At 38.9% G+C, this 72,089-nt stretch overlaps 2 protein-coding genes across 3 annotated transcripts in view; both read left to right on the top strand.

Moving 5' to 3' along the window:
* UBE2Q2 (ubiquitin conjugating enzyme E2 Q2) overlaps nucleotides 1-15,049 on the top strand; it is a 260,679-nt gene extending 245,630 nt beyond the window's left edge. Inside the window, exons 6-9 of the mRNA XM_044918297.1 lie at nucleotides 3,863-3,911; nucleotides 4,362-4,457; nucleotides 12,291-12,357; nucleotides 14,197-15,049. Coding sequence (XP_044774232.1) covers nucleotides 3,863-3,911; nucleotides 4,362-4,457; nucleotides 12,291-12,357; nucleotides 14,197-14,228 — 244 coding nt within the window. The 3' untranslated portion in view covers nucleotides 14,229-15,049. The remainder of the gene's footprint in view (nucleotides 1-3,862; nucleotides 3,912-4,361; nucleotides 4,458-12,290; nucleotides 12,358-14,196) is intronic.
* Nucleotides 15,050-19,068: 4,019 nt separating this feature from the next.
* Nucleotides 19,069-47,834, top strand: FBXO22 (F-box protein 22). Of its 2 annotated transcripts, none has more exons than XM_021693883.2 (7): nucleotides 19,069-19,258; nucleotides 19,604-19,742; nucleotides 24,168-24,255; nucleotides 25,166-25,261; nucleotides 29,474-29,638; nucleotides 43,817-43,982; nucleotides 46,591-47,834. In XM_021693883.2, the coding sequence occupies exons 1-7, from the start codon at nucleotides 19,104-19,106 to the stop codon at nucleotides 47,006-47,008; spliced, it is 1,227 nt and encodes a 408-aa protein (XP_021549558.1). In that variant the 5' UTR covers nucleotides 19,069-19,103; the 3' UTR covers nucleotides 47,009-47,834. The 2 variants fall into 2 exon arrangements, with proteins under 2 accessions (XP_021549558.1, XP_021549557.1); XM_021693882.2 differs by having other exon boundaries at nucleotides 24,165-24,255.
* The last annotated feature ends 24,255 nt before the right edge of the window (nucleotides 47,835-72,089 follow it).

The following is a 72,089-nucleotide window of genomic DNA, read 5'->3' as shown; positions in this document are numbered from 1 at the left end:
CAAGGCTTGGTATTTTTATGAGCTATTTTAATGAGCCGTCAGTACTTGTCTTTCTTGCTTAGTTCAGATCAGAGTGTAGTAACTTGAGAATCATAAAGATTATTTCTTTTTTAGCTTATTAGTACATTTTGAGTGGCTATTTGTAGGCAACTGAAAATGCTTTATTGTTGATGTAATATGAATTATTATTTGTGCCCCATTCATCCATGAAGAGAATATTTCTACTTCTAGATGACCATGGATTGTTTCTGTCTGTATTAAGGGAACATGTCCTTAATAGTCTGGTTTTAAGTGCCAGCATTTTCTCTTTATTTCTATCTAAAAGTTCTGCTCTTACAGTCTATAGTTTATTTCCTTACCTCAAGAAAGGGGAGGGTCTTGACTGTTTTATGTGGCCTGTGTAAGCGTTCCCCCCCGTTTTTTTAATATGATTATTGTCAACAATGTGGCTATAATATAAAACTTTTACATTTTCCACCTCTTTTTTAGGATCACTTACTCATGTTGTATAAATACTTTAGTACTGATAAATGCTTTCTCTTGCCCCCTCATCTGTGCAATTTAAGTGATCATTCTAGTTTGTGGATGGGGAGGTTAGCTAGCAAACATTATTGCCAGAATTTCCTAGTATAACGAAAATTATGAATTGCCTGAAGAGGCTAAGCTTTAGGATAGTGTTTTGCTATACAACTTTGGCAACTGAAGTTATTTTTTTTGTTTTTTTGGGTTGTTTTTGTTTTGTTTTGTTTTTTGGTTTTGGTTTTGTTTTTCTTTTCTTTTTTTTTTTTTTTAAGATTTTATTTATTTATTTGACAGAGAGAGACACAGAGAGAGAGGGAACACAAGCAAGGGGAGTGGGAGAGGGAGAAGCAGGCTCCCGGCAGAGCAGGGAGCCTGACGCGGGGCTCGATCTCAGGACCCTGGGATCATGACCTGAGCCGAAGGCAGGCGCTTAATGACTGAGCCACCCAGGCGCCCCAAGGTTTTGATTTTCTTAACGATGTTATTTTTGGGATGCCTGGGTGGCTCAGTCGGTTAAGCGTCTGCCTTCAGCTCAGGTCATGATCCCAGGGTCCTGGGATCGAGTCCCGCATCGGGCTCCCTGCTCTGCGGGGAGCCTGCTTCACCCTCTGCCTCTGCTTCTCTCTCTCTCTCTCATGAATAAATAAATAAAATCTTTAAAAAAAAAAAAGATGTTATTTTTAAGTAATCTCTACACCCAGCACTGGGCTCAAACTCATAGCCCCAGGATCAAGAGTTGCACACTTCACCAACTGAGCCAGCCAGGTACCTCACAACTGAAGTTTTTTTTGTTTGTTTTTTAAGCAGGAGGGGAAGAATGAAGGAGGGGAAATCGGAGGGGGAGACGAACCTTGAGAGACTATGGACTCTGAAAAACAAACTGAGGGTTCTAGAGGGGAGAGGGGTGGGGGAATGGGTTAGCCTGGTGATGGGTATTAAGGAGGGCACGTTCTGCATGGAGCACTGGGTGTTATGCACAAACAATGAATCATGGAACACTACATCAAAAACTAATGATGTAATATATGGTGATTAACATAACATAATTAAAAAAAAATATTACTATGCCGGCATATGTGGCATATTATCTTTAAATGATCTTTGGATTTTTTTTTTCCTACTACCCTTGAATTGTCTCAATATTTAGCAGGAACTGGGACGCCTGGGTGGCTCAGTCAGTTAAGCGCCTGCCTTCGGCCCAGATCATGATCCCAGGGTCCTGGGATCGAGTCCCACATCGGGCTCCTTGCTCAGCAGGGAGCCTGCGTCTCCCTCTCTCTCCCTCTGCTTGTGCTCGCTCTGTCAAATAAATAAAAATCTTAAAAAAAAAAAAATTAGCAGGAACTATTTGTTTGGAGGCAAAGAGCAATAAGGGTTTGGAACATATATTGATAAAATGAATATAACTCAATATGGAGGTAGAATCAACCACTCCTTTTGGGTGTACATGTTGCTAATAGTGTGTGTTAAGGAAAAGTTTGCCTACCTCACTTTTTATGTAGGTACTAGAACTGTTTCTTTAGTTTAGACATCCAACAAACATTTGTGTAGTTATGGCCTTTTAGAAAATGTACTTTCTTTTGGCCCATGAGTACAAAAACTTGCCTCCTTCACCTGAAAGACTCTCCACCCCCAGAATGAAGAGTGGCGTGCTAAAGAGAAAGGTGGCAGTTAGATAATTGGAAACTCGGGCTGGTCTACATAACTCCTTTTCTTAAGATCAGTCCCTGAGCCCCTGTCTGTATTTAGCATTTCTGAAGTATAAGGATCAAGAATATTGTTAACTCATTAACAGATTACTGGAGTTTGAGCAGTTTGTGGAGAAACCACAATCCAAATGCAAACATGGATCTTCTAATTCTGTTAAATCAACAAGTGCTTATTTAAAGTCACTATATACAAGATACTCTTTGAGTCCAGTGGGAGATTCAAATGATTGGAGATAGATTTCTGTGTTTTAGAGACCTAGGAGAATATACAAAGAAGCTTAAAATTTCCTGATTCTCCACCCAGATTTAGTGTTTTGAAGTGTTTTTCTTTCCCTCCTATAAACATTAACTGTGGAAGTTCCCAGAGTTTGGTGCAATCCAGTATGGGAGACACTGACTTAAATTCTCCAGGATGTGGGGAATTATTGAATAATTTCCATTTTTATTTTTTTAAGATTTTATTTATTTATTCATCAGAGAGAGAGAGAGAGAGGCAGAGGGAGAAGCAGGCTCCCAAGGAGCAGGGAGCCCGATGCGGGACTCGATCCCAGGACCCTGAGACCATGACCTGAGCCGAAGGCAGACGCTTAACCATCTGAGCCACCCAGGCGCCCGAATAATTTCCATTATTGAATAATTTCACTATAACTAATGATAATGGTCTACAGTAGAAGTTTTTAGATTCCTTACTTTTCTGTGATTTGGTTTAGTCAACACAAGGATGTGTTTGGCTAGCCAGAAGGCAAAACCTACAGACTAGAATGGTCTTGGCAAGTTTTATTGGAGGAAAAGATGGCATTTGGAAGAGTAGGGAGCCAAAGGAATGTCAGGCAAGGGAAAAGGCATGGGCAAAGTCCCAGAGGACAAAAAAGTTTGTAATGGACTCGGTGTTCACTTAGATCTAATCAGACTTGTGGTCTTAGCTTATGTATTTTCAAGATTTATCAGTCTGTGTTCTATAATTATCATTCCCTTGATGTTATTTTAAGGCATAATATTTCATATATTTTGAAGTTTAACATTGAAGGAGAAATGAAATTATTTTGTTTGAGAAAGGGTTAAAAGGTTGAATAATCTTGATCTAAATAAGGGTTTCCTAAGAGAGATCTGGAAAATTCCCAAAAGTCTGGTTCAGAGAACAGTTCTCAGGATTAGAAAGAGAAATTGAGGAGTCCCGGAGAGAGGCTCTATGGTCATAACCATTTGATCCTCACAAAAGTATGGATAAAAGCAATTTAACCATAAAATACCATGTCCTGTTCATTATTATAAATAGGGTAAAGTTGGTGCCATTGGCTAACATGATGGCAGATAAATTTTCAGATGAATATAACATTCCCATTCTGTGGAATATTTAGGGCTAAGGTCCTAGTTTCTGATATCCTTAGAGTGTTCAAGTATTCTGTTTCTAAGAACCACTATTTAAAAAAAAATTAAGACTATAATAAAGTGATGACATTAGAATTTTTTAATTACCCTTTTAGTCCTAGAACCCTAACCACTGTTCTCATTTTTGCATGTTATCGTCTAACCTTTACTTGTATGCATACTTCTTAGTGGTGGTCCTTTAAAATTTAAGAAGGAACATTGAGATCTAGAGAATTAAATAGGATTCCTTTTCTCTTTTTAAGGTATGTGTTGGGCGGTGGAGCACTATGTATGGAACTTCTCACAAAACAGGTGACTATTTTCTTATAGTACTCATTTTTCAATCTCAGTGGAGTGTTTTGATGATGTAAATTAGATTCTGAGTGGAAAAGCTCTGATGTAATACCACCTACTTAAAAAAATTGTTTTGAACACCTGCTTTTTATAATGAAAGTCTACTTAGGGCAAACCAATAAAATGACATTGTACTTGGTGCTTAATCTATGCAAGGAGAGGTGTTCTAAGAGCGATGTTTCTATAAGGTTATAATTTGCTTATGTTTGATACTTAGGACATAGGGGTTTTTTTGTTTTTTGTTTTAACGAGATTTTAGAAACAGTCCAACTTTACTTTTTTCTCTTGTATACAGACTTCTTACCATTGTCTTGCTGTTGTCAAGTTGTTATGTGCCATTTTATTAAGTTTTCCAAAGTGGAAATCAAGAGTACCATTGTATTTTACAGAAGTGTTTTCTTCCTATAGGGCTGGAGCAGTGCCTACTCAATAGAGTCAGTTATCATGCAAATCAATGCCACGTTAGTCAAAGGCAAAGCCAGAGTGCAGTTTGGAGCAAATAAGGTACTTTTATTAAGAAGATCACATAAATGATAGTATGTATTTTCTGTTCCCTTATGAGGCTTCTTCTTATTCTTTTAGTCTTTGTTATTCTTACTATAGGTAAGCATGTTTATAATTTTAAATCTACTACTGGTATGTACATACTAATAAGTTAAAAATTATATGTACTTTGAAGTTTCCTGAAATTGAGATCATGTTATTATAGTTAATTCCCAGTGAGCATTTATATGTGAGGCTCTGATCCAAACTTTTCACTTGTAGGTACTATTTCAATCTTTTTACTGACCTAAGAGTATATATTCTTACCGTCCTCATTTTGCAGATGAAGTTAGATAATTTGTGTAAGGTGACAGTGGGCAGAACGTGGATTGGAACCAGACAGTCTGGTGTTAGTCTCTCCTCTTACCCATGGAGTTCTGCTCTTTATTCATGATGTCAGAAACCTCTTTCCATGTCTGATTGTAGTTATCTGTAAACAGTTAAATGGACCAAGGATAATACTCTAAAGTTAGTATATTTTACAAAAATATTTGTTGATGGAAATTATCCTGACCTAACATATTAAAAAATTTGGATGTTCCTAAAGGCCTGTGTGAATTTTGTGCTAAATGCCTACCCAAATAGTATGAAATTTAAATGTGTATTTATAACTGTATTGCACATTAAAGCATGAGTCCACTAGAATCTTAACTCACAGAGGAAGCAAAAAATTGAAAAAGTTATTATGAAAATCATTTATTTGGGATAGTACTGTAGAATAACTGTTTTACTTGAGTTCTTTTAACAGCTATTTCTTTACACTGAAACAGAACATTTTTTATATAAAGTCTAGTAAATTGCTTAACTACATTAACTAGCATTTCTTAACAGTGTGTATATTTTAGGTGTATTAAACATGTCAGTAGAGTGATTATGTAGTAAGACATCAAATTTTATTTTTTTGTAATGATAAAATTTATGCTCATTGTATGGTTTCTAACAGAAAAAAATACAAAAAACTGAAGTCATCTGTAATTTTGACTATCTAGAAATACTATTGACATTTGGTATAATTCTCATCTTTTAATAAAACTTCTTCCTGACATTTATTTATATGTAGAACTTGATGTTAAATTTCATCATGTTCTTAAGAAAAATTAGCACGCTTTTCTTGTTAAAGAAAATGTAAAAGGCTTAGAACAATGATTGTTTTGAGTAAGTGAACATTTTACTGATAATTCACTGTGTAAAGTTACCTGTTCTGGGTGTCTGTATCTATCTAAAATACAGTTGGTTTGGATATTTTAAGTCTCTTCTAGCTTTAAAATTCTGTAATATCAATGCTGTGTTCAGTGCCACAGTTCCCTTGGAATTACTCAATGTCAGTAGAATTGCTTTCAACTTTTACATGTCCATGATTTGTAGGTTTCTTAGCAAGTAAATAATAGAACCATTTTATATAGAATGTTAAATCAGGCAGCTGAGCACATTTGCATATTAAAGTATGTCTTAGGTGAATTTTTTTAATGCATTGTTATAAAACTTCACTCTTCAATTTTTTTTCTTATTAATAAATATCATTAAGAATATGGAAACTTGGGGCGCCTGGGTGGCTCAGTTGGTTAAGCGACTGCCTTCGGCTCAGGTCGTGATCCTGGAGCCCCGGGATCGAGTCCCGCATTGGGCTCCCTGCTCGGCAGGGAGTCTGCTTCTCCCTCTGACCCTCCCCCCTCTCATGCTCTATCTCATTCTCTCTCTCAAATAAATAAATAAATAAATAATCTAAAAAAAAAAAAAAAAAGAATATGGAAACTTGGGGCGCCTGGGTGCCTCAGTCGTTAAGCATCTGCCTTCAGCTCAGGTCATGATCCCAGGGTCCTGGGATCGAGTCCCACATCGGGCTCCCTGCTCAGCGGGAAGCCTGCTTCTCCCTCTCCCACTCCCCTGCTTGTGTTCCTGCTCTCGTGTTCTCTCTGTCAAATAAATAAAATCTTAAAAGAAAAAAAAAAACAACAAAACAACAATTCCTAAAAAAAAAAAGAATACGGAAACTTTATATGATGTAATAGGAGTTTTACCTTAAAGGATTTTAAATTCTACAGGAAATAGTCTGAATGTTAACTTTAAAAATACTGTCAAATAACATGCTAAATGGTGTTTAAAAATATGCTACCGTGTGTGTGTGTGAGAGAGAGAGAGACAAGGATCTATTATATAGATTTTTTTTAAGCATCTATAAAGATATTCAAGAAAGTACTAACAACTATTTCTGATAAAGGGGTATTGAAATATTGGTGGGGCGGGTTAGAGATGGGAGGGAGACTTTGAATCATTTGTGCTCTTTGAACTTCTTTTTGACATATAACTACTACTTCAAAAATATCTTAAATATTTTTAAAGATATATCAGCTATTGGTTCAAAAGAAATGAATGAGTTTGTCTCTTGAAAATATTACTAAAATGATATACATAAGTCCTGGAAAACAAAAAAATTGCCTCTCAGTACACATGAAATTTGGAGAAAGGGTCAAATTGATATTGCTAAGGATCTGCAGCTCTGTGCAGGCCAGAGTCATTGTACAGTCTTGCCATTAGCTTGCTCCCCTAGGCTCAGCCAGCAGGAGCTGAGAGCAAGCCATGAGGCAGAAGGATGTTAGCCAGGCTGGTTTTCTGGTCGGTTAACATGGGCTATAGGCTATAACATTAACTCTAGGCTTTAGTGGTGAGAAAGCCTTCTAAAGTAGAGTTCTGCTCTCATGACTTAGCAAGAATTCGGGGTTTGGATAGGCAAGGTAGTGCCCTTGAAAATGTTCATTCACCACATGGAGTGGAGTGCATGATAGTTGAGTAAATAGTGAAATCCTAGAACACACAACTCTCGGAGCAACTCCCAAACTATTTCTGCTGTCAGGAAAGACACCTATCCTTCCATGTTGCCCAATTATTTACCTACAGAATTCTCTGGTGAGTGATCCTATTCAGATGAGAGATCTGGTTTTTAGTTTTTTATTCCAGGGAGAGGGGGAGGTGCTACCTGTACTAAGTCTTTTATTTATAAATGAGCAAGTTTGGCAAGCCAAATGTGAGAACCTTGCATAATCCTGAGATTCTCCAAGGAGGCTAAAATGCTTTCAAGTTAGTTGTATCCACAGTTCTCATCAGAAGCAGACACAGATACTCTTAAGAGGAAAGCTTTTCTGATTTAGACCTACAGGATTCTTAAAGGTTAAGATCAAGCAAATATGAATCCACTGAAGGATCACAAGCACACAAGTAAGCCAGCATACATGAGAATTGGCAGAAACAATAAATGAGATATTCCCAAAGACTTTACGTTTTGGAATTATCAGACACACAGAATAAAGACTTCAGATATTAGAGTTATGAGAAAATGAATAGTTATTTGAAAAACATTAAATGTAAAGAAAAAGAAAAAAGGAATCCTAAAATTGATCGAGCAGTGAGACCATCAGGAATAATCAGACAAATCTGAAAAAGAATGAAATAGAATTTATAGAAATGGAAAATATAATTGAAATGAGAAACAATAGATGGGTTAGGTATCAGAAGGGAGAATTAATTGATTAGAAGAAGTAAATCAGGGGGCGCCTGGTGGCTCAGTTGGTTAAGCGACTGCCTTCGGCTCAGGTCATGATCCTGGAGTCCTGGGATCGAGTCCCGCATCGGGCTCCCTGCTCAGCAGGGGGTCTGCTTCTCCCTCTGACCCTCTTCCCTCTCGTGCTCTCTGTCTCTCATTCTCTCTCTCTCAAATAAATAAATAAAATCTTTAAAAAATAAATAAAGAAGAAGTAAATCAGGAGGAGGAGCAAGATGGCAGAGGAGTAGGAGACCTAAATTTCGTCTGGTCCCAGGAATTCAGCTAGATAGGTATCAAACCATTCTGAACACCTACAAACTCAACAGGAAATCGAAGAAAAGAATAGCAGCAACTCTGAACAGAAAAGCAACCACTTTCTGGAAGTGTATGTTTTTCTGGGGTCGTTGTTACCCTTTTAGCATTTTCTCTCATTCATCTGTTTTCCTCTGGACAAAATGATAAGACGGAAAAACTCGCCTCAAAAAAAAGAACAAGAGGCTGTACGACTGCCAGGGACCTAATCAATACGGACATTAGTAAGATATCGGAACTAGAGTTCAGTATGATGATTATAAAGATACCAGCTGGGCTAGAAGAAGTAAATCAGAATGTTGTACAGAAAGCAACATGGGAATAGACCTTATGGTAGAAGTTGAGAGGTGGTGATCAGATTGAGGTCTAAAATGTCTTATTGGAACTCCAGGAGGAGATAAAAAAATTATGTTTAAAAAACAAGAGAAATGGAAACCAGAAAGTAAGGTGGTAAAGGCAAGTCACAAGTATAAATGGACTGAAGTTACCAGTTAGATTGAATTAATAAAGCAAAATCTAGCAGTTTTTAAGAAGTATGTTTACATTGTGAGGCTAGAGGGGTGCCTGGGTGGCTCAGTCAGTTGGGTTTCTGCCCTCGGCTCAGGTCATGATCCCAGGGTCCTGGGGTTCAAGCCCCGTATCAGGCTCCCTGCTCAGTGAAGAGCCTGCTTCTCCTTCTTCTGCCCCTCCCCCTGCTTGTGTTCTCTCTCTCTCTCTCACGCATGCTTTCTCTCTCTCTCTTTCAAATAAAATCTTTTAAAAAAAATTGTGAGGCTAGAAAAAGATTGAAAAGTTTTGTTTTTAAGGAGAGAGGATGATAAAGATAATGCCAGTATATACTTAAAAAAATATACTTTGATATTAGTATCAAAGTAGAATTTTCAGGCAGGAAGCATTAGTGACTACTTAATGATAAAAGTCTCAACCAGGAAGATATAGTAATTATTTGCTTATTAAAATAGCATCAAAATACAGATTAAAACCTGGTAAATAAAACTAATATAGTAATAATCGTGTGTTGACTATAGTTAAGAACTGGTGAAACCACAAGAGAAACTGACCAAGTCACCATCATAATGAGATTTTAATGTACCTGTTTCATGATAAGTTAAATGTGTGAAAAATGTAGAAGATTTGAATAACAAATTAAGCTTGGTCACATGGACAGTAGTAGAATACTGTGCCCAGTAGTTAGGTACTACATCTTTCCAAGCATTTATGGAATATGGGGAAAAAATCATAAATTAATATTTAAAAACAACCCATAGAATTTGAATACAATGCAGTTAAGGTTAGAAGTCAGTAATGAAAAAATTAATAAAAATCCACGTGAATTTGGTAATTAAACATAATTCTAAATCATGGTTAAAAAATCATATGAAATTTTAAAAATAATTAGAAATGAACCATAATGGCAATACTAAAATTTTCTTTCTGTCCCTGTTTCCTTCTCTCTCCTCTTTCTCCCTCTATCATCTCTCTCTCTTTGTCTGGAACATTCATGAAACTAATCCTGGTCAATGAAGAAAAGGACAGATGTCATTCTCTGATCCTAATTAAATTAAAAACTATAATAATAAAATCAGAAAACAAATGTTCCTTTTGTGGAATTATGAAACTCAAATGAAGTCCTTAACCAGGCTTTGAAATGAAAACTGCAGAATAGCTAGAGAACAGCAATAATGAAATCACTGCATACTAGAAATTAAATGAGAGCTCACAGGGAATACTCCTTGCTTTAAAATCCATTAAAAAAAAAAAAGAAAGAAAGAATAAAAATGAACCAAGCCTCTAACTCCGTGTTAGAAAGGACAATCAAGTAAGCTGAAAGAAAGTGGAAGGAAAGGGTTAATAAGGTCAAGGAAGTAGAAAACGGAAAGGGCTAACTCCCTGTTACAGGAAGGCCTCTGCAGTGACATTCTCTTTAAACTAGAATTGAAGATCATGCTGTTGACAACAGAGAATGGGGAAGGCTAATGTTCTTATTTTTCTGTTCTTATCTTGTAGTTGGGCAGTAGGGTTAGGAAGTGACTGCTTCTTGATCATTTGCAAGTTTCAGTGTATGTGTATTTTGTCATATATAATCTCCTTCTCTTGTATTTTGTCCTTTGAACATATAGACCGACTAAAAAACACTACTTTTCATTAACTTGGAGATAACACTATGGCATGTTTTATGTTTGTTTTTCAGATGCATTATGGGAGGGTTTTACTATTTTTAAAGAGCTCTTAGAAATTGAAAAAGGCGGGCGCCTGGGTGGCTCAGTTGGTTAAGCGACTGCCTTTGGCTCAGGTCATGATCCTGGAGTCCCTGGATTGAGTCCCGCGTCGGGCTCCCTGCTCGGCAGGGAGCCTGCTTCTGCCTCTGACCCCCCCCCCCTCATGTGCTCTCTCTCTCTCATTCTCTCTGTCTCAAATAAATAAATAAAACCTTTAAAAAAAAAAAAAGAAATTGAAAAAGGCTATACTCTAGAAAAAGTTATAAAACATCCATTTGCAGAAATAGAAATAAATGGCTTGTGAACATTTGGAGACAGCCTCACTCAGTAATAGAAATGCAAATCAAATCCACACTATGTTCATCTTCCACCTCTGATACTGTCAGAGGTAACAAAGGTTGGTAAGATCACTGGTGAAGCCGTGTGGAGGCATTCTCACACGTGGCAGGCAGGCAAGCCCATTTATGCGGTCTTGTAGAGAGCTGTCTTAGCAACACCTCAAGATTACAAAGGCATACATGTCTTTTGGCCCAGCAGTTCCACTCAAGGACTTTTTAACCAGTGCTTTGGAAATATTTGTGCAGGGTTGCTCACTGTAAAATTGTAACAACAGAATGTTGAAACAACCTAAATGTCCACCCATTGGGGATTAATAAAAGTAGTTGACTCTCCGTGCAATGGAATATGTCATGATTTAAAAAAAACAAAGATTAAGCTTTTTGCACACTGATGGGGAACAAGGTCCAAGATACATTAAGTGAGAAAAGGGGTAGAACGGTGTCTGTAGCATGCTTCCTACCATTTGTTGGGAGGAAAAGCAGGGGATGGCGGCTAATAACAATAAGCTATACATGACTTTTCTTATATAATCTTAAGAGGATACAAGAAACTAATAGCAGGTAACTTGAGTAAGAAAGGGAGGATGGATGAGAGGAGGAACTGGATGATTGGAGGACAGGTAGGAAGGAGAATTTTCACTTAGAATGTTTTATACATTTTCAACTCTTGTGCTGTATGAATTTATTATTAAATTCTATGACATAATGGGTGTGTGCCACTATGAAGAATGCTCATGATATATTGTAGGTTAAGATGTTGCTCAGTTGTACTGACAGAGACAAAATTAATCCTAAATTTGGTCCTTTAAAAGAGGATCTAAAGAGACTACCAAAAGAGGACTCCTTTAGTAATGCCTTGGTGCCACTTATGATATTTTTTAGATTTTAACTCAAGATGGCAAGATGGCTTATGTTACCTTATCTAAAGGTCGTATTTTGTCATTTTTTTGGTGGGGTGTTTTTTTGTTTTTTTGTGGGGGATTTTTGGTTTTGGGTTTTTTGGGGGGGGTTTTTTCAATGGAAGTTATGAGAAAGAGAGTTTGAGTTTCATTCATGTCCAAATAGCATTCTTTACCTAGATTCATCAGTGGAGAGGGGCACTAGAACTATAAAGCTTTATACTTGTCCAGTAGCAAGAGGATTTATAAAAATGAACTGTGAAGCTTAAATAGATTTTTATTGTAGTACAACTTTGGTTTGTTACTCTAAAGTGGTAGAGAATAATGGAATTGAGAAATGAAGGTTTTAAGTGAAAATTATTTTTGAAATGGAAATATAATTCAGTTTCCTGTGTTCTTTTAAGCATAGTGGTGATGCACCCATAAATTATTTGTAATGATTTTCATCTACTTATAATTTTTATTTAAAATGTATAATTCTTTTTCAGAATCAATATAATCTAGCAAGAGCCCAACAATCCTATAATTCCATTGTACAGATACATGAGAAAAATGGTACGTTTAATAAGTATTTATTACCATTTATAGAAGTTTTATATAAGGTACTTTTGATAACTTATCCTGTTTATTTTGGGTTTTGCTTTAATTTTTTAAAAGTACTGTTACCACAGTGAAAAAGTTTAACTTGAGGATGCACACACTGTGCTTCATTCAAAAATCTTTGTATCCTAAATACTTGGCCTGAGAACCTGAGTGAGAGTCAAGATTTTTTAATACATTAATGAATGAATCATTTTACTCACTTGAAATGTATGGTATTAGGATAGGAGCTGAGTTAAAGGCCATTGTACAGGTGGAGTTCTTGTTGGTACTGAGTAAGTGTAATCAGGATCCTGAACCAGCTGTTTCTGAAACATCTTCAGACTACTTAATGCTTTTTGACAGTTATACACATTTATCTATTCAAGTAAAAATAGTTCTAATTTCAGTATATATACACTTAAGAGTATTTGAGTTGTAAGTTTTAAAAACTTAAACTATCTTCCATAAACTTTATTCTACTTTAAATTTTGCTTGTATTCACAAGGCATGGTTTCAGTTGTCTCTAACAGTGAGGTGGATTTGGAATTTAGAAGACTGATTTTTCAAGTGCCATTTGTGTTACTCACTAGCTCTGTGTCTCTGAGCAAGTCCCATTACCTCTCAGCCCCTGTTTCCTCATCTCTAAAAAGGCGAATCTGTCTTGCCAAACTTGTGAGGAAAAAGAATAGTATATACGCGTGGCACTTTGTAACCAAGTGCTGATAACAAGATATTCATTATAGCCATGGTAGTGAAACTGATGCTTTTTTGTGCAGAGTAAATAAATAGGAAGTAGTTTTCTTTAAGGAAACTATTTATAGTAAAGTGTTCTTTACTAGAAATGTAGTAGCTTGTGACTTAATATTTGTGCTTTATGCTCACTTTTATTTTAATCACAAACCAAACTTCACTTTTTCAGTGACTATTTCTGAAAGAATAATATTTGAAACGGTTCAAGCCTCTGAAGAAGGAAATGATAAAACCTGAGGGCAAGGCTGGGTTTTCATAGTAATAATTCACAGCACACTAAATTAGTAGATCCACAGGTACCTGTATACTACTTCATAACCATGTGGATGCTCCATATATCTTGGTATATTCACACTGTTCCCAATAGCCATTTCATGCTAAGCAGTACTTCGTTTCATTAGCCTTTCTATAGAGAGCTTAGATTTTTGTTGCCTGGGAAACAATCACATTTTTTCTTTTTAATTTTTGTTGGAGCAAACATCATAGTCAGCATTCAAAAATGTTTATGGAAATGTATTTTAGAAAGTGTGGGTGTGTATCAGTTCAGCTTTGGAGAAAGAGCAGTAGATTCAGAATAAGGAAATGGGTTCTAGGTTGGTTTTTGCTGCTAACTCTGATCCCAGGCACAGTCGCCGCACTCGCTGAGGTGCTTCCTCACTGGTGAAATGGTATCATTATACCACTGATAGTCCAGGTTCTTCTTCTTTTAAAATGCCAACATTTTGTTTGGGGGATAGTTATTTACAGCGAGGTTTACTTTTACGCAATTGAAATGGAAGGTAAAACCTGGCTTGTAGGCTGTTGTTCCATGCTATTATCTTTAGCTAGAAGTTCGATTAGTATAGAGATCTTATGTTGAAGACTCAAGTGCAATTTATTCATAGAAAATAACTTTATGTTGTGCACATATCAAAACGCTCTATCACCAACCCAAGTTTAAGTTTAATTTTTAGAACAGGTTTAAACAAGAAAATATGAGTAGAGGAAGTAGCTAACCTTAAGTGAAATGCCATTTCTTCTAGCTGACTTAAGGTATTTTAACTTTTTTCCATTGTGTTTCAGGCTGGTACACCCCTCCAAAGGAAGATGGCTAAATATGTTGACTGCCGTATGTTTGGACCAATGTTGCTTTAAAGAAAATCTTTCCAACATGCAGACACAAGCTTTGAGTGCCCCTATAACAGCAGTACCGAAGACGTTAGCTAATAGATATTTTAGTGGATAATCTGTCAATTGACATCCAGTATGAGTTACAGCCTTTTCATTTTGCTCATTTACATATCTTGGACTGAGCAGTGGGGCCTTTACTGTATTTTTTGTGATAAATACACTTACTGGCCACTCATGATCTCTTTTTCTTGAAAAATCTGTCAAGCAGACAGGTCAGCATCAGGTTACAGAAGTTGCAACTCTGGTAACTTTCCCATATTGAGCTCATGTGTTATGAAGACTTGCAATATACTGTTCCATTTAGAGCCAATAAAAGTTTAATTGATGTTTAATACTGGTTTAGAAAATTTAAGGTCTTCTAAATAACAGTAGCTTTTTCAAGTTAAAACCATTTTTTGATATTGCCAAAATAATGACAGGAAGCCTACTTATTAAATTGTTAAACTTTTTTATGGCTAGGTGAAGATACGAATTGTTTCCCGAAGATATGCTCTTAATTGAGTTGTATTGTACTTTTTAGGCAAAGCAAAGCAAGGCTGTGTAAATTAAGTAGTAATTTCCACTGGGGCATCAGAGTCTTGCTGGGCTGAATCTGCTTCTTGTTGGTTCAGTATTTCATATGAAGAACTGCAGTATAGAGCTTGAAGTTATTTAAAATACTAAATCATTTTTATTTTACGTTTCCATTTTATTAACGGGATGTTGCAATCATTTTTAAACTAATAAACTTGTAAAGTGATTGGCACAAAGACCGAATCCTTGAGCAAAAGCTGCACAGTAAAGTACAAAAAGATACCTAATTTGGAGACTCTTAAAATTTTTGCTATAGTCGAACAATGGCTTTTGCATTGAAAGACTAATAGGAACTCTACATATGTTCATTCTTTTATAAAACCTGACGCAAATCAGTGTACCTCCATTTTACTGCCTTACCTGAATCAGTCCTGTTTGGTTGGTGATAGATTTTTTTTATCTACCCCAGTTTGATTTAAAAGTAAATTCTAGTTATTAAGCACTTTTAAAATGAAATCCAGAAGCACATTTTCTGCACAAACAAGTTACAAAATTCAAAAGTGTTTCCTATGCATTTGCTCTAAGTTTCAATTTTTAACTTAGTAAACCACATCAGAGGAACTTGGCACTTCTGCATTATTGTGTGTTTAATTTCTTTTTGTTCTGTTTTGGTTAAGAGGACAGTAGAAAAAGATTTTCTGGCATTTTTGTTTACTTGGTTACATTTGTATAAAGTTCTGATTGCCAGTTGCTGAGATAATAAGTGACCAGGCAGAATTCTTTAAAGCATTAAAGTTCCTTAAACCTAAGGCTAAATCTTGAATACATTATTGAATTCTTTAATATCCTGATGGCTAGCAGATTGACAGCTGCACATTTGGCATGCTTTGTTTTTTGGGGGGTTTTATTTTTCATTGCAGATTTATTTGGCAATGTACAGTAAATTTTGTAAACTTGCATCAAGTTTATGAATAAAGAACCATTTAAAAAATAACTTTGTTACTTTTCCCTCATAAGAGATAATAGAGCTTACAAACACCTGAAGGCAAGAGTGAATTTTTTTGAAATAGGATTTATATATGGGGGGACGAGGTGAGGAGAGGGTTGAGAGGAGCAGAGGCAGATTGATTTAACAAGAGAAAGCTAGAGAACCCAGAAATGGTGTGCACAGACTTGGTATACTCGGGTTTTCCTCAACCTTTTCCTTCTCCCGCTCTCATTCCTTAATATAAATCCAAGTGCTGCTTTCTCCATAGCTGTCCCTAGTTCCCCCAGTTACAATAGTCTGCTCCTTCTTTAGTATTTCCATGGCCTCCTTACACACAATTACCAAGTTATCTCACATACAAGAAATTCTGAAGTCTGAAAACTCCAGGCCTGGTACATCTGGGCTCTGCTATGCTGCTTTGAGATTTTTCTATGTTGGCTTCATCTTTGGATTTAATGTTATGTCTGGATGTGTAGCTGTGTTACTCTATCCAGAGGTAGATAATGGTCTTGTTTTTTAGAAGCCTCCCCCGCCCATCCAAGCATATTGCTCCTCACTTTTCCTTGGCTAGAACTGGGGCTTGTGTCCACCCCTTACCTAGTGGCTGATAAAAAGAATGAAATCATTATGATTAGTTTGGACCAGTGGTTTTCAGTGTATGTTTGGGGAACTCTGGAGACCCCTTGGACCCTTCCAGGAGGTTTTTAGAAGGTCAAAATTATTTTCCTAAAACATTTGCCATTTTCACTCTCATTTTCTTACAAGTGTACAGTAGACTTTTCCAGAGGTCACACAATGTGATGGTACAACAGATGGAATTCAGAAGCCTAGCCAGCTGTCTTCTTTTAAGCCAGAAATTATAAGTTTACAAAATATAAAGCGATGCCACAGCTGTTCACTATTGGATGAGGGGGCCATAGCTATTTTTTCATGAAAATTTTATTTTATCAATCTTTGTTAATCTGGTTTTACTATTTTATGTGAATTAATATTAAATGTTTTAATTTTTAATACGGCAAATACTAATAGACATAACCCACATAAACAAGCTTTTTGGGGTTGTCATTATTTAATGTGAAACAGTCCTGAGGCCACAATATTTGAGACCCACTAGTTTAGATAATCAAGTTTACCTTCAAGAGATGGGGATCTGGGCGCCTGGGTGGCTCAGTCGGTTAAGGGACGGCTTTCAGCTCAGGTCATGATCCCAGCGTCCTGGGATCGAGCCCCACATCGGACTACTTGCTCAGCGGGGAGCCTGCTTCTCCCTCTCCCTCTGCCTGCCGCTTCCCCTGCTTATGCTCTCTCTCTCTGTCAAAATCTTTAAAAAAGAGAGATGGGGATCAAATGTGGGCTTTGTTAGTAAGGAAGCAGCAGGAGAAATGGATGTTAAGTAGGGATACAGCAGTGTCTGCTGTGGTTACATTCCTTCTATCTGTGGTTCTCAACTTGAACTTGCATCAGAATAACAGGAAAGCATAAATCACAGAAAAATTAAAACTCAGACTGTTGGGCCCTGCCCCCAGAATCGGATTCAGTAGGCCTGGAGTTAAGGACCAAGAATGTGCCAAAACCCAACAGACACATGAAAAGATGCTCAACATCATTAATCATCAGGGAAATGCAAAGTAAAACTAGAGTGAGATACCACCTTGTTCCTGTCAGAATGGCTCTAAATAAAAACACAAGAAATGACAAGTGTGTTCGTGAGGATGTGGAGAAAAAGGAACAACTGTGCACTGGTGGTGGGAGTGCAAACTGGTGCAACCACTGTGGAAAACGGTATGGAAGTTCCTCAAAAAATTAAAAATAGAATTGCCATATGATCTAGTAATTATACTACTGGGTATTTACACAAAGAAAAAACACTAATTTGAAAAGCTATGCACCCCTGTTTATCGCAGTCTTTATTCACAATAGCCAAGATAGGGAAGCAACCCCTGTCATTGATAGAGGAATGCATAAAGAAGTGGTATTTATATACAATTGAATATTATTCAGTCAGAAAAAAAGATCTTGCCATTTGCAACAATATGGATGGACCTAGCGGACATAATGCTAAGTGAAATATGTCAGAAAGACAAAGACCATGTGATTTTACTCGTGTGGGAATTTAAGCAAAAGGAACAAATTTTATAAAAAGACTCAAATACAGAGAACTAGTGGTTGCCCGAAGGGAGGTGGGGGAGGGGATAGGTGAACTAGGTGATGACGATTAAAGAGTACACTTATCTTGGTGACCACTGAGTAATGTATAGAATTGTTGAATTATGTCATAAACCTGAAACTAACAATTACACTTCAATAAAAAAACTAAGCCAAGAGCGCCTGGGTGGCTCAGTTATTTAAGTGGCTGCCTTCAGTTTTGGTCATGATCTCTGGGTCCTGGGATCCAGCTGGAGTCCAGTCCAGCTCCCTGCTCAGCGGGGAGTCGGCTTCTCCGTCTGCCCCTCCCCCTGCTTGTGAGCCCGCCCGCGCGCTCTCAAAAAAAATTTAAAGCCGAAACTTCATGATTACCGGTGAATCTGTTGCTACTATGAAGAACTAGTGCAGTTTGGTGCAAGTTTTCACAGCAGTGGTAGGTGCTGTTTATGTCGTTTCACACAGGGCGTGAGGGCTACCTTGAGTTAACCACATTCACTAGGTGTCGAATATAGGTGGTCATCTTCACACACTTAGCCAGCTATTTTTAAAGCAGATACTGCCCGTTCAAAAATCAGGCAAGGACGGACAACTACTACTGGGTCTCCTAGAATTCAAGAATCTGAGAGAGATCTGTCCCGACAAGGAATACAGCGCTGCTGGGGCGCCTGGGTGGCTCAGTCCTTAAGCATCTGCCTTCCGCTCAGGTCGTGATCTCAGGGTCGTGGGATCGAGCCCCTCATCCGGCTCCCTGCTCCGCGGAAAGCCTGCTTCTCCCTCTCCCACTCCCCCTGCTTGTGTTCCTGCTCTCGCTGTGTCTCTCTCTGTCAAGTAAATAATAAATAAAAAGGAATACAGCGCTGCAAGTACAGCGAGACGCACAGGAGGATCTATGCCCCCAGGAGGCCTAGAAAGTACCGGAAGGATCAACGGACGCAAGCCCACCACCTCCCAGCGCCAGCCGGCCCTCTGCGAGACAGACGCAGGAAACCACTGGGCCTGGTGTCACGTGGATGGGTCTCAGCCGCCCAGTCGCCCCCAACCGGCCGGAAGTGGCGCGCGCGCCTGCTCAGTGCGCGCTGGCTGGGAGGTCTGGTGCCGGCCTCACCAGTGCCTTCCGAGTAGCCGTAGTGTTTGCTCGGCGGGTTGGTGAGGAATGGAGGTGGTGGGTGGCTGTGGTGATCATGGTGGTGGTGATCGCCGAGGCTCCTCCGCGGACCCACAGAGCACCTTTGTGTTGGGTAACCTAGCGGAGGTGGTGGAGCGAGTCCTCACCTTCCTGCCCGCCAAGGCGTTGCTGCGGGTAGCAGGGTGAGGAGAGAGGAGGCGGGAATCTTACTTCGGGACTTGCCTCGGGCTTGCCCTGGCTGGCGGGGCGGGCAGACACCATCGGGACCCACGGCTGCCCCCGGCTCCCTTCTCCTCCCCCGAGGTGATGCCCCCATCCGCGAGGTACGCCTACCGTACCCCTGTGCCTGTCTCGGGGACTCTTCCCGGAGGGGCGAGGTGCGCCCTAAGGTTTTCTCCGCCCCCCGGTTCTCCCTCCGAATCTGCGCCCCGACACCTCCCCCTCTGGGGCTTTTGATCCCGCAGGAATCTCCTGCTGGAGAGGGAAATGAACGTCCCTTCACAACCCTTTGTGGTTTGCGCCCCCAGCGTGTGCCGCTTATGGAGGGAGTGTGTTCGTCGAGTGTTGCGGACGCATCGGAGTGTGACCTGGATCTCCGCGGGATTGGCGGATGCTGGCCACCTGGAGGAGCATTGCTTGGTGCGCGTGGTAGCAGAGGAGCTTGAGGCAAGTAAGAAGGCTTGTGGTGCACAGTTCTTTGCGGGGTTGTTGGGTCAGCCTTTGCGAACTCAGTCTTTTTCTTTTTAATCTTTATTTTGTGTGTGATCCTATTCTTTCTAAATTACGGAACATTTTCTCGTGACACGAAAAGGTTTTATAAACACACGTAAGGATGTGCCATGATTTATTTGACCGTTCTTCAGATGTTGGGCATTTTGTGTATACAGATTTTTACTATTATAATAACGTTGTGGAGGACCTCCCCTTTACCTGCTTCCTTTGAAGCAGATATTGTTGTCACTGTTTGGCAGGGAAGGCAGCTGGGTTTCTTTTTGCTTTAGCGTCACATTAAAAAGCCAAGAACCAATACTTAAACCCAAATATTTCAGCCGCTGGTCCTGTACTCTTTTGTTTTGTATCTCTGGTACCCCAATTTCAAAAGATGGGCAAAACCTGGGGAGGTAATGACTTGAACTGTGGAATCAAAGGGGCAGCCTTCTTGAGCACAGGTGACTGTGAGGCTGTGGTATCTCATTTGCCAGTGGGACAGAGCTCTTTGAGAGTAAATTATCAATCTCATGTTCTTTCGCTTCCTTATACTTTAGTGCGCGTTACACACAAGACTATTCTACATCATCACAATGCAATCATCAGTCAGGAAATTCTTATTGATACATTTCTATTATCCATTCCTCAGAATCCTTTCAGACGTTGCCAGTTGTCGCATATGTCCCCCATGTTCCTCATAACAAAATAATTCAGATTAGACTCTTGGGTTGGTTTTGGTCATTTTTAAAATTTTTTTTAAAGATTTTATTTATTTATTTGAGAGAGAGAGAGAGCAAGCCAGGGGAGAGGGACAAACAAACTCTGCGCTGAGTGCAGAGCTGGACATTGGGCTCCATCTCACAACCCTGCGATCATGACCTTAGACGAAATCAAGAGTTCTAGGCTTAACCGACTGAGCCACCCAGGCACCCCTGTCATTTCTTTAATTTTTGACGTGGAGCAGTTTCTCAAGCTTTGCTTGGCTTTCACAACTTTGACAAGTGTGTAAATTACAGGCCAGTTACTTTGTAGAACACGTTTCTTAGATTCAGATTATATATCTTTGGCAGGAATATCACAGAAGTGATGCTGTGCTCTTCTAGTTTCATCCTATCAGGTAGTATGTGATTTCCATTTCTGTCCCATTACTGGTGTTAGTACCTTTGATAATTTAATTAAGGTGGTGTGTGCCAGATGTCACTCCTGTAAAATTACTCTTTTCCACTGTAATTAGTATTTTGTGAGGAGAGACTTTGAAACTATGTAAATATCCTGTTTCAGTTTTTTTCATTTATTTCTGTGCAGACTCTTTTAGTCTCTTATTTTATTCAATGGAATATAATCTATCAGTATTTATTTTGATATCCGAATTGTCCCCAGTTTGGCAATCAGGAGCCCCTTAACCTGGTTTCAGGGTCTTTTAGAGATGAGTCCATCACCTTTGAGCACCTCCTTGCTTTCTGGCACAAGATGTTCTAAGCTCATCTTTTGTCTGCTTTAATCCTGGAATCAGCCATTTCTTTAAAGAGCTCTGGTTCCTTTTAGTGGAGAATGGTATTTCATGGTATTTAAAAGCCAAGATCTGGACAGCTCATTGCTGTTAAAGGGTTTGCTGCTCCGGAGCCCAGTGGAACAGAGCCAAGGAATATATGTGTATGCGTGTGTGTTGTGTGTACATATGCATATACACACACAACACACACATCCATACATACACACCTTTACAACTATATTTTTATATATATGGAAATTCGTGAGTTTGCACAAGTACATCCAATTCCAGTCCAACACAGGATTCTTTCCAGTTTTCTTTTCTCTTAGGTCATATTTGTACCTACCTTTTGGAGAGTGAGAAACCTGACTCTCATCACTCTTAATATGTAGATATTAGACAAATGCCCCATAACTGACCAATCTTGTGTTTCCCCCTTATTTTCTCCTTACTCTGTTTGGGTTCTAGGAGTCAGACCCGAAGTGGACAGTATCCAAAGGCGGGCTTGCAGAAAACTTTCTTCTTTGCATTTTTGCTCAAATCCTTCCCAGTCTAGTTCTAGAAGTTGTCATTTGGAGAAATTCAAAATGCAGACAGACTTCCATAAAGATGTTCTTTGCAGCATCATTTATTATGAGGGAAATTGAAAATAACCTAATATTTAGAAATAAAGTCACTTAATGATGAACTGCAAGATACATTAGTGACAAGAAAAAAATGTTCATGTCATAAGTGAAGAAGGCAGATTATGAAATTATATTTACTATAATCTGAGTTACTGAAAACAAAAAAGGAAGAATAGAAAAGAAATAAGCTAAAATGTTAGCAAAAGTTTCCTTTCAGGGTAGAATTGCATGATTTTTTTTTTTAACGTTTTAAATTATTTTCTGTGGGTTTTTTTTTTTTCCCTTCAAATTTTTACCACGGCAGGTATTATTTTTATATAGCTTTAAAAGTTTGTACAATAAAATGGCTGTTATAGCCACACAGATTTAGATAGGAACTCATTTTTGGTGCATATTAGCTGCCAGTCTCTGAAAAAGTTACCTAATCTCTCTGAGCTTCAGGTTCTATCTCCATAAAATGAAAAGACAATAAGAATTTTCCTCATACCCTTTAAGAGTTGTTCTAAGGTTTAAATCTTGGAAAGGTAATGCATATAATATATTACCTGCAGTACCAGGGATAATGATGTTTTTAATAAATGAAATTATTCTCTATTATCAGTGTCATTATTAAAATTCAGATAGTAACACCCTTAAAGAAATTTATTCTAGTAAACGCTAATGTGGTTAGACAAAAACATGGAAATACCTTGTACAAATCATGCTGGTTTTTTTGTGCTTGCCAAATTACCTAGTGGACATGAGACTATTATAACTGTAAAGAAAGTTGGTTTAACTTTTTTATTAGAAAGATTTTAAAGTCCACTAAAAATTTTATGAAATTGGGAACTTCTTTGAATGATGGAATGAGGTTTTAGTTGTCTCACATTGTGCTTTAAGAACATTTCCTATTGAGGACTGTCATCGTCACTGCTTCTGATGAGAATTAGGAAGGAAGACTCAGCAATTGCTTTTCATTGGGTACTAGGGAAGAGAGAATTATAAAACCTCAGGACTAGACTTTCTATCTTATTACTCCCTATACCAGATATCACAAACTCAATGACTCCAAAGTTAGGCAGATGACTAAGTTGGTTTAGGGTAACATAGGGAGCAGTAAAGCCATGGCATACCAGGGAGTACTTGCCTGCATTTAGCCCCCATCAAGAGGAATGCAGTTGAAGTGGTGTTAGAATGTCTAATTTTTGAAAAGAATCTGGAAGTCCACATTTTCTGTAACTATTTTGTGGAATTTTAAATAATTGGTAACCAAATTATTCTCTTCGAAATGCTGTGTGGGCCATGAGAACTATATCCATAAGTTATCAGCCCTGGAGCCACCACAGGGTCATCATTCTGTCTCAGTATCTTTTTTGAGTTTGTCTATATGGAATCTACTCTGAAACACCTTGACATTCCCCCAAATTACAGTGGATGAACTTTTTTTTTTCCATTTAATCCACGTTGAGGCTTTACTATATGTGAGTACTTCATTCCATTCTGACAGTAAAAATATTTGAAAATAACCAGCTTAGGAAAAAAATACGTTCATCCTTGTGTTTCATTCAGCCATGTTGCCACTTGTCTGTAATGTGACATTTAGTGGAAAACAGGAGTCTGAATAAGCCCAGCTCGTGAGGCACAAGTACAAATGACTGGGATGTAAGGTATGTCACATATGAGGTCCAGGGTACTGCAGGTGTCTCAGAAAAGGTTTTGTAGGGGAGGTGGCACTTTAAGGGGTCTCTTGGGGGAAACAGTCTTAAGTACAAAATGAAGAGAGCTGTAGGAGAATCTGTACAGCAGCGTGTGTGTCTGGATTAAAGTAAGCAAAAAGGTCCCTGGAGGGAGCTAGTTGGTAAGGTGGAAATGAAGGCCTGGCCTATTTCATTTGGTGGGCAATGAAAAGAGGAGTGATAGAGTTTGTATGCCTTCCCTTTGTTGCTGAGGTTTTTCTGTGATTGTGGTGCCTATTCAAATAAAGCAAGTAGCACCTTTTGCTGGCATTTAATGTTTTTGTTTAAGAGTTTAAATTATGAAAATGAACTTTTGAATCAGACTGGAATGGGTTTGACTTGAAGAAATAATAGATGCTCAAATGAATGACCTGAAAAGGTAAGAGCATGAGTGAAAAATGAATGGGAAGTGGTTGGACTCAGAAAGCTAACATTGACCTAAAAAGGGAGGGTACGCCGACAGCAGTTTGGACCAGGGCAGAACTTTAAGGGACCATGAGAGCACTCATGGATTCATGTGATCTAATTCCGTTTTTGTTTTTTTTAGCAGAATGTTCACATCTTACCACAGACAGTTCTTTACATGGCTGACTCCGAAACTTTCATTAATCTGGAAGAGTGTCGTGGCCACAAGAGAGGTAAATATCAAAAGAAAAGGTTTGTGGGTTTTTTTGTTCCTTATGTACCTCTGGAATTAAATATTGTCCTAGTCTTGAGAGTTACTGACTTTCTGAGGCTCTGGGCCTTCTCCCTATTATAGCATGCATGAATATATTGTCTTTGAAACTTGAGGGGCCCTTTCTGCTTCAAAGATTGATTTCTAAACCTTGCAGTAGTACAGTTAAAACAAATTCTTTAGAAAGATGTCTTTCTCATTTTGAACTACTTTAATACTCCAGGCATTTCTTTGGCTATTGAAGCCTTCTATTGTGTGATGGGGACCCATTTAGGGACGCGGAAGTTATACTGTGCCTTGTTTTTGACTCTGCTAAGAGAAGAAGTAGACCAAGTGTCCCAAGCTGAGCACACTGAGGCCCAGAGCTAGACCTGGGTTATCACTGTCTAATTTGAATCCAGGTGACTGTTGCTTATGCAGTGAAAAAGTCATGCTCTACTATCAGCTAAACAGAGATAACAACAGCAAGTTAAAATTTTGCTGCTGCTGCTAAATTTAACATCACTGGGGCAAAAGCAGTATATGAACCAAGCAAGAAAGGCAAATTGGTGATGCTAAGGGTCAGATTTAGAATTTAAAATATAAAACAGGCCCCAAATGGGAAAATGTTTTCATCAAAGTTTTTAAGCCTTTTTTTTTTTTTCAAGTAAGCTCCACACGGGGCTTGAACTCACAACCCTGAGATCCAGACCTAAACTGATATTAGGAGTCAGATGTTAACTGACTGAGCCACCCAGGGGCCCCATTGACTTTCTTAAGCACTCTGGTGTAAATGACTTAAACTTTATTCAGTGTTTGCTTTTTCCCCCCATACAATCAGATTTGACCTAAAATGAATAACATGTAATAATTTTGCTACTGTATTATTACAGCAAGGAAAAGAACTACTATGGAAGCAGCATTTGCCCTTGAGAAGCTATTCCCAAAACAATGCCAAGTCCTTGGGATTGTGACCCCAGGAATTGTAGGTGAGAGAAAATACCAATTTGATGATTTCCTGCTTTGCAGTAATGTGGGGTCCCGTAGATTGGTGAATTACTTGTAGCTTAAAAGCACATTTATATTTTTGGCCATCCAAAATGCCATAAAGTTAGTCATATTTACCATGGTATTATATTTGACTTCTATTAGTGTTCTTTAGGTTATTGTGGTTAGTATTCCCAGTCTCAGGGCTGTCTATATAAACCAAATGTGATGCATGTCTTTCCAGGGGAGCCATTCATAAGAGAGGAAAAGCTCACATTCTCCCTCTCTCCAAATTAGAAAGCATTAAGTGAGCATTCTCACTTTAGTCAGTTCAGTATCCTCGTTTCTGGCGGGCAGGGGTTAGGAGCTACAGTAGACCTTCTTAGGAAACTCTGTTTCTCTGCTTGGAGACCATGGTTTGAAGTTTATAGCATGAAATTATACTCCTTCCCAAGTTTGCTGCTGGTGATTTTTACTGGTTTTTATTATTGTTGGTTCTTTTCTATAGCTCATAGGGGAGAGATACTCTATTGAGGCAGTCATGGTGCAGTGGGTCAGGTGCCAGGATTAGAATCCCAGCTGTACTTAGTATCTCTCTGTATGACTTTGGGCAAGTTACCTAACTTCAGAGGGCTTTAGTTTCTCCATATATGAAATAGAGATGATTGATAATCCCTCTTGGGAAGGTTATGAAGATGAAATGAGTTCACACATGAAAAGTAGTCAGAGTAGAGATGTGCAGGAATCAGAGTAAATGTTAGCTATTAGGATTTTCTTTGTTCCACTCAGTAGTACTCCATAATTGGCATTTTTAATCTTCACTGAGAGACTTTTGATCTGAAATAAGAGTCTTATACGGTGAAGTACAAAGGATTTCAAGTGTTTACAAATGAATAAGGGTAAATACCTGGTTGATGGGGACTATTTCATCTCTCCCATTATCAGCTCCCCACCCCATACTATTACATCTGCCTATCACTACACATTTCATTTCTCATTGGATTAAAAAAAATGATAACAGTAACCATGGTTTTCTTTTAACTTTTGAATTTTCCTTAAATGAGTGATCTAGGTTTTGCCATTACTAGTTGTTAGCAAATGCTTATATAGAATAGTAGCTTCATCATTTTCTTAGGCCTCACTACCTCACCCCCTTTGGCTTTTTCAAAGCCTATTCACATTTCTCCTTTCTAAAATTTCAGCTGGGGGTTGGAGGCAGGGGAGGGAGGGTGTACTTGGGGAGGACCCTATTGTGAGGGTGGGAGGTCTACCTTAAGCCTTCCTTTTGTGCTTGCCTTACTCTGAAGGAATTTTAATTTTGTCTGTTCCAAGTTCCCTTATGATCTTGGTGTCAGGAGTAGGTGCCATTCCCATTCCCGCTTGTGTTTTCTTGGACACGCTTACTGGTTTTGGTTGCCCTGCAGCTGGGTACTTTCTTTGAGCCAGTTCCATGCATGTCCCAACAAAACTTCCACCAAGACGGTTGGTTGGATTCCTTTTTCTTAGGCCACAGTGTAGTGATTGTTTCTAAAACAGCCATTGGCTATTGGCCCATCTCCATTCTTTAGGTTCAAAAAACTTAAGGTTTGAGAAAATTCGTTCTTATATGTGCAGAGGTCATTATCTTTCTTTTAAGGTGAACTTTACTTCCAGTGACTTGCACAATCTTAAGTGTACAATTTAATGAGTTTTGACAAATGTATACCCTTATGTAACCTACACGCCAGTCAAGATAGAGAATATTTCCATCACCTCAGGAAGTTCCTTCATGTCCTTTTCCTGTTGATCTCTGCCTGCAAAGGAAACCCCAGTTCTGATTTCTGCAGCCATACATTAGTTTGCCTATTGTTGAATGTCATATAAATGGAACCATACAGTATATACTCTTTTTATGTTTTGGCTAAGTTTTTACTCCGTATAAATATTTTTAACAACATATTTTTGAAATTATGTTACCTTGTGTATCAGTAATTCATTTAAAAATTATTCGGTATTATTCTGTTATATAAATAGACTGTTTTTCCACTCTCTCTTTGATGGAGATTTGGATTGATTCACATTCCTGGCTATTATGAATGATGCTGTTGTGAACATTTTTTTTTTAAGATTTTATTTATTGAGAGAGAGAGAGAGAGAGAGTGCAAGCAAGAGCCAGGGGGAGGGACAGAGAGATAAGCAGACTCCCCACTGAGCAGGGAGCCCACGGGGCTAGATCCCAGGACCCTGAGCTGAATCAAGAGTCGATTTTTTGTAACAGACTGAGCCACCCAGGCGTCCCGTGTTGTGAACATTTTTATGTAAGTCTTCTTGTGGACCTGGGTTTGTTCTTGGAAGAGATGGGTCTTGGGGTTGGTTTATGTTTAACTTCGTAAGAAACTGCCAAATTGTTTTCCAGAGTTGTTCCATTTTATACGCACCAGCAATGAATGAGGGTTTCAGTTGCTCATTGCTACATATCCTCACTAACACTTAGTGTCTTCAAATGAGTCTTTTCATTTTAACCATTGTAGTGGGTATAAGGGGGCTTCTTGTGGTGGTTTTAATTTGAATTACTCCAATGAGTGTAGTTATGTTGAGTATCTTTTCAGATGTTGGCTATTTGTATATCTGTTTTTGTGAAGTATCCAAGTCTTCTAGTGATTTTTTTTTATTGGATTGTTTTTATGTTTGAGTTGAAGTTGTTTATATATTCTAATTCAAGACCTTTACAAGTGTAGGTGTTGTAAATATTTTCTCCCAGTCTGTTGCTGGTTTTCTTTCTCTCAACAGTGTCTTTGATGACCAGTGAACTTTTATTTTGGTGAAATCCAGTTTATTTATTTTTCTTCTTTTCTGGTGAATGTTTTTTATGTCCTCTCCAAGAAATCTTTGCCTATCTCAAAGTCACAAAGATACTCTCTTATGTGGTTTTAGCTCTTCTATTTAGTTCTGTGACCTAACTTGAATTAATTATTGTGTATGGCATAAGGTAGAGGTTCAAGGTTTTTTGTTTGTTTTTTCATACGTTATCCACTTATTTCATCACTCTTTGTTGAAGATTTTTCTTTCCTCTAATCGCCTTGGCACCTTTGTTAAAAATAATTGCATGTTTGGTAGGTCTGTTTCTGGATTTAATTCTGTTCCATTGATATATTTGTTTATCCTAAGCCAAGGCCATATTACTGTAGGTCCTGATATTCTTTTTAAAGATTGATTAGTGTAGGTTTCGATGCTCTTTTTAAAAATTGTTTTGGCTATCTAGGTTCTTTCCATTTCCACATATATTTTAGAATCAGCCTGTCCATTTCTTTTTTTTTAGTTTGGTGATAAAGGTACTGTGTGCATATATATCACACACACACATACTTTATACATTTGTCAGTATTTTTAAGATAATTTTTTAAAAATTTTACTTTATTATGTTATGTTAATCACCATACATTACATCATTAGTTTTTGATGTAGTGTTCCATGATTCATTGTTTGCGTATAACACCCAGTGCGCCATTCAATATGTGCCCTCCTTAATACCCCTCACTGGGCTAACCCATCCCCCCACCCCCCCTCCCCTCTAGAACCCTCATTTTTTTTTCAGAGTCCATAGTCTCTCATGGTTCGTCCCCCCCTCTGATTCCACCCCCCCTTATTTTTCCCTTCCTACTATTTTTTTTTTTTTTAACATATAATGTATTATTTGTTTCAGAGGTACAGGTCTGTGATTCAACAGTCTTGCACAATTCACAGCGCTTACCATAGCACATACCCTCCCCAGTGTCTGTCATCCAGCCACACCATCCCTCCCTCCCCCACCACTCCAGCAACCCTCAGCTTGTAGGATAATTTTTTAAAAGTAGAATTGCTGTGATGTATTTTTTTACGCCCAGCTTCTTATGTAGAAAAACTTCAAATCTTCAAAGTTGAAGAATGATAGAATAGTAAACATCCATATTCCTTTTGGAGATTGACCAGTTTAAAAAATTTTGCAACAGTTGCTTCTTTTTCTGTTTATAAAAACATTTCTTTCTGAACCGTTTAAAAGTCAATTGCAGACATCATGACACTACGCCTAAAATTTCAAAGCTGACAAACTTTTACTCAGCTTTTAACTTGATTATCTCGGTTACGCAAACTGCAGTTACCCAGGTGGGGCTGGATACATATCAAATGAAGTATTACCAAATGAAACTTCAGTTTTTATTAAATCTGTTCATGAAACTGTTTAACTTTTTTCCTAGTGACTCCAATGGGATCAGGTAACAATCGACCTCAGGAAATAGAAATTGGAGAGTCTGGTTTTGCTCTATTATTCCCTCAAATTGAAGGAATAAAAATACAACCCTTTCATTTTATTAAGGACCCAAAGAATTTAACACTAGAAAGACATCAACTCACCGAAGTAGGTAAGTCACTGTTATTTACCATTAATTGCCCAATTTGTTGATTGATTTTGTTTGTTCCTTTAACAGAGTCTAAATTAAGTATACAGGTTACTAGAGAGGATAATTCAAACTAGTGATTCACAGAGGCTACTGCTTGGTAAAATTGATTTACTTACTTTTGGTAAGTAAATCACGCTTGGTAAAATTGATTTACTTACTTTTATTTACTTATTTTTGATGGGCTGAGCAATTTTTTTTTTTACTTTTTTATTTTAAAAAGAACTTTTAATTTACTTTTTAAATTATTTTACTTACGTTAAAGCCTGAGAGAACCAGAGATGAAAAATTTTCCAAAAATACTCTTGCTAATAAATGTATTTGTATTTAATACTGAATTTTGAAGCACTTCTTTCTCATTGAATATTTAATCATTTGCCTTATTTTTGTTTTCTGAAAAGTTTTTTAAAGCATTTTTTTTACAGTAATAAAAGGCATTTATTGTGAAAAAATTTTTAGAAGATAGAGGTTGGTTCTGTGTCAGCTAATTAGAAAGATGGGAATAAGTATAGTGAACTTGATATATTTTTGAAAAGCTGTAAGTTAAAGCAAAGTCTGTCAGACAAGGATTTACTAAGACATGTCAGAGGAAGATTGGTCAGAGTAGACAGGTCATGAAAGGCGATTTTGAAGAGGTGAAGGGTTGGCTTAATTTCCAGGATCTAATGAGAAATCTTAATATAGTAAGCAACAAAGTAGTTACTCAAGCAGAACCGTGTTAAGACTTTTTGTCTACATCTACAAATGAACTGACTGGCATTAACTCATTAAAAAAAAAATCTGTTGGCATAAAAAATATTGACTTGATTTATACAGGTAGAGGTAAAGCACGGGAAGTTTCGACCTCTAGTCTGTGGGGTAAGGCAGGGTACTCTAGCTAATACGAATGCAGGCTTATAGGTGCCCTAGTTCTGCTACTTTCCAACTTTCTAGTTTAGGACAAGTTTCTTAACTTTCCTAAGCCTCTGTTTCCCATCTATAAAGTGGAAATAACCAACTTACAGAGTTGTAAGGATTAGGTGAAATGACTTATGTAAAGCACTTAGCAAGATACCTTGCTCTGTAGATGGTAGGCTAACGTTGGCCTCTGTATCTTAGGGAGGCTTTGCAGTGGGTCACAGTGATCCATCTGTAGTGTAGCCTTGTGGTATGTGGAGGAATAGACTTGAGGGAGCTCAGGAAAAGGACATTCAGTGAAAGGGCAGCAAAGGTCTTGGGTATTCTTATCATCCCATTCAGAAGCATCATGCCAGAGGAACATGCACATGTCTTGGCTGATGGTGACAATGATAATTAATACTGAGGCATTGTAACCTGGGTCCTGAGTTACATGCTATTTCTAATCCTCATGACAGCTTTGCCAGGTAGAGAAATTGTCATAGGGTGTTGTCGGCGAGGAAACTAAACTCTTGCAAGAGTAGAGAGCAAAGGCTCTTAGACTACATGATACATAAAGAGAGGACCAGAGTTACCTGTATTGATAAAGCAACCTGAAATCAAGGATGCCAAACATTCGCTAAGGAAAACTTCAGATTGTGCCTTAACTGACCTAATGTTAACTACAAAGGCAGAAAGAATTTAGGAGCGAATGTGACTGTGTAGCCAAACCAGAGACTTTGTCATGTTATAATGAGACTTTTTGGAAGGCTGGCTTGAGTTAACAGTGCTCAGCAAACCAGATCTCTCTTAGATTGGTGGTTAGAAATTTGTGGGTCTGAAACTCAAGAGGGCGTTGAGGTCAGAGTCGTTGGTTTGAGAGAGCCATTTGCATATAGCCTTGCAGTCTGTCTGCAAAGAGTATCCAGGACGGCTTAGTACAGATTTTGGAAAATATTCCAGCAGCAGATTTAGAACAAGGAAGAAGAGATACAGTTTGATGCTGACAAGAGGATGGGTATGTTCATTGGGTTCATGATATAGAAATATATGTTAATTTCATTCAGCTTATTGAAAGGTCCCATAGGGTTAGAAAAATTAATTGGATGCAGATACTGTCTCAGTGCTGTTCCAGGAAGGGTGTGACAGATACATACGTAATTATAATCCAAGTGAGAAAATGAGGCGTGCCTCTATAAGAGAGGTCTGGATAGATTGCGGTAAGGATTGCCAGCGGGAGGGAGAATGAGGAGGCTTCGTGGAGCAAGTAGCATTTAAGGCTTTGAAGGATGAGAAACATGAAAGGTAAGAGTGGTAATAGGATAGGCTAAATGATTAGCAGAAACCTAGGCACAGAGCCAGGTAATGAGAGCATGTAGGGGAAATAGTAAACATTTCACTTTTGCAAACAAACATGGGGCACAGTGAGGCCAGGCTAGGGAGTATTGTCAGTAAATGGCAACTGTTAACCAGAAATGTTCTCCTAGTAGCAAATGTGACCCTCCCTAATGGGGAGATACTGCAGGCAGAAAGACTAGTTAGGAGCCCCCTGCAAGGGTCTAGGCAAGAAATAATACCAGAGCATGAAGAGCAGGAAATTGATTGGAGAAAATTAGCAGATGATTAGATATGAAAGAGAAGGGAGACTGGGTGACTCACTGATAACTTTGAGTTTTGTACTTAAGAGAGTGGGGTGCTGATGGTACAGAGAACGGAAATCAAGAACACTGAGGCAGGAGGAGCAGGATTGGGAAAAATCAGACTCCATTACACAGGCTTGTTTGGCCTTTAATTCAGTGCTCTTGCTGAAGGTCATATTGCCAGACCTTCTCTGTGCTATCTCTTTTGTTCAGAAGTGAGGATGGTACCTCCTGGGCACATACTCTCTCCTCTGTCCCACAGCACCTTGGGAATCGTGATGAAAGTCCTGATCATAGCACTGCTTGAAGCTAGAAGCCTAGTTTTGTCATTTTACAAGAAAGAGCCAAAATCTTGAGCAAAATAAACCATCCATTTTATGATAAAATAGTTACTGGATTTGTGAAACCTTGTTTGCATTATAGCACTAAGCATAGGAATCACAAAAACAAGTGAAAAGCAGGCCCATGTTTATTCTGCTCTGTGAAGTGTTCTTATTGGTATCCTTTCCGGAACTGTTTGATGTCAACAATTTTGGTTTATTCCAAGGCATCATTTTCATCCTGTTGATGGTATTCTGAAATTGAAGCTTTGCTCAGATTGAGGTGATAATCTCTATCCTTTCACAGATAATCTCTATCCTTCACATATGTGGACATCCAGATTTCCCGTATTCTGAATTTGGATCATTGTCTATTATGTGCTCAAGAAGATGGAGGAATCTGAGGTGGGCAGGGAGTGAGTGGTTGGAGGCTACAACCATGCTGGGATGTGCCTTCTCCATAGAGTCCTGGCCTGCATTCCTACACCAAATACTTGGGGCAACTCTTCTGTGTTCTGTAACATCGGAAAGCACCCTCTTCATGGTAGTATCCCACAGGGGTCAGCAGACTTTTTCTGTAAAGGGCCAGATAGTAAATTAGGTTTTGCCAGCCTTACAGTCTCAGTGCATCTGTTCAGCTCTGCCATTGGAGTGCAAAGGCAGCTATAGACAATACATAAACAAACGGCTGGGTTCCAGTAAAACTTTATTTACAAAAATGTGGGGGCGGGTAGATTTGGTGCGTGAGCTATAGTTTGTCTTTCCCTGCCTTACAGTGCTTGGCCACAGTGATTAGAAGATCTGTGAAGGCCCACAGTAAGCAATGAAGTGGCTCAGTTAAAAAAACGCATGAAATTGGCAGTACCTCTGAAGACAGGGACCTTGCTTTTGAGAATTCTAGTTCTTCTAGACCTTGTGTGTAGAGGATGTCATAGTCTGACCCAGCATCATAGTATATGTAATATCATACACACAGCTTATTTCATTCTTTTTGAACTTACCAAAAATGGCACATTTTTACAATAAGGCATAAGGTTGTTCTAAGGTCTGTATGTTCTAAGGTCTGTTAAAAATAGTCTCGGGCAGGGGGCGCCTGGGTGGCTCAGTTGGTAAAGCATCTGCCTTCGGCTCAGGTCATGATCCCGGGGTCCTGAGATTGAACCCTGTGTGGGGCTCCCTGCTCAGTGGGGAGTCTGCTTCTCCCTCTTCCTCTGCCCCTCTCCCCCCACTCGTGTTCTCTCTCTGTCTCAAATAAATAAATAAAATCTTAAAAAAAAAAAATCTCTGGGATGAAAAAAAATACATGCATGGGCCAGCACTTAATTCGTGAGAAGGGTAGAAACACCTCACCAAAGCTTCAGAAAAAGCCATTGTTTGTTCATTTAGAAACTGTTTGCATGCATGGCACATGCCAGTCACTGTATGTGTGGGACTCTAGAAATACATTGTTAAGTTCCTGCCTTCTGGAGCTTCAAGTCTAGCAGAACAGACCAATTTTGAATAAAGTACCACAGATGTGAAATGTGTACCAAGTAAAAGCACAGAGGTGCTAGAAAACATATAACCATGGAACTCAAAATCTAGTGTGGGGTGGTGGGAAAGTGACATTTGGACAGGGCCCTAAGAAGTGAACTAGAGTGGGGAAGGGTCCCTCAGATGTGGAGTAGGGAGGAGTATTATAGGTGGTCTTTACCTTCTTTCTAGGTTGCTGACAAAAATAGAGCAAGGTAGCCTAAGATCAAGGACAGGAAATAGAAAGGGCCTGGTAATGCACGTTCAGGATTGAAATGCCATGGATTCACATGCCCCTTTGTGAAACCTAGTGTGTCTGGAGAAGTGGGGACAGCAAGGAGTGGGGGAGTGTGATGTGAGGTGAAGCTGTAGAGGCAAGCTGGGGCCACATCATGCCCATAAAACATAGTAAGGATTTTACATATTTAAGGGCAGTGGGAAGCCAGGATTCTAAACAAAAGAGTGACAGAATCAGATAGGTCTTTTTATAATACCCCTCTGGCTGCGGTGTGGCCATCAATTTGGAGGAATATGAGAGCAGATACAGGAAAAACAGGAGGCTGTTGTAGTGGTTAAGGCAAGAGGTGATGGCAGGTGGAGGTGAAGAGACATAGATGGATACAGGACAGAATTTTGAGGTGGAATCAACAGGATGTGGTGACTGATTAAAATGTTGGGTTTTGAGAGTGAGGGAAGTGGCCGCCATGTCACCCAGGTTTCTGGCCAGCACAGTTGCACAGTAGCATCTCCTGAGGGAAGGGAGACAGACTGGATTGGACATGTTGAATTTGAGATGGGGACACTGATTAGACAGTTGAATGTATAGTTCTGGAGTTCAGAGAATAGTCAGGACTAAAGATATAAATTTGGGAATCACCAGGTAATTAATGGTAATTGAAGCAAATAGAAACCAGCTCAGTAATGGGAGGAGAAAGAGGAGAGGAAGGAAGCTCAGCAGTTTGTATTGCTTGTTCGGGGTTGACTGAGTGATGTAACACTGCAGCCGAGCTCAGGAGGTTCACTGGTTGGGGTGCATTCTGTTAAACACAACCAAAGAAGTGTTGACAGCAAGGAACTTTTTGTTATTTGTTAAAAGTAGCTCCCAAAGCACTGGCTCCCTGTGGAGTCTGTACAGGAAGATTTCATTCAGTGTATTAGTGGGTGGGGGCGGGGAGCTTGATATACATTGAGGAACTTACACATATTCTGTTATTTTTAGGCATTTTGGTTCAGTTGCCCATGCCTAGCATGTCAGCATGCTGTGCATAAATCCTGTGTTCAAAAAATGGCAGAAAACTCTGCCCATAGGAGGTCTTAGTATTACAGTGAGCTAAAGTTAACTTCAGGACAACTCAGGGGCTCTTGCATAGGTCCTCAGCCTCGGTCCAGCGCAAACTGGCTCACCGAAGGTGAACACCTGGCCCGGTGTCTCCTTGGTGAGAACTGCTGGCTCTGCAGAACAGAACACATAATCTTCCTTGCTTTTGTCCCTTCCCTCCTCCCTCCTGCTGATAGCTTCCCTCTGAGTAGCTCCCTGTTGAATCCTAGTTAGCAGTACCATGATGTCCTCTCTTGTGCTTTTGTTGAAGACTTTACTGAGACTCCTCAGTGAGGAAGTTGTTCAGCAATTTCCTAACTTTTCTTTGAAACAGTTCGTATCTAAATAAAATCTTACATTGGGTACCAACATAAAAATAAAGCGAGCAGGGCAGAGCTGCTTGGGTTGAAGGGAGGATGGAATGTCTACAGCTGCAGCCACTTCACTTCTCCTCTGTCTCCCCCTGGGCACCTTTGAACTCCTTACCCAGCAGAGCATATTGTAATGAAGGGAGGAATCCCACCTTAAGATGGTCTGCAGTTCTTTCCCGAAGGCTTCAAGTTGTTCAGTAAAGTGGCTCTAAGCATGAAAGCAGTACCTGGCAGCCTCTGACCGCCACTGCCCCCCCCCCCGCCCCCCGTCCTTTTAAGACAGAAGAACTGGAGAAGGCAGCTTCAGGACTGCTGATTGCTTTTCGATGAGCTTGAGCTTAAGAGCCAGGGCTTTTTTTCCTCCCTGGAGAATGCTTGAGGTACATCAGACACTGCCTCACACCTGTGATTCTCTTTCTCTTTTACAAACATATCCTTCTGACATTGTCCTGGGCAAAGCTCAACCTGTAAGAGTGCCCTTGGGGCCCAGTGGTTTTCTAGGTTTCAGTTTTATTTGTAGACATTGACATCAGGAAAGATCTTCCACTCATTTGTACATTTTAGGTACCGCATGTAAGATTTAATCATTGTATTGTTAGCTAGGATTCATTTGCAAATATCTTCTCCCATTCTGTCGGTTGTCTTTTGGTTTTGTTGACTGTTTCCTTGTGCAAAAGCTTTTTGTCTTGCTGAAGTCACAGTAGTTCATTTTTGCCTTGCTTCCCTTGCCTTTGAAGATGTGTCTAGGAAGAAGTTGCTGCGGCTGAGGTCAAAGAGGTTGCTGCCTGTGTTCTCAAGGATTTTGATGGATTCCTGTGTCACCTTGAGGTCTTTCATCCATTTTGAGTCTACTTTTGTGTATGATGTAAGGAAATGGTCCAGTTTCATTCTTCTGCATGTGGCTGTCCAATTTTACCAACACCATTTGTTGAAGAGATTGTTTTTATTCCATTGGATATTCTTTTTTGCTTTGTCGAAAATTAGTTGACCATAGAGTTGAGGGTCCATTTCTGGGGTCTCCATTCTGTTCCATTGATCTTTAGGTCCTGTTTTGTGCCAGTACCATACGGTCTTGATGATGACAGCTTTGTAATAGAGCTGGAAGTCAGGGATTGTGATGCCACCAGCTTTGCTTTTCTTTTTCAACATTCCTCTGGCTATTCAAGGTCTTTTCTGGTTCCATGCCAATTTTGGGATTATTTCTTCCATTTCTTTGAAAAAAGTTGATGGTATTTTGATGGGGATTGCATTGAATGTGTAGATTGCTCTAGGTAGCATTGACATCTTCACAGTATTTGTTCTTCCAATCCATGAGCATGGAATGTTTTTCCATTTCTTTGTGTCTTCCTCAATTTCTTTCATGAGTATTTTATAGTTTTCTGGGTACAGATTCTTTGCCTCTTTGGTTAGTTAGATTTATTCCTAGGTATCTTATGGTTTTGGGTGCAATTGTAAATGGGATCGACTCCTTCATTTCTCTTTCTTCTGTCTTGTTGTGGGTGTATAGGAATGCCACTGACTTCTGTGCGTTGATTTTCTATCCTGCCACTTGACTGAATTCCTGTATGAGTTCTAGCAGTTTTGGGGTGGAGTCTTTTGGGTTTTCCACATAAAATATCATATCATCTGCACAGAGTGAGAGTTTGATGACTTCTTTGTGATTTGGATGCCTTTTATTTCTTTTTGTTGTCTAATTGCTGAGGCTAGGACTTCTAGTACTATGTTGAACAGCAGTGGTGATAGTGGACATCCCTGCCGTGTTCCTGACCTTAGGGGGAAAGCTCTCAGTTCTTCCCTATTGAAAATGATATTCACTGGGTTTTTCGTAGATGGCTTTTAAGATATTGAGGTATCTACCCTCTATCCCTACACTGTGAAGAGTTTTTATCAGGAAAGGATGCTGTACTTTGTCAAATGCTTTTTCTGATCTATTGAGAGTATCATATGGTTCTTGTTCTTTTATGTATTGTATCACATTGATTGATTTGTGGATGTTGAACCACCCTTGCAGCCCCAGCAATAAATCCCACTTGGTCTTGGGGAATAATCCTCTTAATGTACTGTTGGATCCTATTGGCTAGTATTTTGTTGAGAATTTTGGCATCAGTGATCATCAAGATATTGGTCTGTAATTCTCCCTTTTGGTGGGGTCTTTGTCTGGTTTTGGGATCAAGGTAATGCTGGCCTCATAAAAAGAGTTTGGGAGCTTTCCTTCCATTTCTATTTTTTAGAACAGTTTCAGAAGAATAGGTATTAATTCTTCTTTAACTGGTAGAATTCCCTTGGGAAGCTATCTGGCCCTGGGCTCTTGTTTGTTGGGAGAGTTTTGATTACTCCTTCAATTTCCTTGCTGGTTATTGGTCTGTTCAGATTGTCTGTTTCTTCCTGGTTCATTCTTGGTAGTTTATAAGTGTCCAGGAATGCATCCATTTCTTCTAGATTATCGAATTTGTGGGCATATAGTTGCTCATAATATGTTCTTAAACTTGTATTTCTTTGGTGTTGGTTGTGCTCTCTCGTCTTTCATTCATGATTTTATTTATTTGGGTCCTCTTTTCTTTTTGATAAGTCTGGCCAGGGGTTTATCAATCTTACTAATTCTTTCAATGAACCACCTCCTAGTTTTGTTGATCTGTTCTACTGTTCTTTTGGTTTCTATTTCATTGATTTCTGCTCTGATCTTTATTATTTCCCTTCTCCTGCTGGGTTTAGGCTTTATTTGCTGTTCTTTCTCCAGCTCCTTTAGGTGTAGGGTTAGGTTGTGTATTTGAGGCCTTTCTTGTTTCTTGAGAAAGGCTTGTATTGTTATATACTTTCCTCCTAGGACTGCCTTTGCTGCATCCCAAAGAATTTGAACAGTTGTGTTTTCATTTTCATTGGTTTCCATGTATTTTTTTAATTCTTCTTTAATTTCCTGGTTGACCCATTCATTCTTTAGTAGGAGGCTCTTTAGCCTCCATGTATTTTGAGTTCTTCCCAACTTTCCTCTTGTGATTGAGTTCCAGTTTCAAAGTATTGTACTCTGAAAATATGCAGGGAATAATCTCTATCTTTTGGTATCTGTTGTGACCCAGTATGTGATCTATTCTGGAGAAAGTTCCGTGTGCACTCCAGAAGAATGAGTGTTCTGTTGTTTTAGGATGGAATGTTCTGTATGTATCTGTGAAGTCCATCTGGTCCAGTGTGTCAGTGAAAGCCCTTATTTTCTTGTTGATCTTTTGCTTCAGTGATCTTCAATATGTTTCTTTGATTTTGTTATTAATTGGTTTATATAATTGGCTGCTCCCATGTTAAGGACATAAATATTTGCACTTACTAGATCTTGTTGGATAGACCCTTTAAGTATGATACAGTGTCCTTCCTCGTCTCTTATTACAGTCTTTGGTTTAAAATCTAATTTGTCTGATACAAGGATTGCCACCCCAGCTTTCTTTTGATGTCCATTAGCATGGTAAATGGTTTTCCACCCTCCAACTTTTAATCTGGGGGTGTCTTTAGGTCTAAAATGAGTCTCTTGCAGACAGCATATCGATGGGTCTTGCTTTTTTATCCAGTCTGATACAGTGGGTCTTTTGATTGGGGCATTTAGCCCATTTACATTCAGGGTTACTATTGAAAGATAGTGCCATTGTATTGCCTGTAAGGTGACTGTTATTGTATATTGTCTGTGTTCCTTTCTGGTCTGTGTTACTTTTGGGCTCTCTTTTGCTTAAAGGACCCCTTTCAGTATTTCTTGTGGGGCTGGTTTGGTGATCAATCTTTTAGTTTCTGTTTGTCCTGGAAGCACTATCTCTCCTATTTTCAGTGACAGCCTAGCTGGATAAAGTATTCTTGGCTGCATATTTTGCTCGTTTAGTGCTCTGAATATATCATGCCAGTCCTTTCTGGCCTGCCAGGTCTCTCTGGATAGGTGTGCTGCCAATCTAATGTTTCTACCATTGTAGGTTACAGACCTTGTCCCGAGCTGCTTTCAGGATTTTCTCTTTGTCTCTGAGATTTGTAAGTTTTATATTAGATGTCGGGGTGTTGACCTATTTTTACTAATTTTGAGAGGGGTTCTCTGTGCCTCCTGGATTTTGATGCCTGTTTCCTTCCCCAATTTGGGGACGTTCTCTGCTGTAACTTGCTCCAATATACCTTCGGCCCCTCTCTCTCTTTCTTCTTCTTCTGGGATCCCAATTATTCTAATATTGTTTTGCTTCATGGTATCATTTATCTCTTGAATTCTCCCCTCATGATCCAGTAGTTGTTTATCTTTTTCTGAGCTTCTTGATTCTCCATCATTTGGTTTTCTATATATCTAATTCTCTCTTCTGCCTCATTTATCCTAGCAGTTAGAGCCTCCCATTTTTTATTGCATCTCATTAATAGCCTGTTTGATTTTGACTTGGTTAGATTTTAGTTCTTTTATTTCTCCAGAAAGGGATTCTCTAGTGTCTTCTGTGCTTTTTTCAAGCCCAGCTACTATCTTTATAATCGTTATTCTGAACTCTAGTTCCTGCATCTTACTAATGTCCATATTGATTAGGTCCCTGGCAGTCGGTATTGCATCTTGTTCTATTTTTTGAGGTGAATTTTTCCATCTTGTCATTTTGTCAAGGGTAGAATAGATGAACAAGAGAACAAAATGCTCAAAGGGTAACAACGACCCCAGAGAAATGAAATATACACTAAAGAAACCAGGTGAGACCCGCAACGGGGGGGAAAAGAAAAAAGGAAAAAAAAGAATATGATCAGGCTGGTGAATAGAACAGAGCCATACACTAGATTTTGGGTCTATTTTGGTCTGTTAGAAGAAACTGCATCCCAAAATTTTAAAGAACAAAAAGCTTATATAGGGGTGTGTGTGTGTGTGTGTGTGTGTGTGTGTGTGTGTGTGTATAAGGTTAAATACAATGAAGGGATAGAATATGACTATAAAAATGAAAATTAAAAAAGATTTTTAAAAAGGAACTGATAAGTTGGTTGAAAAAGAAGAAAAATTCTTTAAAAAAAAAATTTTTTTTAATTAACTCCGCCCCAGAGGAGCCGAGAACTGGGGGCCCCGCTCCTCAGTGAGCCCCCAGAGAAAAGCAGTTAATCACTCCTGTCTCCCTGGTCTCCGGCTGCACTCTGTGCTCACCCAGCCTGTGACCCAGCGTTTCTATCCCTGGCGCACGACCCCGTGTGGAGTCTCCAAACCCAGCAGATCCCTGCAGTGCACTCCCGCGCCACTTCTCCCTGGGGAGGAAGGGGAGTCTCCCCGGATCTGCCACTTGTTGGGTCCCTGCTGGAGGAGCAGTGGCCCGACTGTGCCGTGGATCATGGTTTATGGCAACCCCGAGCTGAGAGCCCACTCCTTGGCTCCGTCTCTGCAGCCGGCTTCCCCGCTCCGATACCTGGGAGCTCTGCCGCATTCAGGCACCCCCGGTCTTTCTGTGACCCCGAGGGTCCTGAGACCACACTGTCCCACGAGGGTTCCACCCCCGCTTAGCCACTGGAGTGACGTCCCTCAGCAGAGCCGACTTCTAAAAGTTGCGATTTTGTGTTCCGCGGCTCTATCACTTGCCAGAAGCAGCGGACGGAGGCCCCCTCCCCCGCTGTCTATCCTCCCGAATATCGCCTCGGATTCACTTCTCTGCACGTCCTACCTTCCAGAAAGTGGTCGCTTTTCTGTTCAGAGAGTTGCTGCTATTCTTTTCTTCAATATCCTGTTGAGTTCGCAGGTGTTCGGAATGGTTTGATCCCTATCCAGCTGAATTCCTGGGATTCTATCGAAGGACTAAGTTTTTAAATTATATGGAGATTTCATAGAGAATCTTGAGGGAGGCACTTGCAGTGATCAGATGCAAAGCAGAGAAAAATGTTGCTAAAACCTAACTGATGGTACTTGCTTTGTTTTAGAAGCTACCCAACCCATAAAAAACTTAAGTGACAGGAAGGCGGTGTCAATGATCTTTTATGCTTTCTTGCCCTTGTGGTCAGCTTCATTTAGATATGGGAGCAGAGGGCTAGAAAACTCAGACCTTAAGAGGGTGGCGGGGGCTTACTCCCAGGCCACAGTGGTGGCAGAATACAGTCCCCAGCCCACCATCCCTCCCTCAGTTGTAGAGCAATACCACTGGAGGAAGATGTGGAAAGTACTGGCTGTGTGTTTGTTAAATAAATGAGGGCAGTGCCTTTAAAATACTCAGATGAGAATGTTTAGTAGACAATTATAAAAGAGGGTCTAGAGCTTAGAAAACAGTAGGGAAGGTAGAGATTTAGAAGCTTTAGGTTTCTGAAACCTAAAACTCTAGAGGAGGTGTGGGTTTTAATCTAGAGCCTACCATGTTACTCTCCTGGGCTGGTCACTTTTCTGGGATTAGGAGCCCTTGTAAAGTAAGACTAGACAATTGATCCCACAGCCCTCTTCCAACCCTGAAAATTCATTTTAGAAAAGAAAAAACATTCTCTCCAAATGTGCTGCTCTGGTCTTTGTGGGGAAAAAAGACCTTTTAGTAATGGTTTAGGGTATATGGTATCATGAAAGTATTGGATTTGTATAGTAATATCCTTTTCATTCTCCAGATCAGTGATTTATTGTGTAGAGAATTGAAAGTGGACCAGTGGAAGTGTCCCTTGATAAGCCATTATTTGGTGTTAGTAATTAGTCATTCCCCTGCCCCACACCTCAATTTCCTTAATGAGCCTGATTTCTTTTTTTTTTTTTAAGATTTTACTTATTTATTTGACAGAGAGAGGCAGAGCAAGAACACAAGCAGGGGGAGTGGGAGAGGGAGAAGCAGGCTTTCTGCTGAGCAGGGAGCCCGATGCAGGGCTCGATCCCAGGACCCCAAAATCGGGACCTGAGCCAAAGGCAGACGCTTAACGACTGAGCCACCGAGGTGCCCCATGAGCCTGATTTCTGATGACCTTCACCTTAGGTCTGTCAAGATGGAAGTCATGTGGCTGACTCAGTGGAAACAGGAGTGTGGGTTAGGTGTTGGATTTTTTTTTTCCTTTCCAATTACGAGTTTGATAATGCCAGAAAATTTCAAATTGATAGTCTTAAAGTGCCCAGAGGCTCAGGTGAAAGCTGGGGAGTTTGTGAGGGAGTGCAGGAGTATAGCAGGTCTCCTTTTGGGCTATATCGTCCCCTAATGGAAGCTCCTTTTGTCCATATGCTACAGAATTGAACATTTTCTTGCTTTGGAAAGAGTTTGAAATCCATCTTCACTCCCACCCCCTTTCTTGGAAAAGGTGCATTGGGCCTATATGTATTTTCATGATGTATCAGTTTCCTGAGGCTGCTGTAACAAATGACCACAAACTTAGGGACTTAAAGCAACAGAAATGTATCCTGTCACAGTACGAGAGTCTGAAATCAAGGTGTTGAAAGGGCGGCACCCCCTTTGGAGACTCTAGGGTGAATCTCTTCTTTATCTCTTCCACCTTCTGGTGATTATTGATAGTCCTTATGGTTGCATCACTCCAGTTTCTGCTTCTGTGGTCACATTGCCTCCTGTTATGTCTGTGTCTCTTGTATATCTCTTCTAAGGACATTTATCATAGTATTTATGGAGCCTGCCTGGATAATAACAGATGATCTCATCTCAAGATCCTTAATCACATCTGCAAAGACCCTTTTCCCAAATGGGTTCCACATTGATGATACATTTTTGGGGGGACCACCATTAAACATACTACAGGTGGTTGGCACCTTTTCTGTCTGTTTTCTCCAGATCTTTACATTATCACTACTGCTAACTCTGTTCTGTGTAAACCAGCATTCCCTTTCATTCCAGGTGGTGGCCTGTATAGCGATTACATCAAGCTCCACCACAGGTGCTCCTCAGTCCCATAGCTGCTTCCTAATTTGTGTTGAGTGTGGGTTGTATTATTTTCAAATAGCTGTTTCATTTTTTTAATGGGGAAAATTAATTGCAGCAAACATTTTGAACAGTGTTAACGTTTGTAAAAAAAAAATTAAAAAGGAAACAGGATAGCTTCAGCAGTAAACTGCACATAACTGCAAGTCATTAGAAACATTTCATTTTGCAAAAATGTAGAAAATAAGATAGTAATAAAATTTGATATACCTCTTTGAAGGCTATCTTTAATTGTTGCTCTTCTTTTCTCTGCAGGCCTTTTAGATAACCCTGAGCTTCGTGTGGTCCTGGTATTTGGCTATAATTGCTGTAAGGTGGGAGCCAGTAATTATCTGCAGCGAGTCGTCAGTACTTTCAGTGATATGAACGTCATCTTGGCTGGAGGCCAGGTAGACAACCTGGCATCACTGACCTCTGACAAGTATGTCTCGTGTGCTTCTGATTTCACCTATACATGACCAGAAATGTTCTCAGGTTTTTCTTACCTTGGGTTTTTAAAATACCCGTTTACAGAATTGCTAAGCTAACGGTTCATTCCATTTTATAATACTCCACATAATTCTGCTTACAGTTAAAGAATGAAATTTTTATGTTGTCTTCTAATAACTTATTCTTAATTGGATTCATACTCAAAATTGATTTTCAACATTGTCTATTGGTATCTCCCCTGACAGCTCTGTACCCTATACAACTGCAGTGATCACTTCCTCTGTAGTTCTGTTTTCTCCTCTAAAGGAAACACATGCTTAAACAGTGAATCTTCATGGTAAAACTTCTTAGAGCCTCTGATATGCCCAGTGCTATAGAAATCCTCTAGAGAGGGAATGACAGTTCTCAAATCTGTGGAGCATCTTGGATGCCTGTTGGTATGACTTGGCACACATTTTGGGAAATGTTATAGTAGATCTTTTTGAAAGCTGCTTTTTGATTTTGTGACTAAGGCTTTTGCTTTCGAAGATGAATAATACTTGCTTCAGTTACCTTCGGAGCCATTACTCCCTTTCCATTTTGAATGAGAGTTTGTAGTATTTTTTGAGTCTGAGCTGATTAAATGGACATGAATATCCAAAAGTAGGAAAATGAAAACTTCTTATCCCCAGATACTTCCTGCAAACACTAGTATTCATTTCTCACTATATTTGTGTTTAGTGCTTGGATACTAGAGTGGTGAAATGGCAACAGATGTTAGAGATCAGTGTCTTTAAAAGCAATGCAAATCATCCCAGTTAAAATTTCCCTTCTGGAAGTCTCCACTGGTTGATCGGCTTCAGCTGATCAGGGATCAGGGAAAGCAAATACAGATGACCCTTGAACAATGCCTGCGCAGTTGAAAATCCATGTATAACTTGTGACTCCCCAACAACTTAACTACTAATAGCCTACTGTTGACCAGAAACCGTACCGATAACATGAACAATTAACACATATATGTATTCTTACAAGAAGGAAAGCTAAGAAAACATAATGTTATTATAAAAATCATAAGGAAATACATTTACAGTACTGTACTTATCAAGAAAAATCCACATGTAAATGGACGCATGTTGTTCAAGGGTCACCTGTAGCTAAATCGAGGTCCCTGGACTACCAGTGAGGAAGAAGCGAGGAAAGCAAGTGCACTGAATTCTAAGCAGTAGGATGTCAGACATTGGACTTCATACATAAATACACCTAATTCTCAGTAATTACCTGTGGATTATTTCTCCTCTTGCCTGATTTTCTGTCTTTGCTTTTACCTCTAAATTGTATACAATAGGGCAGTGATGATTTAATACCTCATTTACCTTTGAAATGTCAATCGCACTCAAGACCAGACATACAGCGTCTGATATGCGAGCCTGTTAGTGTGGTCAGGTGTCTGTATATCATCTTTTTATACCTATTGTGGGAAATATCCCTCAAGAATTATTACCCTTTACACGACACATTAATTTTAATGTGGTCTTCCCACTGTGTCAGTGGGTAAGAGAAGCCATTGAGTAAATCAAAGCTCCATTTTAATGGAGTGTGTCCAGATACCACCTTGCCAAAAAAAAAAGGTAAGTCATTCTTTGAGGCAAGATGTTGACATACACGTTGCAATGGTAGGCCAAAGAGTAAATGTAATAAAGTTAAAGGAGCAGTGGACTTCAGAAGGTGGATTCTCCTCAGAAACAGGTTTTGCTACTAAGCTAGCCTTATTATCTTAGTCACTTAAGTTTTTTGAGTTAAGTTTCTTGTTAGCCCAGTGAATCTTGCCCATTTCATCAACTCACATTTTCGTAAACATGATAGAAATAATAAGGTATTTGTTTTTCCCCTGTAGGTGTTCACTGTATTATGCTTTATAACTTTGACACTTTATGTTTTCTTTAGTAAGGATAAAATATTTCCTTAAGAAAAACAGGCAATATAAACAAAACATGTTTTTACCTTTAGGTTAAGCTGAATTCTAGGCTGAAAGTAATAAATAAGACACAGCAATGGAATCTTGTTTCTTTATGGACCAAACAACATTTAAAGCTAAAACTTCTGGAGTTAACAGGTTCTTAATAAAATTATCGTCCATGATTAAATATCTAATATATCTTTTTTAGAATGTGACAGACGAGATAAGGGGGAGAAAGATACCAAACACGTAAATAATACCAGAAAACTTTATTTAACAGATATCATTGTGCATATGAATAAAATTTTTAAGATTCCTTTAAGAAAGTGAGAAGGGTTTAAGGATACTTTATATCTTTCTAAAAACCCAGGATGGTTTTCAGAAATCTTTGTGGAGATGCATTTGCCCCTCGAATTTGTGACTAAAAAAATAGTTGCTTACTTCTTCCATAGATCTGCTTCCCTGTGTTCTGTTAAATGTATTCATAATTTAATTTTTAATCCCTATTACACTGCTTTTATCTGGGAAGGTGAGCCTCAGACTGGGTGTAGGCTCTTAAAGGCAGCAGCTCCTAACCAGTGAATCAGGAGTTTTCTTTTACACTTTAAAGTTTATATTTTGTTTTATGATGTATCACATACCACACTCTTCTAAATTACAGACACCCTCTGGATATTGATGCCACTGGTGTAGTTGGACTGTCATTTAGTGGACACCGAATCCAGAGTGCCACCGTGCTACTCAACGAAGATGTCAATGACGAGAAGACTGTTGAGGCTGCAATGCAGCGCCTTAAAGCTGCCAACATTCCAGAACGGCATACCATTGGCTTCATGTTTGCATGTGTTGGCCGGGGCTTTCAGTATTATAGAGCCAAGGGGAACGTTGAAGCTGATGCATTCAGAAAGTTTTTTCCTAGTGTTCCTTTATTTGGCTTCTTTGGAAATGGAGAAATTGGATGCGATCGCATAGTCACTGGGAACTTTATATTGAAGAAATGTAATGAGGTAAAGGATGATGATCTGTTTCACAGCTATACAACAATAATGGCACTGATTCATCTTGGGTCGCCTAAATAAAGCCTCCTGTAAAGTGGCTTTCACAATATATAATAATTTTGGGGCTCCACCTTTCCTAGAAAATGGAAACTGGGATATGTGTATTTAAAAAAAAAAAAATAGTAACTTTATATGTATCAGTTTTGTAGCTTTGACTAAAGATTATATTAGGGGTAGTTTTTAATAAGTTACATGAAGGACAACTTCGTACATAACAAAACACAAACAGAATTGAGAGCTTTTCCATCATGAGGCACAACCCTGATTATGGCTTTATTGTACCAGGTTGTATAGCTGCTGTGTAATGTGACTTTATAAATAGTCTTCTGCATAGGAAGATTGAAAGAGGATTTATCAATAGGATGGAGATTTAAGACATTCCATGACTACCTCTGCATTGTTAGATCTTTTAGCAAAATCATGAAGACATTTTTTTTTCCCTTAATGGAGAAAAAAATACATGGATAGCTTGAGAAATCTTTCTCTGCTTTACAGTTTTGCCAATTTTTTTCAGAAGCTGTAACAAAATTTAATTAGACTTTTTACTTATTTGATAAAAATTAACTATTTTTGTTCTAGTACCCAAAAGTTGCTTAGTCAAATAAGTTGCCAAGACTAATCGGTATTTTACTACTTTATAAGGAAAAAATTTTCCTTTTCCCTCAATGAAGAAATTGTAAGAGAAAAATCCTTTTCTTCACCTAGTTCTATATAGCCAACCAACAGGCCAGACCATTGCATCACCTTATTTTGGTTTTATACCAATAAAACATACCTTGGAAACTCAGTGTTTTGTATGTCATTGCTTTTGGTGACTGAATGACGGAAGTAAACAATACTTTAGAAATGAAAACTCAGAATAGTAGTTGTCAGCTAGTAAATCCTGCCATGTTCCCAGTAGAATGATTTTTAAGCTTGTATTTCTAACTATGCTAATATCTATATGAGATATGTTCAGAGAACACCAATTTTCCCTAGTGACCTTTCCTCACATAGTGATAGAACCTTTGATTTTCAGCTAGGCACATGCCTGCAATAACAAAGACTACATTTCCCAGTGTCCCTTGCCATTGACTGTTGTGGCCAGTGAAATGTAAGGGGTGTATACTATTTTTTTGCCCTTTCTTGAGCTTGTTGCTTGGAAGTGGATCTGGTAGTGAGACATCTTGAACTCTCCAGAAGAGGCAACATTACTGGAGAAGAGAATCACACAGAAAGAAGGGTCCTGGGTTGCTGTACAATTTTGTTGAAGTGCTAACATACGTGGCTTGGATTGCCTATCTCCATACTGTCTTACAAGATAGAAATTAACATCAATCTTGCCTCAGCCACTGTTCTTCATTATAATAGATGTTTATATTAGCTTATTCTACCTAAGACAGTATATGTCTAATGTATGGTACGTTTGTAATGGTCAGTGGTTCTAACAGAACAGCAGAAAACCTGCAAGGTAAGTGAAATCAAAGGTATTAACCTCTCTGCTTTTCTATTTTTAATCACTTTCTCAGTTTTTACATTAAAAGGTTTTCTCTTACTGTATATGTATATGATAAAAATACTTAAACCACATGTTTATTGTGTGGTTATCCTAAATCTTAACTTCCTGAAGAAAGTCCAAAGAAGAGTTTTAGAGTTTTTTATCTGTGAATATTAATATCTAGCCTTTAGTTGTTAAACTTTTCTGTTATTTGACATTGGTTACCTATTACCAAATGGGTACTCGATACTCAAAATTCAAGTCTTTGGATATGCCTACATAGCACATAAGGAAAATACTTTGTAAATTTTCCTTGTCTCTGATATTAACAAGTGTTGTTTGAATACTAGAGGAAAAAGGATCTGAAAAACTAAAAAATCTGAACAAAATGAGCATGATGATTGAATGGATTATTTTATTTTTCAAATCAGTACTCCTACAAAACGTTTTACTACTTCCCAAAGGCGAGTCTGCTGTAGGATCGTTTCAATACGATATTTGAGGTTATAGGGTCCCTTTGTATATCTGAGCTTTGGGGGCTTGTTATGTAAATTCATTTGACCACAAGGTTGTGATCTTGGTGCAGAACAGAAAGGGGAGAAACTGACTCAATAGAAACAACTGTAGTATTGATGAAAACAAAAGCCATCTACCCTGCCTCTTGAAGTCTTGATGTTGCATGGAAAGGAACAGGAATTTAAAGTTAAGATGAAATAATTACAATTTTGAAGACCTGTGTTAAACAAAAGCAAGAATTAAAGGATAATTTTTTCAGCTAAAAACATACTAAATTCCTAGAAATGGCAACTTTTATATACTCATTTATGAAACTGGAGAACAGATCATGTGTGAGAAAAGAGCACAAGAGAAGGAAAGATTATATTCTTAAAGTGTCTCCATACACTGAACTGCCTTCTCTCAAGTGATGATCAGACAGGATGGTTTAAGCAAGACATTTAAAATACTTCCTTTTTATGCTTTCACAGCACAATTCTGCTGTAATTTGCTCTGTAAAAGTCTACCTCAAGAAATTACATTTCCATTCCCTTTATGCAAGTAGAACTAAACTCCTCACAAGCCATCTAAGTAAAAGGAGGGAAGGCAGACCTTGGGATTAAAACTTAGAAATAGACACACTACATAATGACATAATAATCTACTGTGACCTATCTAAAGAAGGGCATTCAGTAGGCCACTTCACCACTTACAGTTCTCCCAAATTTGCCTAAAAATGGATCATGAGCAGACAGCAATTTCTCAAATTTGTAAAAGAGGCCAGATAGCAAAAGCTTTGCCAATGATTTATATTGCAAGTTTAACACATTGAACATGCAAAGAATGTAAAACTTTAACAAATCTGAAAATTTTCTATGCATTCTACAGAATTTTTTGAGAAAAAAATGAAACTGTCTTTGTCATTTTGTTCCCACACAATCTAACCCAAATTATCACCTCCATAAATTCAGTTTTAATGGAAACAGAAGACTCTAAATCCTCTTGTTTGGAAATTGTGAGATTTTTAGATGACTGACTTGATTTTCACTTGTAGAAACTGGGTAGGAGGCTGCTTAATGAAAATCCTAAAATAACAAAACATAGTAAGCATTAGTAATAACATCCTTGTTAAGAGAACAAAATATCTACATAATGTGAAGAATGTGTCACCAGAAAGTTATTTTAATGGTCCTATGTGATGGGGGAGGGGGATCCTCAGGATGGCAGCAGAGTAGGGGACCTTGTTTCATCTGGTCCCTTGAATTTAGCTGGATATCTACCAAACCATTATGAACACACAAATTCAATCTGAGATGTGAGATTTATGTGGATCTCTTCAAGCACAAAAATGACTACTTTTTGCAAGGCAGGAGGTGTGGAACCTTGAATCTTCGGGGGGGAAATACCAGGAGATAAACGGAGGGAGAGTGATATAACAATGGAGCATAAAATTGGAACCTTAGAAATCTGCTCCAGTGAGAGACATCCCTGGGATGAATAGAGCAGAATTCTAGGGGGATCATTGTCTCAGGATTCCAGGAGGCTCAGAAAAAATGGGGGAGCCTGAACTGATAGAGTGCCCAAGCAGTGGAGCAGGGAGACTGGTTATGGTCAGCAAGCCAGGAAGGGACTCTCAGCTCCGGTCACCATAAACCAAGACCTGGGCTGGTAGGAGGGCCGCTCTCTGAGGACCTTGAAAAGGACTAGAAGGTACAGGCTCTTTAACATTCCAGAGGAGATAGGAAATGGCTTGCGCCCACAACAGGGCAACAGCTCTCAGGGCAGTGTGGCACTCGAAAGGACACTAGAGCGGCACCCTGCCGCGACCTGGGAGCTGCAGAAGAGGGTGCACGCGTGAGCCCACGACCGCTTGCAACTGGAAAGGCACAAAGCACAGAGATGCCCAAAGGTCCCTGGAACTCCCCTGGGAGAGTTGCAGCGGGTACAGATAGGGCAAAGCTGTGGAGTTTGGTACACAGAGAAGTGGAGATGGTTTGACCTGGAGGATTTATTGAGGAAAAGGAACCACGACCTTGTGGCTCTGGGCCAGGGATTCCCGCACGGCCATATTTGCTCTGACCCTCTGAAGAGAAGTGGAAAGCTGAAGGGAACAGAAGCCACACAGACGACCAGCTCACATTAAGCCCATCCCCGGGACAAGGGGTATGGCAACTCCACTCAGGCAAAGATGCCTGAAAAGCTGAATAGAAGGCCCCTACCCCAGAAGACAAATTGGGAAAACTGATGAATGACAAGCTTATTTCCCACAGGACTGTAAAACTCCAGCGCCAGGGGAAAATAATACATTGAGCTCCAAGAGTTCCCTCATGACTCGTTTATACTTCAGGCTAAAATTTTACATTTTTTTTTTTTTACCCTATTCCCATTTCAAATAGATTATTTCCCAACTTATGTCTTTAAGTTACTTTTTAACTATAGATTTTATAGATTTATGCCATTTTATAAATTTATGCTCCATACTAGTCCGTTTTGCACTCTATTCAATTTTATCTTGATATATATGTAAGTTCTGGTTTCTTTGCAATTTGGGGATACAGTGTCTTCCAAAACAGACCAAAAATCAATCAGGAACAGGCAGATCACTCTGCCTTGTCCATCCTGAGAAATTATAATCCCCCCCCCCTTTTTTTTTTTACTGTTTTGGATCATCTTGGCTTTGTTTGCACATCTGGTAGCTTCTGACCACTTTGGAATTGTTCTAGGGTGCATTTTGCTTGGGTCATGGTTGATATTTTGGACTCTGTTCATTTGCTCAACCATCCCTCGACAGAATGATGGAGGAACTCTCAACAAAGAAAAGAACCAGACACAATGTCCTCTGCCACAGAACTAATGGATATGGATATAAGCAAGATATCAGAGATAGAATTCAGGATAGCAATCATAAAGTCAATACCTAGCCTTGTAAAAAGCATTAGTGACTATAGAATCTCTAAGGGCAGAAATGAGATCTAATCAGGCCAAACTTAAAAATGCTATAAATGAGATGCAGTCTAAATTGGATGCTCTAATAGCTAGGGTAAGTGAGGCAGAAGAGAGAATAAGTGACATAGAAAACAGGCTGATAGAAAGGAAGGAAATTGAGGAAAACAGGTATAGGAAGCTAGTAGGTCATGGAAAAAGGCTTGGACAGATTAATGATGCCATGAAACATTGCAATGTCAGAATTTTGGGATCCCCAAGGGGGTGAATAGAGGAGAGAGGACTAGAAGGTATATTTGAGCAAATGATAGGTGAGAACTTCCCTAATTTGGGGAAGAAAACAAGCATTCATGTCTAAAAGGCACAGAAGACCCCTCCCAAAATCAATAAAAATAGATCAACACCCTGACATAAAATAGTGAAGCTTGCAAAGCCAAAGAAGCTATCCTGAGAACAGCTAGGGGGAAGAGATTTCTTACATATAGAAGGAGGAACTTCAGAATAACATCAGACCTATCCACAGAAACCTGGCAGGCTAGAAAGGGCTGGCAAGACATTTAAGGTACTGAGTGAGAAGAATATGCAGCCAAGAATACTTTATCCAGCAAGGTTGTCATTCAGAATGGACAGAGAGACAAAGAGTTTCTAGGACAGGCAGAAACTGAAAGAATGTGTGACCACCAAACCAACCCTGCAATATATACTGAGGATTCTGTAAGCTGGAGTACCAATTCTCATATCAGACAAATTAGATTTTATTTTTTTAAAGATTTTTATTTATTTATTTGACAGAGAGGAAGAGACAGCAAGAGAGGGAACACAAGCAGGGGGAGCGGGAGAAGGAGAAGCAGGCTTCCCGCCGAGCAGGGAGCCCAGTGCGGGGCTCGATCCCAGGACCCTGGGATCATGACCTGAGCCGAAGGCAGCTACTTAACCGAATGAGCCACTCAGCACCCCTAGACAAATTAGATTTTAAACCAAAAACTGTAGTAAGAGATGTAGAAGGACACTATATCATACTTAAAGGATCTATCCAACAAGATCTAGCAATTGTAAATATCTATGCCCCCAACATGGGAGCAGCCAATTATATAAACCAAATAATAACCAAAATAAAGAAACATGGATAATAATACCTTAATAGTAGGAGACTTCAACACTCCACTCACAGCAATGGACATATCATCTAAGCAGAAGGTCAACAAGGAAACACAGGCTTTCAATGACACACTGGACCAGATGGACCTCATAGATATATACAGAACATTCCATCCTAAAACAACAGAACACTCTTTCTTCTCGAGTGCACATGGAACTTTCTCCAGAATAGATCACATATTGGGTAACAAATAAGGTCTCAACCAATACCAAAAGATTGAGATTATTCCTTGCATATTCTCAGACCATAATGCTTTGAAATTGGAACTCAATCACAAGAAACAATTTGGAAGAAATTCAAACACTTGGAAGAAGGGCACATGCACCCCAATGTTCATAGCAGCTTTGCCCATGATAGCCAAACTGTGGAAGGAGCCAGGATGTCCTTCAATAGATGAATGGATAAAGAAGAAGTGATTCATATAGACAATGGAATATTACTCAGCCATCAGAAAGGATGAATACCCACCATTTGCATCAACATGGATGGAACTGGAAGGTATTATGCTAAGTGAAATAAGTCAAGCAGAGAAAGACAATTATCATATGGTTTCACTCATATGTGGAACAAAAGGAACAGCACAGAGGACCATAGGGAAAGGGAGGGAAAACTGAATGGGAAGATCAGAGAGGGAGACAAAGTATGAGAGACTCTGGAAACTGGGAAACAAAATTAGGGTTACAGAAGGGAGGGGGTGGGGGGATGGGGTAACCAGGGTAACCAGGTGATGATTATTAAGGAGGGAACGTGTTGTGATGAGCACTGGGTGTTATACACAACTAATGAATCACTGAACACTACATCAAAAACTATGTACTATATGTTGCCTAAATGAACATAATAACAAAATGAAAGAAAAAGAAAAGGAAAGTACAAATATATATATATTGCACCTATGTAGAGAATAGCAAAATATTTGCAAAACATGTTATTTTCATTTTATATATTTCATTTCTGCCCTACACAGCAACTGAGACAGGTACAAGAATATATGGTGCTATAAAGTAGAAAACATTAGCAGAAGCCAATAAACTTCATTTAATGTTTTGGTACTAAGAGGGTATGCAGCATTTTCATCTCAGAAAGTGTATATAAACTGTCCTCACAACCAGCAAAAAAGGCAAGACTGATAAGGAATTGGGAGAAAATATACTCCTTTTAATTTAATTTTAAACAGAATGATCAGAGTGAGAACTTTTAGACCATTTTCTTAACATTTACAAAATACTTCCAAGTCTGATTAACCAGAATTCACCATATATTTATCTAAAACATACTCTAGGGGCGCCTGGGTGGCTCAGTCGTTAAGCGTCTGCCTTCAGCTCAGGTCATGATCCCAGAGTCCTGGGATCGAGCCCCACATTGGGCTCCCTGCTTAGCGAGAAGCCTGCTTCTCCCTCTCCCGCTCCCCCTGCTTGTGTTCCCCTCTCTCGCTGTGTCTCTCTCTGTCAAATAAATAAAAATCTTTAAAAAAATAAAAAATAAAAAAAAATAAAACATACTCTATTCAAGGTCTTGTCATGATACTAGAATTACAGATAGGAGTGAAACATCAGTGACCTGAGTGACACCAGCGAAATGGTAGACTGGACACTCTGAGCTCTTGTTCCCCAACAAAACCAAAAAAGCAGCAAATATATGAACCTACATTGTCAGAGCTCTGGAAAACAGTAAAAGGTTTACAGCAACCAAGACTCTGCCCACTAAAGAAAAACCCATCTTCAAAATGGTATGAATGTTTGAAGATGTTTTTCTCACCTTTGCCCCAGTGCAGTGGCAGTCTTATTAAAAAGTGGCAGAAGCCTGGTTCCCAGTTCCTACCCTCAATCCAGAGGAGGTAGACTTAATTTGCAAATCATCTTGTATGCCTCATCTGTCTGGAGGATACCAGAAGGACTCACTCAAAGTGTTCATCTTTGTTTTGCTATTAACTTGGAATTCAGGCAGGAAAAATGGCGGGCATTACTTGTAAAACCTGCAAGGTGACTACCAATTCAGACACCTGGGGTGAGAGATTAAGGGTGGAGACAGAATAGGTCACATAAGCCCCAGCAAAGAAGAAGCTGGGGTGAGAGTTTTTGAAAACTGGACATTGAGAAGCAGCACCGCAAGAAGGAAGGATGAGGGACACCTGGGTGGCTCAGTCAGTTAAGCATCTGCCTTCAGCTCAGGTCATGATCCCAGGGTCCTTGCTCAGTGGGGAGCCTGCCTCTCCCTCTGCCTGCCCCCCCCCCCCCGCTTGTGCTTCCTCTCTCTCTCTCTCTCATAAATAAAATCTTTATAAAATGGGGCGGGGGAGGAGGAGATTTAGAATGCCATATGCACACCCAGGCAAAACACATGCTCAGGAAAGATCTAAGACATTTGGTTTTCACCTCAGTCTGATCCCTAGGATCAGAGCAAGCCTAGCTAAGCATTGCAAGAATGCTCTAGCACCCAGCTACTCTGCAAAGACAGAACTCTGGCATTCAAGGAAATTTCTGTCAGAATTACTATACTATAATAGTGAAATGCCCAATTTTCAAAAAGGAAATTGCAAGGCATACAAAGAAAAAGAGAAACTAGATCTATTTAGAGGAATAGAAACTGGCCCCAAGGAAGCACCACTTTCAGCTTACTAAACAGACACTTAAGTATTATCAAAGAACTAAAGGAAATCACGAAAATGACTAAAACGGGAACACAAAGAGAAGTTATAAAAGGAACCAAAGAAATTCTGGAGCAGAAAGGCACAATAAAAACTTTCACTAGAGGGTGAATTTCAACAGCAGATTTGAACAGTCAAAGCTCATTGAACTCCAAATACGGGAAAGTCAAAAGAGACCCACCAAGACACATTAAAATCAATCTATCTAAAGCCAAAGATAGAACGCTGAAAGCAACAAGAATGAAAAGGAATCCTCAATAAGGTTATCAGATTTCTCATCAGAACCCTTGGGGGCTTCTGGGTGCCTGGGTGCCTCCATGAGTTAAGTGTCTGCCTTCAGCTCAAGTCATGATCCCAGAGTCCCAGAGGGAGCCCTGCATTGGGCTCCCTGCTCAACAAGGAGTCTGCTTCTCCCTCTGCCCCTCACCTTGCTTGTTCTCTCTCTCTTAAATAAATAAATAAGAAATCTTGGGGGTTAAAAGGCAGTGGGGTTTGATATATTCAGATTGCTAAAAGGAAAAGAAACCTGTTCACCAAAAATATATTTGGCAAGATTCCTTCAAAAATGAAGGAGAAATTAAGGATTCAACTTACTAAACGCAGACATAAACGTAGGAGTATTAGTAAAGATTCTACAGAAATAGAGGGATGAGAGCACTATGAACAGCTGTACCCCTATAAACTGGATAACCTAGATGAAATTGATATATTCCTAGAAATGTAAAACCTTACCAAGACTGAATAATGAACAAATAAAATCTACATAGACCTATAACTAGGAGATTAAATCAGTAATCAAAAACCTCCCAACAAAGGAAAACTCTGCAACTGATGGCTTCACTGGTGAATTCTACCCCACCATTTAAACAAGAAATAACACCAGTCCTCAAAGATTTCCAAAAAATTCAAGAGAAACTTCCTAACTCATTATATAAGGCGAGTACTAACTACCCTGACACCAAGGCCAGACTACAACAGAAGGGGAAAAAAACCCCTACAGATTAATATCCCTGATGAATATTGATGAAAAAATCCTAAACAATATTAGCAACTGAGACATCACATTAAAAGGTCTATAAACTGAACAAGTGTATTTATTCCTGCAATTCAAGGATAGTTCAACAACTGAAAATGAATTAATATAATACACTATATTGACAGGATAAAGGGAGGAAAACCCATATGATAACATCAACTGATGCAGAAAAAGAATTTAACAAAATTTGACAGGCTTTTTTTGATAAAAACACTCAACACTCTAGGAATAGAAGGAAACTACCTCAACACAATAAAGTCCACATATAAAAATCTCACAGGTAACATCATACTCAATGGAGAAAGACTGAAAGAAAGCTTTTTCTCAAGGATGCCAGCTTTTTGCTACTTCTATTCAACATGGCATTGGAATTTTTAGGCAGAGGAACTAGTTAAAAAAGACTTTGAACTTGGCAAGGAAGGAATGAAATTATCTCTGTTCACAAAGTGCATGATCTTATATGCAGAAAACACTTAGAACTAATCAAATTCAACAAAGTTTAAGGATACAAAACCAACACACAAAATCAGTTGCCCTTTGTAAACAGTAACAATGAACAAAGAAATTTAAGATAATTCCATTTACAATAGCATTAAAAATAACAAAATACTTGGCAGTTAATTAAGGAGGAAGACATATACTGAAAACTACAGAACACCACAGAAAGAAAGTAACAACAATAAATGGAAAGCCATTCCATGTTCATGGACTGGAAGAAAGAAGTCAGCACTACCCAAAGTGATCTACAGATTCAGTGTAATCCATTTCAAAATCTTAAAAATATGTTTTCAGAAATAGAAAAATATGCCCTAAAATTCAGTGGGATGTCTAGGGACCCCAAATGGCCAAACACTCTTGAAAAATATCTAAGTTGGAAGGCTCACACTACTGGATCTCAAAATTAACTGCAGAGCTACAGTAATCAAAACAGTATGCTAGTGATGTAAGGATGGACACATGGACCAGTGGAATAAAATAAAGAATCAAATAAATACTCACATATATGGTCAAATGATTTTGAGAGAGTGTGTCAAGACCATTTACTGGGAAAAGGACAGTTTCCAACAAACAGTGTTGGGAAAACTGGATATTCACATGCAAAAGAATGAAGTTAGATGCTTACCTAACACTATATACAAAAAATTAACTGAAAATGGATCAAAGAGACTTATGGGAAAATGGTGAAACAGGAGGATCTTAAGCTCACTTTGTCCCATACACACCATATTAGCGCACCTAACTCAGGAAAACTACCCAGAGACTGCCACAAGAGTTCCACAGTTAATCATAGAGAGGAGGTCATATTAAAAAGAGTAAATATGGTCAGAAACCAAACTCCCAGTGAGACCAACCACAAACAGGAGGGACACAACGAACATGGAGAAGGGAGAGGAGCAGGCCCCACACCAGGCAACCCAGGCACAGGGTACCTGAACTGGGAAGATGAGTCTCCAAAATATTTGGCTTTGAAAACCAGTTGGGCTTAACATCACAAGTTTTTACAATCAGCAATCCAGGTACTTCAAAGTCAGCAGGTTTAGCTCTGGGAGAGCCTGAGAACAACAGAAGCCGTCCATGCCCTTAAAGAGATAGCAAAGCAAATAACCCCAACAAGATACAACACAAAAGCAGCACTTAGAAAAGCACCTGGGGTATACATGAAGATTTATTTACTAATCTCAGAATATGTGCTGGAGGGGCAAAGATCTTTAGGAGACTTCTGCAAGAAAAAAGCAGCTGGGAGGCAGGATTTCTCCCCACCAACCTCAGCCTAGATTGCTGGACACTTGCAGAGACCAGTAAGAACACTGTCCAGCTACCTTAATAACATGATGTGCCCTGGTCTTATGTTCTGTAGATCCATCCCATCCAACCCACCCCACTGGGCAGGCATCCCTCCCACAGCAAAATCCAGCAAGCTGCCCCAGCAGGGACCAGTGCCACTCCACAGTGACACCTGCCCTGGAGAAGGAAAGATCACAGATACCAGGCACACTGCAGCCCCAGCAGACAGACTGGGGAGAGGATCTGGTCTTACCCCACCCCCACCATAAAAAAAAAACCTCTCGGGGGGCGGGGGCAGCCTAAAGAGAGAACCATCCAGTTTGGTGCAACTACAGCCCCAGCAGACAGGCTGAGGCCAGGCATATGGTCTGACAACTGACACCACCCAAGTACGAACCAACAGTGGCCCCACACTTAAAAGCACAGGGATCAAAACCTGCCCACAACAGGCAAAGTGGGCCATTGCAGCTGACTGGACTGAAAGCAAATGCAGTTCAGCCACATTAGAGTTCACACAACCCACATACTAGACACCCCTGAAATGCTTGCTCTGGGGAACAGGACAATGCACTACAGGGTACCACAGAACCTCTCCTTCATAAGGCCACTACTTTCAAGATCAGGAGCTGTAGCTGACTTTCCTAACACAGAGAAACACAGAAAGTTATAAAAAATGAGGACAAAAAGGAGTATGTCCCAAATGAAAGAACAGGACAAAAATCACAGCAAAAGGGAAATGAAACGAAGATAAGAAATATATCTGAGGGCGCCTGGGTGGCTCAGATTGTTAAGCGTCTGCCTTTGGCTCAGGTCATGATCCCGGGGTCCTGGGATCGAGTCCCACATCGGGCTCTCTGCTCCTTGGGAGCCTGCTTCTCCCTCTGCGTCTCTCTCTCTGTCTCTCATGAATGAATAAATAAAATCTTAAAAAAAAAAAAAAGAAATATATCTGAAAAAGAATTCAAAGTAGGGGCCCCTGAGTGGCTCAATCCGTTAAGTGTCTGCCTCCGGCTCAGGTCATGATTCTGGGGTCCTGGGATCAAGCCCCACATCAGGTTCCCTGCTCAGCAGGGAGCCTGCTTCTCCCTCTCCCTCTGCTGCTCCCCCTGCTTGTGCTCTTGCTCTCTCTCTCCCTCTCTCAAACAAATAAAAATCTTTTAAAAAAAGGAATTCAAAGTAATCATCATAAAGATACTGGACTTGAGAAGAGTGGAGGAAATCAGTGACACCCTTAACAAGGAGATAAAAAAAGAACCAATCAGTGATGAAAAACACAATAAATGAAATTAAAATACACTATATAGGCTATGGGAAGCAGAAAAATGAATCCGAGACCTGGAGGACAGAGGAATGGAAAGTAATCAAGCTGAGCATGTGAGAGGGAAAAAAATATGCAAAGTGAGAATAGACTTAGGATACTCAGTAACACCATCTATATGCTGCCTACAAAAGACTCATTTCGGACTGAAAGACACATGCAGATTTAAAGTGATAGGATATGGGACACCTGGGTGGCTCAGTCAGTTAACCATCTGCCTTGAGCTCAGGTCATGATCCCAGGGTCCTGGAATTGAGTCTGGCTTCGGGCTCCTTGCTCAGCGGGGAGTCCACTTCTCCCTCTGCCTTCCACTTGCCCTGCTTGTGATCTTGTTCTCTCTTGCTCTCTCTGACAAATAAATAAATAAAATCTTTCAAAAATAAATAAATAATAAGGTTATGCGACAGAGAAGTATTATCATGAAAACAGATGTGTAAAGAAAGCCAGGAGAGCAATACAAAATACAAAATAGACTTTAAACAAAGACTGTAACAAGAGACAAAAAAGGACACTATATAATCATAAAATGGAAAAGCCCAAGAAGAAGATATAAAAATCATAAATATTTATGCACCCAACACTGGAGCACTTAATAACAAAAATAGAGGAACTAATAAATGGTAATACAATAGTACAATAATAATAAAATTTTAACACCCAAGTTACGTTAATGGACAGATCAAACAAAAAAATAAGGAAAAAGTAGCTTTGAATGACACACTGGACCAGATAGATATAACAGAAATATTCAGAACATTCCATCCTAAAGCAGCAGAATGCACATTCTTTTCAAGTGTACTTGGAACATTCTCCAGAAGAGACCACATAATAGGCCACAAAAGAAGTCTCAAGAAATTCTAAAAGATTGAATGCCATGCATCTTTTCTGACAGCAATGCTGTGAAACTAGAAATCAACCACAAGGAAAAATATGGAAAGAAAACATACACATACAGATTAAATAACATGCTACTAAACAATGACTGCATCAACCAAAAAAATCAAAGAGAAAATTAAAAAATAAGTGGAGACAAATAAAATGCAAACAAAATGGTCTAAAATCTTTGGGATGCAGCAAAAGCTCTTCTAAGAGGGACATTTATACCAATACAGGCCTACTTCAAGAAGCAAGAAAAATCTCAAACAACCTAACCTTGCACATAAAGGAGCTAGAAAAAGAACAAACAAAACCCAAAACCAGTAGAAGGAAGAAAATAATAAAGATTACAGCAGAGGGGCGCCTGGGTGGCTCAGTTGGTTAAGTGACTGCCTTCGGCTCAGGTCATGATCCTGGAGTCCCGGGATCGAGTCCCGCATCGGGCTCCCTGCTCGGCGGGGAGTCTGCTTCTCCCTCTGACCCTCCTCCCTCCCATGCTCTCTGTCTCTCATTCTCTCTCTCTCAAATAAATAAATAAAATCTTTAAAAAAAAAATTACAGCAGAAATAAATAAAAAAGAAACTAAAAAATAATAGGAGAAATAACATCTGATACCACAGAAATATGTAAGATTGTAAGAGAATATTATGAAAAATTATATGCTAACAAATTGGACAACCTACAAAAAATGGATAAATTCCAAGAAACATATGATCTCCCCAAATTGAAGTAGGAAGAAATAGAAATTTTGAACAGACCAATTACCAGTAAGAAAATTGAATCAGTAATGAAAAACTCCCAAACAGAAGTCCAGGGACAGATAGTTTCACAGGTGAATTCTACCAGTTTTTTTTTTTTAATGTTAAATTAGCCGACATATCATTGGTTTTTTGATGTAGTGTTCAACGTTTTATTTATTTTTTTTATTAACATGTAATGTATTATTTGTTTCTGGGGTACAGGTCTGTGTTTCATCAGTCTTACATAATACAGCACTCACCACAGCGCATACCCTCCCCAATGTCGATCACCCAACCACCCCATCCCTCTCACCCCCCTCCACTCCAGCAATCCTCAGTTTGTTTCCTGAGATTAAGAGTCTCTTATGATTTGTCTCCCCTCTGGTTTCATCTTGTTTCATTTTTCCCTCCCATCCCCTATGATCCTGTCTTATTTCTAAATTCCTCATATCAGTGAGATCACATGATACTTGTCTTTCTCTGATTGACTTATTTCACTTAGCATAATACCCTCTAGTTCCATCCACACCATTGCAAATGGCACAATTTCATTTTTTAGTGGCTGCATAATATTCCATTGTATATATATATATGACATCTTCTTTATCCATTCATCTGTTGATGGACATCTAGGCTTTTTCTATAGTTTGGCTATTGTGGACATTGCTGCTATACACATTGGGGTGCATGTGTCCCTTCAGATCACTACACTTGTATCTTTGTGGTAGTGCAATTGCTGGGTGGTAGGGTAGCTCTATTTTCAACTTTTTGAGGAACTTCCATTCTGTTTCCCAGAGTGGCTGTCCCAGCTTGCATTCCCACCAACAGTGTAGGAGGGTTCCCCTTTCTCCACATCCTCGCCAACATCTGTCATTTCCTGACTTGTTAATTTTAGCTATTATGACTGCTATGAGGTGGTATCTCATTGAGGTTTTTATTTCTATTTCCCTGATGCCGAGTGATATTGAGCACTTTTTCATGTGTCCACTGGCCATTTGGATGTCTTCTTTGCAGAAATGTCTGTTCATGTCTTCTGCCCATTTCTGGATTGGATTCTTTGTTCTTTGGGTGTTGAGTTTGATGAGTTCTTTATAGATTTTGGATACTAGCCCTTTATCTGATAGGTCATTTGCAAATATCTTCTCCCATTCTGTTGGTTGTCTTTTGGTTTTGTTGAGTGTTTCTTTTCCTGTGCAAAAGCTTTTTATCTTGACGAAGTCCCAATAATTCATTTTTGCCCCTGTTTCCCTTGCCTTTGGCGATGTTTCTAGGAAGAAGTTGCTTCAGCTGAGGTCAAAGAGGTTGCTGCCTGTGTTCTCCTCTAGGATTTTGATGGACTCCTATCTCACATTAAGGTCTTTCAACCATTTGGAGTCTATTTTTGTGTGTGATGTAAGGAAATGGTCCAGTTTCATTCTTCTGCATGTGGCTGTCCAGTTTTCCCAACACCATTTGTTGAAGAGACTGTCTTTTTTCCATTGGACATTCTTTCCTGCTTTGTCAAAGATGAGTTGACCATAGACTTGAGGGTCCATTTCTGGGCTCTCTATTCTGTTCCACTGATCTATGTGTCTGTTTTCGTGCCAGTACCATACTGTCTTGATGATGACAGCTTTGTAATAGAGCTGGAAGTCCGGAATTGTGATGCCACCAGCTTTGCTTTTCTTTTTCAACATTCCTCTGGCTATTCAGGGTCTTTTCTGGTTCCAGACAAATTTTAGGATTTGTTCCATTTCTTTGAAAAAAGTGGATGGTATTTTGATAGGGATTGCATTGAATGTGTAGATTGCTCTAGGTAGCATAGACATTTTCACAATATTTGTTCTTCCAATCCATGAGCATGGAACGTTTTTCCATTTCTTTGTGTCTTCCTCAATTTCTTTCATGAGTATTCTATAGTTTTCTGAGTACAGATTCTTTGCCTCCTTAGTTAAATTTATTCCTAGGTATCTTACAGTTTTGGGTGCAATTGTAAATGGGATCAACTCCTTAATTTCTCTTTCTTCTGTCTTGTTGTTGGTGTATAGGAATGCCACTGATTTCTGTGCATTGATATTATATCCTGCCACTTTGCTGAATTCCTGTATGAGGTCTAGCAGTTTTGGGGTGGAGTCTTTGGGGTTTTCCACATAAAGTATCATATCATCTGCAAAGAGTGAGAGTTTGACTTCTTCTTTGCCGATTCGGATGTCTTGTATTTCTTTTCGTTGTATGATTGCTGAGGCTAGGACTTCTAGGACTATGTTGAACAGCAGTGGTGAGAGTGGACATTCCTGCCGTGTTCCTGACCTTACGGGGAAAGCTCGCAGTTTTCCCCCATTGAGAATGATATTTGCAGTGGGTTTTTCATAGATGGCTTTTATGATTTTGAGGTATGTACCCTCTATCCCTACATTGTGAAGAGTTTTAATCAGGAAAGGACACTGTACTTTGGAAAATGCTTTTTCAGCATCTATTGAGAGGATCATATGGTTTTTGTCCTTTCTTTTATTAATGTATTGTATCACATGGATTGATTTTCAGATGTTGAACCAACCTTGTAGCCCAGAAATAAATCCCACTTGGTCGTGGTGAACAATCCTTTTAATGTACTGTTCGATCCTATTGGCTAGTATTTTGGTGAGAATTTTTGCATCCATGTTCACCAGGGATATTGGTCTGTAATTCTCCTTTTTGGTGGGGTCTTTCTCTGGTTTGGAATCAAGGCAATGTTGGCCTCATAAAATGAGTTTGGAAGTTTTCCTTCCATTTCTATTTTTTTAGAACAGTTTCAGAAGAATAGGTATTAATTTTTTCAATGTTTGGTATAATTCCCCTGGGAAGACACTTGGCCCTGGGCTCTTGTTTGTTGGGAGAGTTTTGATTACTGCTTCAATTTCCTTCCTGGTTATGGGTCTGTTCAGGTTTTCTATTTCTTCCTGGTTCAGTTTTGGTAGTTTAAACGTGTCTAGGAATGCATCCATTTCTTCCAGATTGTTTAAATTGCTGGCACAAAATTGCTCATAATATGTTCTTATAATTGTTTGTATTTCTTTGGTGTTGGTTGTGATCTCTCTCTCTCATTCATGATTTTATTTATTTGAGTCCCTTCTCTTTCTTTTTGATAAGTCTGGCCAGAGGTTTATCAACATTATTAATTCTTTCAGAGAACCAGCTCCTAGTTTCGTTGATCTGTTCTACTATTCTTTTGGTTTCTGTTTCATTGATTTCTGTTCTGATCTTTATGATTTCTCTTCTCCTGCTGGGTTTAGGCTTTACTTCCTGTTCTTTCTCCAGCTCCTTTAGGTGTAGGGTTAGATTGTGTATTTGAGACCTTTCTTGTTTCTTGAGAAAGGCTTGTATTGCTATATACTTTCCTCTGGAGACCGCCTTTGCTATATCTCAAAGATTTTGAACAGTTGTGTTTTCATTTTCATTTCTTTCCATGAATTTTTAATTCCTCTTTAATTTCCGGGTTGACCCATTCATATTTTAGTAGGATGCTCTTTAGCCTCCACGTATTTGAGTTCTTTCTGACTTTCCTCTTGTGATTGAGTTCTAGTTTCAAAGCATTGTGGTCCAAAAATATGCAGGGAATGATCCAAATCTTTAGGTACTGGTTGAGACCTGATTTGTGACTTAGGATGTGATCTATTCTGGAGAATGTTCCATGGGCACTAGAGAAGAATGTGTATTCCGTTGCTTTGGGATGGAATGTTCTGAATATATCTGTGAAGTCCATCTGGTCCAGTATGTCATTTAAAGCCTTTATTTCCTTGTTGATCTTTTGCTTAGACGATCTGTCCATTTCAGTGAGGGGGGTGTTAAAGTCCCCTGCTATTATTGTATTATTGTTGATGTGTTTCATTGATTTTGTTATTAATTGACTTATATAATTGCCTGCTCCCATGTTAGGGGCATAGATATTTACAATTGTTAGATCTTCTTGTTGGATAGACCCTTTAAGTATGATATAGTGTCCTTCCTCAACTCTTATTATAGTCTTTGGTTTAAAATCTAATTTGTTTGATATAAGGATTGCCACCCCAGCTTTCTTTTGATCTCCATTAGCATGGTAAATGGTTTTCCACCCTCCAACTTTCCATCTGGAGGTGTATTGGGGTCTAAAATGCATCTCTTGCAGAAAGCATAGCAATGGGTCTTGTTTTTTTATCCAATCTGATAGCCTGTGTCTTTTGATTGGGGCATTTAGCCCATTTACATTCAGGGTAACTACTGAAAGATACAAACTTAGTGCCATTATATTGCCTGTAAGGTGACTGTTATTGTATATTGTCTCTGTTCCTTTCTGGTCTGTGTTACTTTAAGGATCTCTCTTTGCTTAGAGGACCCCTTTGAATATTTCTTGTAAGGCTGGTTTGGTGTTTGCAAATTCTTTTAGTTTTTGTTTGTCCTGGAAGCTTTTTATCTCTCCTTCTATTTTCAATGACCGCCAAGATGGATAAAGTATTCTTGGCTACATATTTTGCTCATTTAGTGCTCTGAATATATCATGCTAGTCCTTTCTGGCCTGCCAGGTCTCTGTGGATATATCTGCTGCCAGTCTAATATTTCTACTGTTGTAGGTTACAGAACTCTTCTCCCGAGCTGCTTTCAGGATTTTCTCTTTGTCTCTGAGACTTGTAAGTTTCCTATTATTTCTCAGGGTGTTGACCTGTTTTAATTGATATTGAGACGGGTTCTCTGTGCCTCCTCATTTTGATGCCTGTTTCCTTCCCCAAATTAGGGAAGTTCTCCACTATAATTTGCTCCAATATACCTTCTGCCCCTCTCTTACTTTCTTCTTCTTCTAGGATCCCAATTATTCTAATATTGTTTTGTCTCATGGTATCACTTATCTCTCAAATTCTCCCCTCATGATCCATTAGTTGTTTAGCTTTTTTTTCCCCCCAGCTTCTTTATTCTCCATCATTTGGTCTTCTATATCACTAGTTCTCTCTTCCATCTCATTATCCTAGCAGTTAGAGCCCCCATTTTTTATTGTACCTCATTAATAATAGCCTTTTTGATTTCGACTTGGTTAGCTTTTAGTTCTTTTATTTCTCCAGAAAGGGATTCCCTAGTATCTTCTATGCTTTTTTTGAGCACAGCTAGTATCTTTATAATCGTCATTCTGAACTCTAGTTCCAACATCTTACTAATGTCTGTATTGATTAGGTCCTTGGCAGTCGGTACTACCTCTTGTTCTATTTTTTGAGGTCATTTTTTCCGTTTTGTCATTTTGTCCAAAGAATAGATGAATGAGAGAACAAAATGCTAAAAGGGTAACAAAGACCCCAGAAAAATATACACTAAACAAATTAGAAGAGACCTGAAACCAAGGGGAAAAGAAAGGAAAAAAAGAAAAGAATATGATCAGGCTGGTGAATAGAACAGAGCCACAGATTTTGGGTGTATGTTGGTCTTTTAGAAGAACTGCATCCCAAACTTTGAGAGAAAGAACTTATATATATATATACATTATATATATATACATTATATATATATATATATATATATATATAATGTATATATATATATATATATATATATACACACACACACACACACACACACAAGAATAAGGGTAAATACGATGAAGGGATGGAATATGAGTGTAAAGATGACAATTGAAAAAGATTTTTAAAAAGGAATTGATAAGAGGTGCCTGGGTGGCTCAGTTAGTTAAGCGTCTGTCTTCAGCTCAGGTCATGATCCTGGGGTCCTAGGTTCGAGCCCCGTGTTGGGCTCCCTGCTCAGCGGGAGACTGTTTCTTTCTCCTCCCTGCTTGTGCTCTCTGTCACTGTCTCTGTCTCTCTCTCTCAAATAAGTAAAAATCTTTAAAAAATAAAAGTTATAAAAAAGGAATTGATAAGAAGTTAGTTAAAAAAAGAAAGAAAAATATTAAAAAAAGAAAGGAGAGAATGTGATCAGGCGGGAGACTAGAACAAAGGAATACACTAGATGTAGGGTATATTTTGGTCTGTTAGAAGAAACTGTATCCCAAAATTTTAAAGAAAGAGAAACTTATATATATACAAAAATAAGGTTAAATACAATGAAGGGATCAAAAATGACTGTAAAAATGAAAATTAAAAAGATTTTAAAAAAGGAATTGGTAAGATAAGATGTTGGTTGAAAAAGAAAAGAAGAAAAATTTTAAAAAATAGAAAAATTAAAAATAAAGAAAATTTTTAAAAATTAACTTTGAAAAGTAAAGAATCATGGGGAAAAAAAGCCATGAATTCTATGTGCTGTATTCCCATACTGCTGGAGTTTTGTAGCTCTCATTGATCAGTAAACTTGGTCTTGGCTGGATGTTCTTGCTGAAATTCTGGGGGAGGAGCCTGTCGCAGTGACTCTCAAACGTCTTTGCCCTGCGTGGAATTGCACCGCCCTTGCCAGGGGGCCAGGCTAAGTAATCTGCTCAGGTTTACTCTCCGTAGCTTTTGTTCCCTGAAAGCTTTCCATATAGCTTTGGAGGACAAGAATGAAAATGGCGGCCTCCCAATCTCTGGCCCTGGAGGAGCCGAGAGCTCAGGCTCTGAATCCTCAGTGAGCCCTCAGAGAAAAGCAGTCAATCACTCCTGTCTCTCTGGTCTCAGGACACACGCCATGCTCACCCGGCCTGTCATCAAGCATTTCTATCTCTGGCACACAACCCCGTTTGGAGTTTCCAAACCCAGCAGAATCCTGCCGTACGCTCCCATGCAGCTTCACCTGGGGGAGGAAGAGGAGTCTCTCCAGATCTGCCGCTTGTTGGGCTCCTGCTCAAAGAGTAGTGGCCTGACTGTGCCGCAGATCATGGTTTATGGCAATCCCAAGCTGAGAGCCCACTCTTGGCTCTGTTTTTGCAGTGGTTTCCCCCGTCCAACTGGGGGCTCTGCCACACTCAGGCACCCCCAGTCTTTCTGTGACTCCGAGAGTCCTGAGACCACACTGTCCCAGTGAGGGTTCCACCCCCCACTTAGCCACTGGAGTGACGTCCCTTGGTGGAGCAGACTTCTAAAAGTTCTGATTTTGTGCTCTGCTACTATATCACTTGCTGGTAGCCAGCTGATGGAGGCTCCCTCCTCCCATGGTATATCTTCCCAAACATCACCTCAGATTCACTTCTCCGCATGTCCTACCTTCCAGAAAGTGGTCACTTTTCTGTTCACAGAATTGCTTCTATTCTTTTCTTTGATCTCCTGTTGAGTTTGTAGGTGTTCAGAATGTTTTGGTAACTATCTAGCTGAATTCCTGGGACCAGATGAAATTTAGGTCTCCTACTCCTCTACCACCTTGCTCCTCCTCCAGTGTTCAATGTTTTAAAGAAGAGCTAATACCTATTCTCAAACTATTCCAAAAAAATAGAGAGGGAAAAGAACCTTCCAATTTATTCTATGAGGTAAGCATTATCCTGAAACCAAAACCAGATATGATACTACAAAGAAAGAAAACTACAGGCCATTATCTCTGATGAATATTGATGCAAAAATCCTTAACAAAACATTAGTAAACAGAATTCAACAATATATTTAAAAAATCATTCACCATGATTGAGTGAGATTTATTCCTGGGATGCAAGGGTGATTCCCGAATCAACATATGTCACATCAATAAAAGAGGATAAAAACCATATGATCATGCCAATAGATGCAGGAAAAGCATTTGACAAAGTATACCATCCACTCATGATAAAAACCCCCAACAAAGTAGGTTTAGAGGGAACATACCTCAACATAATAAAGGACATCTATGAAAAACCCACAACTAACATCATACTTGATGTTGAAAAATTGAGAGGTTTTCCTCAAATATCAGGAACAACACAAGGACATCTACTCTCAACACTTTTATTCAACAAAATATTGGATGTCCTAGCCACAGCAATCAGATAAAAAAAAAAAAATAAGGAAGTCAAAGGCATCCAAATTGGTAAGGAAGAAGTAAAACTGTCACTATTTACAGAAGGCATGATCCTATATATAGAAAACCTTAAAGACTCCACTAAAAAACTACTAGACATGATACATAAATTCAGTAAACTCATAAGAAAAATTAATATAATCTGTTTTGTTTCTATACACTAATAATGAAGTAGCAGAAAGAGAAATTAAGAAAAGAATCTCATTTACACTTGCACCACAAATAATAAAATACCTAGGAATAAACATCACCAAGGTGATGAAAGACCTGTACTTTTGCAAAGTATAAAACACTGATGATATTCTGTGTTCATGGATTGGAAGAACAAATATTACTAAAATGTCCATACTACCCAAAGCAATCTATAGATTTAATGCAATCCCTATCAAAGTATGAACAGTATTTTTCACAGAACTAGAAAATTCCAAAATTTGCATGAAACCACAAAAGACCCTGAATAGCCAAAGCAATCTTCAAAAGAAAGGCACAAAACTGGAGGTATCACAATTCCAGATTTTAAGACACACTACAAAGCAGTCGTAATCAAACCAGTATCTGGTATAAAAATAAACTCATGATCAATGGAACTGAATAGAGAACCCAGAAATAAACCCACACTTATAGTGTCAATCTACAACAAAGGAGGCAAGAATATTGAACAGAGAAAAGAGTTTCTACAACATATGGAACTGGGAAAACTGGACAGCTATATGCAAAAAAGTGAAAGTGGATCACTTTTGTACACCATACATAAAAACAATCTCAAAGTGAACTGAAGACTTAAATGTAAAGATCTGAAACTGTAAAACCCCTAAGAAGAAGTCATAGGCAGTAATTTCTTGGACATCAGGTGTACAAATATTTTTCTATATAAATCTCCTCAGGCAAGGGAAACAAAACCAAAAGGAAACAATTGGGACTACATCAAACTAAAAAGCTTTTGCACAGCAAAGGAAACCATCAACAAAATGAAAAGGCAACCTACTGAATGGGAGGTGATTTTTAGAAATGATATATCTCATAGGGGGTTGATATCCAAAATACATAAAGAGCTTATACAACTCAATGCCAAGAAAACAATCCAATTAAAAAATGGGGAGAGGAACTGAATAGACATTTTTTTCCAAAAAAGACATACAGGTGGCCAAGAGACACATGAAAAGATGCTCAATAACACTCATCATCTGGGAAATGCAAATCAAAACCACAAGGAGACTGATGGTGGAGAAAGAGAAATATAACAAGCAGCAGTAAATATTAGAGAGTGTAGACTGTGGAAGTCCCTGTAATCCAACCTTCTTGAGATTGCCATTGTTAACACTTGGCTATACCTATTTTTTTTTGCAAATAAATGTCCATATATTAAAAAAAACAAAACAGAACAAAAAAACCAAGGAGATATCACCTCACACCAGTCAGGAATCACTAAAATCAAAAACATGAAATAACAAGTGTTGGCGAGAATGTGGAGAAAAAGAACTCTAGTGCATTGTTGGTGAGAATGCAAAATGGTGCAGTCAATGTGGAAAACAGTATAAAGGTTCCTCAAAAAATTAAAAATAGACTTACCATATTACCCAGTAATTCTACTACTAGGTATTTACCCAAGAAAATGAAAATGCTAGTTTGAAAAGATGTATGTACCCCTATGTTTACTCCAGCATTATTTATAACAGCCAAGATAGGGACGTAACCCACGTGTCCATGGATAGATGAATGAATAAAGAAGATATACATACATTTTTTTGTATGTATGTGTGTAATATATATCATGGAAGGTTACTGAGCCATAAAAACAAATAAAATCTTGCCATTTGCAACATGGATGGAGTTAGAGGGTATAATGCTAAAGGAAATAAGTCAGAGAAGATACCATATGATTTCACTCATATGTGGAATTTAAAAAATGAGACAAACAGAAAAGTAACTCTTAAATACAGAGAACTGGTGGTTGCCAGAAGAGGAGGGTGAGGAAATGGGTGAGACAGATAAAGGGGATAAAGAGTACACTTATCTTGATGAGCACTGAGAAGCATGTAGAATATTTGAATTATTATACTATACACCTGAAACTAACACTGTATGTTAATTATACTTGAATAAAAAAATGGATCAAAGACCTAAATGCAAGACCTAACCTACAAATCTATTAGAAGAAAACAGGAAAAGCTTCAGGTCAATGTGTTTGGCAATGATTTCTTGGATATGATGCCAATGTCACAAGTATCAAAAGGATGGACAAGTTAGATTTCATCACAATTTAAAACTTTTATGTACAAAGGACACTCACACCAAAGTGAAAAAGCGAGAGAATAGCTGTATATCACTTATTGGATGAGAAATTAATATCCAAAATATAATAAAAAACTAAAATGCAACCACAAAAGACAACCCAATTCAAAAATGTGCAAGACTTGAATAGAAAGGTATTCAAAGAAGATATACAGATGGCGAACAAGCACATGAAAAGATGTTCAACATCATTAATCATTAGGGAAATGTAAATTAAATCCCTGAGATGGGAATTAAGGAGTGCACATGTTGTGATGAGCACCGGGTGTTGTATGGAAATGTGGATGCATGAGATTTTAGTACACCTGAAACTAGTATTACACTGTATGTTAACTGAATTTAAATAAAAACCTAAAAAATAAAATAAAATAGACTTAAACATTAAAAAAAAAAGCCACCATGAGATACCATTTCACCCCCATTAGGATGGCTATTAATAACAAC

This window comes from Neomonachus schauinslandi, chromosome 9, assembly GCF_002201575.2.
Source record: "Neomonachus schauinslandi chromosome 9, ASM220157v2, whole genome shotgun sequence".
Lineage (NCBI taxonomy): Eukaryota > Metazoa > Chordata > Mammalia > Carnivora > Phocidae > Neomonachus > Neomonachus schauinslandi.
The sequence above is the reverse complement of the archived record's forward strand: the minus strand, read 5'-3'. Positions and strand labels throughout refer to the sequence as shown.

What these genes read in the sequence shown, in the direction of transcription:
- FBXO22 (XM_021693882.2), top strand. Translation starts at nt 19,104, where the DNA reads ATGGAGGTGGTGGGTGGCTGTGGTGATCATGGTGGTGGTGATCGCCGA. An exon ending in ACATCAACTCACCGAAGTAG is followed by an intron (nt 29,639 to 43,816) that starts GTAAGTCACTGT and finishes TTTTCTCTGCAG; the next exon opens with GCCTTTTAGATAACCCTGAG. An exon ending in GCATCACTGACCTCTGACAA is followed by an intron (nt 43,983 to 46,590) that starts GTATGTCTCGTG and finishes TCTAAATTACAG; the next exon opens with ACACCCTCTGGATATTGATG.